The 72,089-nt window shown below is 46.4% G+C and overlaps 3 protein-coding genes across 4 annotated transcripts; 1 reads left to right on the top strand and 2 right to left on the bottom strand.

Moving 5' to 3' along the window:
• Nucleotides 1–2,887: 2,887 nt before the first annotated feature.
• LOC121851672 (zinc finger protein Gfi-1b-like) lies at nt 2,888–11,412 on the bottom strand. Of its 2 annotated transcripts, XM_042345739.1 has the most exons (7): nt 10,644–11,412; nt 10,269–10,314; nt 4,683–4,932; nt 4,267–4,445; nt 4,006–4,149; nt 3,556–3,721; nt 2,888–3,187 (listed from the first exon to the last, which is right to left on the bottom strand). In XM_042345739.1, the coding sequence occupies exons 3-7, from the start codon at nt 4,915–4,917 to the stop codon at nt 2,979–2,981; spliced, it is 933 nt and encodes a 310-aa protein (XP_042201673.1). In that variant the 5' UTR covers nt 4,918–4,932; nt 10,269–10,314; nt 10,644–11,412; the 3' UTR covers nt 2,888–2,978. The 2 variants fall into 2 exon arrangements, with proteins under 2 accessions (XP_042201673.1, XP_042201674.1); XM_042345740.1 differs by lacking the exons at nt 10,269–10,314; nt 10,644–11,412 and adding an exon at nt 7,218–7,368.
• Nucleotides 11,413–14,277: 2,865 nt separating this feature from the next.
• On the bottom strand, nt 14,278–51,169 carry LOC103189106 (EVI5-like protein). Its single transcript, XM_042345738.1, is given in 21 exon segments — nt 14,278–15,716; nt 17,203–17,298; nt 17,784–17,879; nt 20,917–21,063; nt 23,050–23,211; nt 24,143–24,283; nt 27,467–27,595; nt 30,840–30,980; nt 32,236–32,268; nt 33,341–33,394; nt 34,044–34,104; nt 36,912–37,009; nt 38,602–38,691; nt 39,271–39,414; nt 40,965–41,072; nt 41,075–41,092; nt 41,786–41,860; nt 42,421–42,645; nt 43,538–43,727; nt 45,123–45,314; nt 51,107–51,169. Coding segments are annotated over 20 exon segments (2,502 nt in total). The 5' UTR covers nt 45,269–45,314; nt 51,107–51,169; the 3' UTR covers nt 14,278–15,368.
• Nucleotides 51,170–55,860: 4,691 nt separating this feature from the next.
• On the top strand, nt 55,861–57,503 carry LOC103189102 (hepatic lectin-like). Its single transcript, XM_042345748.1, has 4 exons — nt 55,861–56,004; nt 56,119–56,270; nt 56,437–56,549; nt 57,243–57,503. Exons 1-4 carry the CDS (start codon nt 55,869–55,871, stop codon nt 57,382–57,384), a joined length of 543 nt encoding a protein of 180 aa, XP_042201682.1. The 5' UTR covers nt 55,861–55,868; the 3' UTR covers nt 57,385–57,503.
• The last annotated feature ends 14,586 nt before the right edge of the window (nt 57,504–72,089 follow it).

Consider the following 72,089-nt stretch of genomic DNA (forward strand, 5'->3'; position numbering starts at 1 on the left):
GCTCCTCTCTCTCTCTCTGTGTTTATTCTCACATCGGTGCAATAATCTGCTGTTATCCGGGGACGGGTTCCCAGGACAACAGCACTGTGCCTGAGGGGAGGACGGGAGCGGAGGGGGAGGGACACGGAGGCTGTTTCCACATCAACGTCACATCTCATCTCAACAGAGTGTGTCTGTGTGTGTCTGTCTGTGTGTTCGTCTGTGTGTGTCTGTCTGTGAGTGTTTCTGTCTGTGTGTCTGTCTGTGTCTGTGTGGTGTGTCTGTGTGTGTGTGTGTGTGTCTGTGTGTGTGGTGTGTCTGTGTGTGTGGTGTGTGTGAGTGTTTCTGTGTGTCTGTCTGTGTCTGTGTGTGGTGTGTCTGTGTGTGTGTGTCTGTGTCTGTGTGTGGTGTGTCTGTGTGTGTGTGGTGTGTGTGTGTCTGTGTGTGTGTGGGGGGGGGCAATAATTAAACCTCACACTCGGTTTTAAACAAAGGTCAACTCTCCCCCCCCCCCCCCCTCCCACACACAGACATACTGGGCTGCCTCCTGTCCCCCACCCCCCAAAAATAATTATGTGGTCACTCAACCCACGACTGTTCATGGGGACGTCGCTGTGCGCAATTGGCTGTTGCGTTGGCCCCAAGAGGACACACAGTCACTACACTGTACAGTATACCCTGCGGAGCACTTTGGAGAACGTCCCGAAGACGTCTAAATAAGACGCTTATTATTATAATTAGTTATGAATTAAAGCTCGAGGTGGATCAGGCGCTCGTACAACAGCTTTCAGTCAGAATCCCCGAGAGGCTGATCAACACCTTAACCCAACGTTGCCCTTTCGCCTCAATTGCTGCTCAGCCAAGTCACCTCTCGCTCTCCTGGTTACAGTCACATGTTTGCCCAGCCTCACGCTAACTAACAGGCCTGGAGTCTCCCTCCTCCCCCCCACTCCCGTCCTCCCCTCCCTCCCCCACCACTCTCCTGCGTCTCCATGTTAAAGCCGGAGCTGCTGTAGCTCACTGGAGGAATTAGGTAAACACAGTGCATCCCTACGAGGAGAGAGAGAGAGAGAGAGCGCATTCCATCCCAACAATCTCTCTCCGGGATTTCCAGGTGTAGGTGGGATGATGCCTGGAAATCTCACCTCGGTTCGGAGACTCTTAAGCAACGGTGATGGGTTTCCGTGTGTGTCAGACACCCGGTTGGGCAAAAAAAAAGTGACAGTCACTTTACTTTACAGTGTATCCTGTGAAGCCCTTTGAGGCGTCTCAAAGACGTGATCAAGCGCCGGGTCAAATGCCAGGAATATTGTTAATTATTATTATTATCATCATCATCAGTCACATTGTGAATCATGTCTGTCTGTCTGTCTGTCTGTCTGTCTGTCTGTGTTGTGTCCTCTCCTGCATTGCCCTCTGCTGGCGAGTCTGTGCTCTGCTGGACGGCAGGTGAACTTGGTTCAGTCTCTCCCACTGGGAAGGCTGTGGGAGGCCACGGGTCAGGCGAGAGGACCCGGGTTTGATTCCCGGGCGGGTCAGGTCAGGGCGAACCTTGGGCAAGTTTCCTTACTCCTCACTCACACACTCACACTCACACACAGACACACACACTCACTCACACACTCACTCACACACAGACACACTCACACAGACACACACTCACTCACACACACACACGCACACTCACACGCCTGTTTACCAGCAGTCAGTAGGAATTTGCTCGTTAGTCGATTGGTGGATCACTTTTCTGGGGGTAAATAATCCCTTAAAAAAATAATTACTAACAATGATAATTTGGTCACTTCAATCCACGGCTGTTTGTGGGGACGTCGCTGTACGCAATTGGCTAAGGGTTTTGCCCACAAACCAGACAGTCCCTACACTTTACACTGTATCCCGTGAAGCGCTTTGAGACATCTCAAGGATATGATAACAACAAGAAATTACATTTGTAAAGCGCCTTTCACATCAGGAGGACGTCCCAAAGGCGCGATAGCAAATGCAATGATTTTTATTATTATTATTTGTTATTATTATTATTATTATACCTGACAAGATCTGACATCAACCCGTCTGACACGGATGTAACACATTCTGTTGGACACAGACACGGTCAATAATAACGTTTTATTTACAGCCAATTTCAGCACAAGACACAAAGGGTTAATCTTTACACTTCCCGATCTGTGTTCAATCGGATTCTAACACACGGAGAAATCCCGGCACTGAATCCCACATCAAACGCGGACACACGGAGATCCCAGAGATAGACTGTTGGAATGGAATGCGCTCTCTCTCCCTCTCTCTCTCCCTGGAGGGACGTCCCGTTTACCTAATTCCACATCTGTGCCGTGTCCCGCTCCACCTTCCCCCACCTCCGCAACATCGCCCGGCTCCGCCACTGTCTCACACCGCAGGCCCGAGACCCTCCTACACACATTCATCACATCCAGGCTCGACCACACAAACTCTCTGCTTGTCGGCCTCCCACCTTACCTCCACAGGCTGCAGATCATCCAGAACTTTGCAGCCCGTGTCCTCTCCCGCACCAGGCTCTGTGACCCTTCACCCCCATCCTCGCCCGACTCCACTGGCTTCCCATCACATAGAGGATACAGTTCAAGATCCTGGTCCTCATCATCAAAGCCCTCCATGGCCTCGCTCCCCCCAACCACCCTGTTCGCTCCCTCCGCTCAGCGGGCTCCGGCCTGCTTCACGTCCCCCGCCTCGCTCGCCCCACTATCGGTGGGTGGACCTTACGCCAGAGAGAGAGTGCGCTGTCTGGCCAAGCTTTCCCGCTGCTTGTCCAGCTCGGACCCTCTCCATTACTTAGTTAGTTAGTTGGGGGCTTTGGCTTACCGGGTTAACATGAGCTGAGGGGGCGGATTTCTTGCCTCCAGTGACTGGTCGGCCTTTCCAGGTTCTGTTGATGTTAACCACTGGTGGTGAGGGTGGGGGTTAGAGCCGGGGATGGGGGGGGAGGTGGAGCGCGGAGGGGGTTACTCTCTAGGGGGCGAAGGCGAAGGGGAGGGGGAGTCATTGCGGTGAGTGTCCAGGTGTCTCCTCAGATCCACTTTACGCTGGAAGCCTTTCTCGCAGTTGGGGCAGGTGAAGGGTTTGAAGCCGGTGTGTTTACGGCTGTGGGTGATCAGGTTCGAGCTCTGACTGAAACACTTCCCACAAACCAGACACCGGTGAGGCTTCTCACCTGTAACACAACACACGGTCAGCCTCACTAACACACGCACTCACACACACACACACACTCTCTCACACACACACTCACACACACACTCACACACATGCACTCACACTTTCACACACACACACGCACTCACACTTTCTCACACACATTCACACACTCACACACACATTCACACACTCACACACACGCACTCACACTTTCTCACACACATTCACACACACGCACTCACACACACATTCACACACTCACACACACACACTCTCACACAAACACTCACACGCACACATTGTGTGGGTGGGTGTGTGTGGGTGTGTGTGGGTGGGTGGGGGTGTGTGTGGGGGTGTGTGTGGGTGACGAGGTGGGGTCAGTACCTGTGTGGATGAACGTGTGTTTCTTCATGTCAGATTTCTGGTGGAAACACTTGTGACAATACTGGCAGCTGTAGGGCCGGGTGTCGGAGTGGATCAGCAGATGGGTGGACAGTGTGGAGGAACGTTTGAAATTCTTCCCACAAATCTTACACATGAAGCTCTTCTCCTGAGGGAAACCACACTCTTCATCATCAGCATCATCACCATCATCATTATCACCATCATCATCATTATCACCATCATCATTACCATCATCATCACCATCGTCACCATCATCACAATCAACAAGAACATCCACATCACAATCCTTGTATCTGACCCGGCGCCTCATCAGGTCTTCGAGACGTCTCAAAGCGCTTCACAGGGACACACTGTAATACAGTGTAGTGACTGTGCACAGTATTTTGTGTGAGTGTGAGTGTGTGAGGGGATGTGCTGGCTCCTGCTGACCTTGTGTTGGTTGTGTGTGGCTCGGTGCTGCTCCAGACTGGCCGAGTGTCCGAAGGTTTTCCCACACACACGGCAGGGAAAGGCTTGGCTCCCGCTGTGTGAGCGACGGGTGTGAACCTCCAGCCCATGGGGGGTGGAGAAGATCTGAGGAACAAGAGCATCAGCATGGAGGTCACATGGGAGAGATGTTAGCGGGGATGAGGCTGTTGGGGAGGCTCAGTGTTAGCGGGGGTACACGAGTGGGGTGGGGGTAGCTCTCACCTTTCTGCAGCTGGAACAGGTGTAGGGCAGGGGCTTTTGGAGGAGGCGGGGACACAAGAGACTGGACGGGGTCTGTGGGGACAGGAAGTCCTCCATCAGGTGTTTGAGACCTGATGAGCTGTAGCTGCTCCAGGTGTAACCTCCGAACTGCACTCCAACCTCAGGCAGCAACAGCTTCTCTACAACAAAACAGTCAATAGTCACTGTCACACCCTGAGCCCGGGTGACACACACACTAACACACACACACACATACACACACATACACACTAACACACACAAAAAACACACACACCCATACACTCTAACACACACACTAACACACACAGCCGGGCTGGGGTCACACGGTAGGTGAGGAGAGCTCTCTCTGGGGCCTGGATGGCCGCTGGGAGCCTCTGTCACCTCAGTCACCTCACCGTGTGCTCGAGGCTCCCGCCACGGCTCGGGCTGCATCTCCAGCCCCTCGCCCCGAGCCGGGGAGAGGGGGACAGATGTCTCCTGCTGGTGGGGTGCAGGAGTCGGGCTCCCGGGGCTGTGTGTGTGTCCTGGCCGCTCGGTGAGGACAGGGATCGGCTCTGGCTCCGGCTCCCGGTAGCACTGACTCTGGGGGGAAACCAACCGCTTACTCCTCACTAGGAAAGAGCGAGGCATCGTCTGTCTGTCTGTCTGCAACCACAAAGAAACATCAGGGCTGGTCTGAGACCATCTCATCATCTCCCCAACCCCTCCCTCCCTCCATCTCTCTCTCTCCCTCCCTCCATCTCTCTCTCTCCCTCCCTGCATCTCTCTCTCTCCCTCTCTCCATCTCTCCCTCCGTCCCTCTCCTTCTCTCCCTCCTTCCATCTCTTCCCTGTCTCCATTTCTTGCCTGTTTCAAGTCCCATCTAAAGACCTTCCTCTTCAACTATGCCTTGGGCGACCTCCCACTCCTCCCGATCCGAATTCCAACCCCCCCCCACCCCAACCCCATCCCCCCCAGGGTGTCCAGCGACCTGGGACGTCTTTCTGATGTGAAAGGAGCTTTACAAGTGTCATTTGTTGTTGTTGGCCTGGAGAGCCTCGGCACCTCTGCCAACCCATCACCCCCAATGCTGCACCCCCAGCCTAGGCTGGGAGTCCAACACCTCGACGTGAGGCTTGAGCGTCACGAACTGAGCCACCGCTGACACCCGGCAGATAGAGAGTAAAGCTCCATCCGCCCTGTCCTTACAGATCCCCAGCCAACCCTACTCCCTCCACTCAGCAGACACTCACCTGCTCCATTCCCCCCACCCCTGTCCTGTCCCACTGTTGGAGGTCGTGCCTTCAGCCCCTCTGGCACTCCATCCCGGAGCCCCTCCACCTCCCTCCCTCCCTCCCTCCCTCTCACCTCCTTCAAGACCCATCTCAAGACCTTCCTCTATATCTGCGCCTTTTGGTCACCCTCCCTCCTTCACCCCCCCCTCTACCGCCCACCCTTCCTTGCCACCTCCCACCTCACTCCTTGGCCCAAACCGCTCCCCGAACCCAACCAACCCCCAGCTCGGGGGCCCGCCCTCAGCTGCCCAGCGCCTTGTGACGTCCACTCGATGTGACAGGTGCTGCGTAAATGCAAGTGGTTGTTGTTGCTGTTGTAAAGCTCTCACTCCCCCTGAACTGGGGGCAAAGTGGAGAACGTCGCCCTCCTGTGGTGACGTGGAGTAGTACAGGTGCAGTGGCCCAAAACCGGTAACGTGTCTTTAATAATAATAATAATAATCCTTTGCATTTGATACAGCGCTTTTCACGTCGGGAGGACGTCCCAAAGCGCTTCACAGAACACACTGTAAAGTGAATTGACTGTATATTTGTGGGCGAACGCGGCAGCCAATTGCGCACAGCAATGTCCCACAAACAGTCGTAGATTGAAAATGACCAATTTATTATTGTTTTTGGTTTTGGAGGATTATTATTAGGCTCTGTGTGGAGTAAGGAAACTTGCCCGAGGTTTCGCCCTCTGCCTGGGATTGAACTCAGGTCTCTCACTTGCAAAGCGAGTGCTCTAACCACTGAGCTACGGGACTGCACTTTAGCTCTTAAACCCGGTGTTTAGGAAGACCTCGTATCTGTTTTTAGTGCAAATAAAAACTTGTGGAGTCCCTGTAGCTCAGTGGTTAGAGCGCTCGCCTTGCAAGCGAGAGAACCCGGGGTTTGATTCCCGGGCAGGACAAAACTTTTAAGAAAGTTTCCTTACTCCACACACACACACACACACACACAGACCCACACACCTCTGTTTACCCGGCAATAAGTAGGAACCTGGTCGCTAGTCGATTGGCGGATCACTTTCTGGGAGTAATAATTGCTCCAAAAATAATAATAATAATTTGGTCACTCAATCCACGACGGTTTGTGGGGACGTCGTTGGGCGCAATTGGCTGCCGTGTTTCGCCCACAAAACACAGAACAAGAGGAGACAGATTCAGGGCAGCAAAGTGTTTCCGGAATAGACCAAGGGAGGGTGGCTGAGGCCAGAACAGACCCTGAGCTCGTTCAGGAATGGGGGCTTTTTCATCTGAACTCCTTATAATAATAATAATAATTCTTGTGTTTATAATTGTCACGTCTGTCATGTCAGGAGGACGTCTCAAAGCGCTTCACAGGATTTACCGTGAACTGCAGTGACTGAGTATTTGGAAGGTGATCGCAGCGGCTAATTGGCAAACGGCCGTGAAATGAATGTTTTTATTTGGTGGGAAGTTGAGACACGAGAGGAGACGCCTTTGTCACGGCCTCGGCTCAGCCTGACACACACTCAGTGCATATGGGAGTGAGGACCACATTACCATTGGCTCCAACGCGACTGACACAACCTAAGACAGACACAGACTGTCCAGGTCCTGTCTGCTGTACGTGTCAGACAAACAGAGAGGAGCGCTGGCGCCGGACACGGACTACCATTGACAGACAGACACACAGACGTGCAACACTCACCGATAACGGAGGCTCGGTGAGGACGGTCTCAGTGTAGTGGAGTCGGGGCAGAGACAAAAGCAGCCGAAGCCTAGCTCTGTGCGTGTCTGTGTCTGAGTCCGTGTGTGTGTGTTCCAACGCTCAGCTCACAACCACAGCCACTTCCTCTACAAATGGCACCTCCACTTTGCAACAGTTGATGCCCGGAATGGGGTGGGGGGGGAGGGAGGGGCGTAACTACATGTGAATCTCAGCCCGAGACACACACACGCGCACAGGCCTCTCGCCAGCGGCTGTGTGTCGGTCACTGGGTCTGAGGGGGGACAAGGGATGGAGATGAAATCAAGATAATGGTAATAATCCTTACCCTGTTCACAGACGCCTCAAAGCGCCTCACGGGATTTTGTGTAGTCTCTGTCGTGTATTGGTTAGAGTCCTCGCCTCGCAAGCGAGAGGACCCGGGATCGATTCCCCCCACCACCTCATTGCTCACAGCGAGCGGAAAGATTAATGTTTGTTGTGAAACGTTGGGCGAGTTTCCTTACTCCACACACACGCGCGCCTCTGTTTACCAGCAGTAAGTGGGAAGCCGGTTGTTAGTCGATTGGCGGATCATTTTCCGGGGGTAATAATCCCTTCAAAAAAAATAAAATTATGGTTATTCAATCCATGACTGTTTGTGGGTACGTCGCTGGGCGCAATCGGCTGATGCGTTTCGCCCACAAAATACACAGTCACTACTGTGGAGCACTTTGAGGCCACGGGATCTTTGACATCCACCTGAACAGGCAGACGGGCCGCAAGACCCACAGCGAGTGGGTGGGTGGCCGGACTGTCACCATATGGGAGATGGTGGACAGGGAGCAGAATGGACCGGTGACCATTAGTGTCTAGTAACCAGCTGCGCGCGTGGGAGTGGGGGGGGGGAATGCCTGGTTCCTGATGAGGCTCTGGGCTGGTTGTCCTGCGTGGGTGAGGGTGGGGGAAAGGGTGTGAACTGAAAGTGGAAACACACACCCCAGCTTTCCCCCAACCACCTCATTGCTCACAGCGAGCGGAAAGATTAATGTCTGTGGGAAATTGTGGGGTTAAGGGAAGGGCAGAGAGCGTGTGGTGGGAACAGTCAGACGAGCGGAATCCGTCAAACCCGTTCCCACGCCTCCCAGCGCAGAATGTTCTCAGTTTGCGACCGAACAAAAGCGAGAGAGACCCCGATCCCGGCTTCAGCAAAGACATCAGACACATCGTGTGCAGCTGTCAGCCAGCCTGGCTCAGGCGGTTAGCTTCTCTCTCTCTCTCGCTCTCTCTCGTCTCTGAGTCACAGGGTTGTGGGTTCGAGCCCTCCATGTTGGGGACTTGGTACTGATGTTTGGGTTGGGGGGGTGGGGGTGCGGGGGAAGCAGGGCAGGATTGGAGTGAGTGACATTTCCTCTGTCAGTTACAAGAGGCCAAAACATATTTAGGACAAACGGGTTGGAATTGATGCAATCGACAAGTGTCTGTGTTGGGGACAACTACTCCTCTGGGGGTTAGATACTCCGAACCCTCCCTGTAACTGTTTATCTGCGTCGGTCCCTCTAAACCTTTCCGTTTTAACCATGTTTTATTAATAATAATCCTGGCATTTGACACAGCGCCTGATCACGTCTTTGAGACGTCTCGAAGTGCTTCACAGGATACACTGCAAAGTGTAGTGACTGTGTGGTGTGTGGGCGAAACACGGCAGCCAATTGCGCCCAACGACGTCCCCACAAACAGTCGTGGATTGAGTGAGCAGATTATTATTTTTTTTTTTGAAGGATTAACCCCGGGAAAGCGATCCCCCAATCGACTGTCAACCGGGTTCCTACTGACTGCTGGTAACGTGGAGTAAGGAAACTTGGCTGACGTTTGGTTCTGCCCGACTGGGAATCGAACCCGGGTCCTCTCGCTTGTGAGGAAGTGCTCTAAACACTACACCACAAGACTCCTCATCACATCGTATAAGTATCTGAAAACGATTGACAAGATAGAGTGGAAATGAAAGCCTATTTGTCGGTGAGGTAACAAACCGGTGTGTTTAATCCAGCCAACTGTTCCCGGCTTGAAACACTGCCAGCAAATCCTGGTTTGGGAAGGTACGTTTGTGTCTCCCAGACCCGACAGAAGCACCAAATCCCCGACTGACATTCAGCCCAGCCTGTTTTTTGTTGCAAATGAATGCCGTGCGATGGAAACTCAGATGACCAGACCGATGTGCCGGTGTGAGCTGGGGGGTGGGGGTGGGGGTGGGGGGGGGGGGAAGATGATCTGAGACACTGGAGGGTGGGAACAAGTGCGGATGTTCGATGTACGTGTTTTTGTGGTCGGAGTACCACATAAGATTTTTTTTTTGTCCGCCTACATCCTACCACAGCTATCTGCACAGATCAAATGGTTTCAGAGTCTCAGGGAGGGTAGGCTTGCACTGAATCGCATCTTACAGATCTTAATCACCTCTTTCTATTCTTGATAAATCACTGTCACGAACATGAATCTGTGCAGAGTGCCATGTGGGGAGGTGGGACGAGGGCAAGAGAGAGAGAGAGAGGTGACTGGCTGGAACCAGCGATGGTGAGACACTCCGAGAAACCTGGGGAGATGGGAAGGTTTCGATGAGCGCTGTCACAGGCTATGGTTCCTGTAGTTTAAGTTGGCGGTATGAATGTTCGTGATAGGCACAGCCCGGCTGAACTCACAGAGGTAACCACAGATAGTTCATTTGGGCGCTCGCTAATCTCCAGCCTTTCATTCTCACAGTATCGGCGTCTGGTCAGGTTTTGCCTGCGCTTAACTCTATCCCTTTTCCTCCTTTGGGAGTAATAATAATAATAATAATCCTGGCATTTGACACAGCTCCTTATCACGTCCTCGCGACGTCTCCAAGTGCTTCCCAGGATACACTGTAAAGTGAACTGACCGTGTGTTTTGTGGGTGAAACACGGCAGCCAATTGCGCACAGCAGCGTCCCACAATCAGCCGTGGGTGGATTGAGTGACATTATTCCTATGCTGTGACATACATACATACACACACACACACACATATACATACACGTGTCCGTTCTGTCCATTCCTGAGTGGGTCAGTCGAGGCTTTCTCTGAAATGCATAAATATAAATATGTAAACGCAGGTTGTCGTGGTTTCTCTGAAACTTGTATCCGGCCGTCACACTTCTGGGACAATTGGCTATGGATTTGTGCCTTACACTTGGACTTTGAGCTACAGTGTAGGCTTCACTCCTGTTCACTGTGGATGTTAAACCGTAACTTTGAGAGAAATGAGGTTTCAATTAATCCTTCAGGCAAAGGGGTCAAAAATATACAACAGTCAATTCCCTTCACAGTATATTCTGTGAAGCGCTTTGCGACGTCTCGAAGACGTGATAAAGCTTCTGTATCAAATGCAAGGATTATTATCATCATTTACCTCAGTTATCCTCAGCCGGGGGAAGGGACTCCAAGGCTTTTAAATTCGAGGGCTCCTGTTGCAAAGACTGAAGAGAATGAATGACCAGAATTTGAATAATGTTTAATATTCCACCAACTACCAGACACGTGACGTCCCGTCTGGTTGTGTTTCATTAGGATGTGACCACACAGCACGAACACCAACCCTCCTACTAGAGGACAGGACAAGGCGGACATGATACCATGGAAGGCCAGGAGAGATGGGATGATCCTGGTTACTTGTCCAAATGCTCAAGTGGTTACACAGGGCTGTGCAAAAGAAAGCAATCATCCTGTTTGAATCTGGGTCTCATCCTGTGTTTATCAAGGTCCTAAACTCATTACACAGTACACAAAAAGCACGTGTTCATGTGAAAATACAGTCGCTGTTCATTATGCGGTCAATATGTACACAGGCAGCAAGCAACACAATTCAAGCGGAGGACACCAACTATACAAAACACACCGGGGGCTTCAATGGGGCAGTAGACACGGAGGAGGGGCTGGGGGGAGATTGATGAACGTTGACGTTAGTTATTTTCACACAAAAGTTTGATATAAACTGTAAGTTTGGCAAATACATAGCAGCACAATATGTACAAGCGATTGCAATAACCTGGCGGCAGATTTTATTCACCCAAAGAAACCACTCAAGCCTCGCTAACGTTTGGTCATGTGAGCGGGTACTCACTGCGACCAATAACTGCATTGGTTGACATCGCAGGCGAGGAGGGAGGGAGGGAGGGAGAGAGGGACCTGGTAGAGAGAGGGGGTCTGAGGATGACAGGTTTTTACAGCCAGCTGAGCAGTGAGTCTTTCCTTAGTTTCCCAGACGGACGGAAGGTGCACAATAATGAACGGCAGAGAAGGAGCCTGAGACGACTGGAGGAATGAGGAAGTTACTCCTGTGTCACCTCCAGCCACCATCACCACACGGGCACTATTACACATTGCTGCTCATGCTTCACAACAGCTGATGGAATAATTCTACAATCTACATTGAGTTTTTAATGCATCGCTTTCATCACAGAATTTTCCTTCACGAGAACACGTGGCACAAACATCTTTCCCTTCTGTAAATGTACATTATTTATATAGGATTTTAGTGACCGTCCAGTCAGTAGCCTTCGCAGACTCCAGCCCTTTCACAGGCCACTCAGAGCGGTCTTGACAAAGCCTGAACAAACTGGAAATTAATCGTCTTCTTGTAACGACTAACAAACGAGTCAACAGTTTAAAATGTCCTGTGTTGATTATTGCTCTGAATGGGAGGAACATTCGCTCTTAACAGGTTTGCTGTACACGACACTGAGCTAGCTGCCTGTAAGGCTCCACTAAGCCGGTCACCTTCACCAGGGGAAGGAAGGAGAACAGAGAAAGTGTTGTCAGGAAGGAGTGTCCTGATAAGTTTTGATAGCGTTTGATCAGTTGGGTCCATCTCACCCACCGGGAGCTTTGACTCGCAGGGACTGAAGGTAATTCTGCATCGAGTGTCATGATGTCAGACACTGAACAATACTAAGGTGAGAGCCTGGGTAGTAATGTCTCCTCTGCTCTCTCTCGATGCCCAGTGGCGGAGGGAGGGAGGCAGCCAAGTGGAAACGCACCGGGTGAGCTCAGGAACAGGGATCCGAAACGTGAGCAGCCCGTGGGAGGGGCAGTGGTGGGCCCTGGGTCAGTGAAACACCAGCTGTAATGGTCAGGGTTAGCGTGTGGCCTGAGTGGACAGGCTCTGGACCGTCCAGAGTTTTACAGACACTCGTGAGCAGCAGCCCACACCGACACTGCTCACACAGCTGGGCACACACACTGCCCTCGGGCTAGAGAGATGGACAGGGGCGGGTGGTGTTGTTATAGGGACAGACACCAGAGCTTGAAGGTGCGAGTTACAGAGTAACTTTGAGTACGGAGAGAGGGGGGAAGTGCCTGAATGCCATCCATGTCTGCTCTGCTCACTCCTCTCCGCACCGGGGAGGGGGAAAGCGAGGTGGGGGGGATTCAGTGTCTCCTGACCCAGGGGAACACTCACCCTGAGTGTGTGGCGTTTGTGGCTTCCCAGTCAGCCAGAGCAACACACGACGACTGCCCGGGCATCAGCCAAAAACAGCCATCACTGAAATTACCACATACACAATAAATAAAATCACTGTTTTGGTGTCAGGGTGATGACAGTGATATCCTCGCTGTGGCTGTCAGAGCCGTTTAAGAAAAATCTTTACAGTGGGGGCCAGGGTAGGAGGCTAAGGATGTGGGGGAGGGGACAGGAGGAACGGGGGTGTAAATTCAGGGTAAAGGGAAAGGCAGTTTAAAGTGACACTGAGCACAGAGCAGGACTTGGAATCTGGAAATAATAATGGCAGAAATCTAACTGTTTTGCGGGGCTGATCGGGGTCTCCTTGGAATCACAGCCCCTTCAAAATAACCTGTAAAATGTCTTCTCTGGTCTCTCTGTGTTGTGACGTGTGAGTCACACTGTGGATTAAGTGCATGTGTTTTGTACAATGATTGGTTTTGGGCAACGCAGGGTTGGTTTGTTCCTCTGTGACCCAGCGAGCCAGACTGTGGCTTTTTTGTTTTTAAACCATTCTCATGTGATTTTTCATTGCGATAGCGTCAGCTTCTGGTTGGTGAGAATGGTTCAACCGACTGAGAAATGTACAAGGTTTCCCATCAGCACGGAACATCTGTGTTCCCACTTGAGGTGTGTAAAGGCGGTCGTGCCTGGCAGGCCACAGGAGAACAACGAGCCCTGCGTGTCGGTGTCAGTAATACTGCGATTGGTAAAAAGTCTGCCATAATCTCGGTCAGTTACTAAACTTACTCATCCCCTCCGAGCACACACACAGCCACACACACACACCCACAGTCTCACGCACACAATCTCAAACACACTGTCACACACACACAGTCACATGCACACACAGTCTCACACACACAGTTATACACACACACACACAGTCTCACACACACACATGCGCACACACTGTTGGTCAGTTTTATGTCCCAAACCCTTTTCCATGTTACACTATCAAACATCAACATCACGCCACACCTCTGGGAACAGGGAGAAAACATGACACACACACAGAGCACAACACATGCACACAACACACCACGCAACACACACCACACGACTGAGCTCCTTGCTTTCCCAGCTCCCATTTTGTGCCAATAAAGAAAAAAACGAATGAGAAAAACATCCAGGAAATTAAAAATAAAAATAAAGGTTAGAGAGCAGAACGAAGGAATCTTATTGGTGGACGGTATCGGCCCTCCTGAAGACAGGAAGAGTCATTTTGTAAAGGCTCCTGGTATCTGCCATCTTCGTGTGGATTCGGAGCGAAAAGCCAAACAGATGGTGCAGACCACAGGCCACTCATTCCCGCTGTCACTAGTGCAATTGCTGAACATTAGGGGGTAGAACATTTGATGCAACCGTCTTTCTTTATCCTTCAACATAAACTCCTTGGGAGCAATGCATCCACTCTTAATATTGGATAATAATAATAATAATGATAATAATCCTTGCATTTGCCTTACTACTTCTTCGAGACGTCTCAAAGCGCTTCGCAGAATTGACCATGTATTTTGTTGGCAAAACGCAGCAGCCAATTGCGCACAGCAGCGTCCCACAAACAGCCGTGGATTGAAGTGACCAAATTCACTGGTTTCAGGGGAGCTCAGAATATTATCAGAATGGAATCATTCACAAACCAACAGAAAAACAAGACTGATCCTATTTACCAAAGCGGGAGAGGATCTGCTCAGCTACAAGAGGTTTGTTTAGCAAAAAAAAAACTTAAAAAATCAGTTTTTAGTAACTTAAAGGCAACGAAACCTTGAGGATGTGATATAAGCCAGTCGGGATAATTTGGTCAATAAGGAGGCAAGTTTGAAGGGAGATTCCCAAATGGTGGCTGTAAACATGTAACCAAAAAAAAGGGTTGTTAAAAGCTACGAACTGTGACGTGAGCGGGAAGGGAAGGTCTCTGATCTTGCACTGGCTCACAGGGAGCTTTACATCAGAAGGCCGTGGTTCTTGCTCAAGGGTTGTTAAGCCAACACTGGCCACAGCTAATGGTTTCTCCTATGTCTCAGTGCCCAGCAGTGAGCTCAGACTTACACTGACAATTATACATTTGTTGAGACACGATAGAAAAAAATCACACTGCAGCGTGTGTGCGTGGTTATGTGTGTGCGTGTGTGTGTGCACGTCTGCTCGTGCATGTACAAGGGGTGAGAAACGCACATCCTTTATGAGGATGTGATTAACGTAATTCAGTGCAGATTCTGTCCCGACTCAGGGGGCACTCCACGTGGAACATGCACGAGTTAAGGAAGACTGGAGTTTACACAACACTTATTCAGCACAAATATTTCACTCACTGACGAGGCTTTCAGACTCCTGAAAATCCTATTGGCAAACTCCACAGAAAACGCTAAATAGTTCCTAATCACCGAACTCAATCCTATCCCTACCTTCCTCACAAGCCCACACCGGCCAGTGAGACCTTGGGCAACAAGTCTTCTGATCAACTCATATTCGAGTAGTTTTGCCCCTGACAGAGGCACCCCTTATATTGGCAAATTTGACTGGAGTTTAAAATGACCCTTCATTGTGCAGCGTGAATGAGGGCCAGTCACTATGGAGTGTGGCGCTCTGTGTGTGTGTGCGCGCGTGTGTGTGAGGCAGTAGAAAGCTGGATTACACAGTGGTAGAGAGAGAGGTGGCCTTGTTTGGGCTGTCGTGGCACAAGATATGATTTGCCAACTCGGCATCCAGCTCCAGAGCAGAATTCCGATCTTCCGGATCACTGTCCGTGTTTCCCTCACTGTCCTTCCCGGACATCTCCATCCCCTGCAGGAAGTTGGCGTGGCCGTGCTGGAGGGGGTACAGGGTCTCCTGAAGCCCACTCACCACCATCGGGCTCGGCAACAGATCCTCATCAGACGAGTGAATGGATTCGTCATCCTCAACCATGTGGTTCACGATGTGGATCCCGTCGAAGCTCATCGAGGTCTCAAAGGGTCGCTGTCCTTTGAAAAGCCTGATCTGTTTCAAAAACCACAAGAGACATGAAGTCACACTGTGCAGAGTGAGCGACACACAAATACTCCTCCTGCTCCCCCCCTGCCCAAAGCAAATTATACGTCACTATCAAATCCATAGCAAAGTTTAGAACAACCATAAGTAATAATAATCCTCGCATTTGATACAGCGCCTTATCAGGTCTTCGAGACGTCTCAAAGCGCTTCACAGGATCCAGGAAGGGATTATTGCCCTGGGAAAAGCTATCCGCCAGTCCACTAACAACCAAGTTCCTCTTTACAGCTGGTAAACAGAGGCGTGTGTGTGGAGTAAGGAAACTTGCCCAACATTTCGCTCTGTCAGGTATCAAACCCAAGTCTCTCGCTTGCGAGGCGACTGTTCTAACCACTGAGTTACAGGACTTGACAGTGATGAGCACAGTCTGTGTTCAGCGAGCTGCAGTAAGCTGGTTTCTTGGTAAGACTTCAGAAGCCTGTTTGCCGCTCGCTCTGAGTGCAGTCTAGCTTGTGTTTTCTAGGTGTAAGTTGGCAAGATTTGCTTTGATGGTGGTACAGTAATATCCCACACCCTGCAGCCTCGCCATGTTCTCTCAGGTCTCTCACAACCTCACTGAGCTCTTCATCATCATCTCATTGCACCACAGCCTCCCACTGCTAACCACAAGGACTCGAAATCCACCCATCTCTCCCCAAGCTCGGTCTCTCAGTCTGAATAAACCATCCTCGACATTTTGTGCAGGGGGGAGATAGAGGAGGAGGTGGAGGAACACAACAAGTGTGGAGTGAGGTGAGGTGGGTGACGAGAAATGTACAGAAGCCATGTGTAAGTTGACATTTTATACCCAAATTGAATCAGATACAAGCACAAAACAAAGAGGGGTCAAGGCAGATTAGGCTGCAAAGCGAATAAGGTTGTTTGTGGTGCGCCAATGGCAGGAAGGGAGAGGAGTGTGGAACAGAACCACAACAACAACTTGCATTTATATAGCGCGCTTCACATGGGGTAGTGTCCTGGAGCATTTAAGTGCAGTGATAATAAGCAGAGAAAATTCAGCAAGTCTTAATTTACAGAGGTATTCATGGGGAGGGGGGGCAGGGAGGGGGTTACAGGGATATGTCTGTGGCTGTGATACCAGGTTCCTGAGCCAGGAGGGACCGCAGTATTCCAGGGCACTCACTGCTGATGGCAGCACAGCCCGGCCCATCCATCGGCAGGACCTGGAAGGCAGATCAGTCACTGGGGGCAGGGAATCCTCCCCCTCAGCTCCTGTTAACCCCGCAGCCAAAGCCCCCTAACTAACGGGGAGGGTGGTCCTAGCTGGACAAGCAGCGGGAAAGCTTGGCCAGACAGCGCTCTCTCCCTCTCTCTCAATGGGCAAGCTGTGTGGGTTTAGCTGGTTAGATTCCAGCAGTTACCCCAACGCACCCTCTGATAACAGGTCCCATGATGTAATGCAATCAAACCCAGAGGTGAGCGGTTGTGACTGTACCTCAGCCTTTAGCTCTGCAATCTGGTCTTTCAGCTCACGGATATACTGATTGGAGTCGCAGTTATTCAGCTGCCCTTGTATCCTTCCCTCTTCTCTCTAGACACGAACCAGAAAAACACAATCAACATCAGATCACGTCAGAGCCTTTTTTTTAAAAAAAACAATTATTTGTTGTCACATGAATAGGATGGTCTGGAGATTGATTTTTGTCTTAGTTTGATCTCTCTGCCCTCCTCGCAGGTGTGAATGGCTCATGTTTTTGGGATTTGGAGTGAGGCCTGCTTCGTGCTTGGCTGTGAAATGGCCTCAGTATAGACAGCTTTGCCACTCGATTCTTCAGGTTGACATTAAATATTCTAGAACAGAAGAATTTGCTGGGCCTCAGAAGACCGAGGTCCATCCAATTTACCTTCCCTCCTCCTGGCAGTTGCTTGACATGTCGTGTCCCAAACCATACACTGTATAACTCCCACCCCCCCAGATATTATTTCCTCGCAGAAATCGATCTTGTTTGTTCTCGGAACAAACGACACTTGATGTGGGTGGGGCGAGTACACGAGACAATCACAGCATCTTTCTACCTGGATCTCCAGATCAGCGATTCGCTGGCGCAGTTCAGCAATGGCCGCCATGCTGTCTGCTTCTCGAAGCCGCACCACCATGATCTCCTCTTTGTTCTAGATCAAGAGTCAAAATCAAAATGGATCACTCTGTGCTTACCAGGAGTATCTTGCAACGTTTGTAAATTTATTGCCATATCTCAGATGCCAGCCTGGCTCAGCTGATAGCTCTCCTGCCTCAAGAGTGAAAAGCTTGTGGAATCAGAAACAACAGGATTCTGGAGTAGAGGCAGATTGAGCTGAACTCAGGCAAGTTTCATCTCGTGTTTACATGCTGCTCTGCACTGGCCTAACCTGTTTTGTTAATGTGATGTGGACGGCTCAAGAATCTTCATTATAATAACAATCCTTATGTTCCTGGTTGATCTTCAAAGGGATAAAATAATCAGTGGCAATGGTGACAGAAGGCTTGCTGTTTGTGAAATCCCCAACCCTCCCCACACCCCTCCACCTCGGGCCGTACAGCTCACACACTCACACACTTCAGTACATGGAAATGTGGTTGGAGACCTACAACATTTTATTTAACTGTCAAAGGGGCGACATATATTTTTAGAAAAAGAAAGTACCAGGCTGATTCAGTGACCCAAATAATTTGATCAAACAAGATTTACTGCTAAAGGTACAAACACTTACATCACCGTGTTCCCTGGATGAGATTTTTATCTCAATACATCTTGGAACATGACTTGGTTACTTGACTGATTCCACTCTCTAGAGTATTAGGCGCAGGTTGGCTTGAATGGGGGAGAGCCCAGAGTTGGGGTAAATGCTGGAGTCTAACGAGCTAAAACCACACAGCTTGCCATTGAGAGAGAGAAAGAGTGCTGTCTGGCGAGCTTTTTCCGCTGCTTTTCCAGCTAGGACCACCCTACGAGTTATTGATATAGAGACATGATTTATACCTCATCGGAAAGGTCTTGTACTTGGGAATGACATGGGCATATTTGTTTTTGGGTATCTCCTATCGTTCAGGAGTTATTTTCAGTTTTGCAAGAGTAGCTGCAAGGGGTACAGCTATTGTGAAACAAATGTCTTAATAAATATGAACTGAACATCTGGCAGTGAGTAAATCTAAGGCTTCAATTCAATCTTGTAAAACAAAGTAACCAAGGAGTTAGAGTATCTAAACCTGTCTGAAAACAATACAAGAATTCAGAGCTTCCACTGAAAATGAAACCTGTTAGAAGTGCAATGTGCTTTAGCAGTCATCTCCACTGTGCTTCTGCAAGACAGCCCCCACCCCACCCCTCTCTCTCTCTCTACCCTCACAGCATGTTCAGCCGTTTGAATACAAGCCTCTGTGTCGAGACCACAAGATGCTGGGAGCATTTGAACAGAGGAGATGTTGTGAAGTTTGATGGGTAAACAGGTTGACAAGAGGCAGATTGACTGCTGTGGAACACATGCAACCCTGCAGCTTTGCTGAGGTTCTGCACAGTGACGGGAGGTGAGACCACTAGCAGCGACTGAGTGCCTGAGTCTGTTCTACCCACATGGCAATGGAGAAGCATTTGATCGTGTGGTATGGCTGAGACAGACACGAGTGGCTCAGACACGAGCCGGCAGATTAAATGTCATCCCAACACCGGAGGTGGAGTGGCCGATTCCGAGCTTCACAAGCCCCAATTCTTCCAAGCAGCCACAAAGTGCAATTTGTTTCACCAGCCTCTTGGCTCCCCATCCCCAGAGGATAGAGTTCAAAATCCTGGTCCTCACCTTCAAAGCCCTCCATGCCTTGCTCCCTCCTACCTCTGTGATACACACACAGGTTACAAACCTGTTTACTACTTGGTAAATTTACAAGATGTCAGTCAGTATTTCCAGGAAAATATCTTTACGTTTTAGTTTCAACATGACAAACTGCAGCTAGCTCCCTTGCTCACTGCCTCCCTCACTGCCTCACTGCCCCTCTCACTCACTGCCCCTCTCACTCGCTGCCTCCCTCCCTCACTCACAGATGCAAATGCAAATCTCCATGTGAAACTGAAAACCAATCACTGTAACACCTCAGTTCACACCATGCTCAACATATACGCAAGTAGATGACTACAGAGCAACACTTGTAACTCGGTGATTGAGATCCATAAACCTGAGGTAAGAGACAGATTTACAGCATCAATAAGCTAATTTTACTGTGTGTGTGTGTGTAGTGGTGTGTGTTGTGTCTATGTGTGTGTAGTGTGTGTGCGCGCGCGTGTAGTGGTGTGTGTGTAGGTGTGTGTGACCAATTTTAATTGGGGAATTTTTGGTCAGGACACAGGAAGAAAGAGAGAGGGGGGAGAGAGAGAGAGAGAGAGAGAGGGAGAGACTCCCTTTTCTTTTTCCTGCGGGATCTTTAACAGCCACCTGAACAGGCAGTCAGGAATTCGGTTGAACATCTCATCCAAAGGAAGGCAACCCCCTCCCGCCCACCCCCACCACACTGCGCAGGAGAGTGTCAGCCTGTATGATACGGATTCCAAGTTCCCAGGTGGGGCTTGAACCCACAAAACTCTGACTCCGAGGGGGGAAGAGTGCTATCAACTGAGCCAACCCCACATTACTGTTGATTTGCTTCCAAAACCTGCCCCCTGAGCGAGTGCATTGCTTGAAGGCTCGATGGCCTGACTTGGTTTTTGAACCGAGAGGATGGCAAAAAAAAGTCACGTCATCTTAAATAGACACAAGAGAAAAAATATATCTTCACACAATCTTGACTCTATACCAACTGCTGTGAGTCACAGGCCAGATACCACCCCAACACCAACACCTCTGACTCACGCTTCAAAAATTGCAGATGTCAGTCTATTTAGCACTAAATGTGTTCCATGTACAGATTTCTCCGCCTCCCCCACCCCCCCACTCACACACACACACACCCTCACCCGATTCACTTCAAGGAGGTTTTCATTACCGTCAGCAACACGTTAGATAGATTTGCAGCGTGAGGGAGTAGGAGGTGAGAAGAGGGTGGAGTTATCGCAATGCTTTGGCCGTTAAAAAATGGGCCAACAAACCAGACGATCAGGGAAGAATCAGCCCAATTGGCCAGACAGCACTTTTTTTTGTTGAAAGGAATAAAAAGGTTGAAGTTAGTGTTGTGCAGCCTCACCTTACACTCCACCTCGGCTTGCTTGCGTTTGATCTCACTCAGCTGCGTCTGCAGCCCTTTGTTCTGAGCTGTGGTGTACTGTAGCTTGTCCTGTAGCCCTGTGCAGGCCTGCTCCGTCCTGGTCAGCAGGTTACTCTTCACCTGGTTCTGAGAGCACAGAGTGAGTTAACTACAACAACAACAACAACTTGCATTTACACAGCGCCCCTCCCCTCGAGGGCATGAGGGACAAGCTGGAGCCAGTCGAGCGGAGGCAGCGGGTAGTGGGTGGGGAGCGGGGCAGGTCAGAGAGGTAGGGAGGTGCCAGGGCATGAAGTTAAATTAACAAATAACAATGGGATCTCAGTCACGCTTTAGAATTGTGTTCTCTTTCTGGTGCTGTTGATTGGAAACGGAAGGTACAGGCAGAACAGAGCTGGAGGAGGCCACCGAGATAGTGAATGACACCATCGTGAAGGGATTTGAAGGTGAAGTCAAGGATCTTCAAGCACTTTAAACACTCACAACCAAACACACACACTCCTCTTGCTTGTCAGAGGAACGTCAAAGACTTTATACTGTTAACTTCCTGTTTCCTATCAAGCCTGTAGGTCTGGTCAAACACCACTCAGTTTCTCGTGTTAGTAAAACAAGAGTTAGGAAATGATTCATTAGTTAATCTATAGAAATAATGATTTTGTCAGCTGTTCACTCAGGGTTAGCTACACTTACTAACAACTGTTATAAACAGAGAGAATTAGGCTTGGAATAAATAAGCACTATTACCTTAGCCCCTAAAAACACAATGTTTTACATTTTGGTTTGTAAAGAAAGATGGACAGGACTCAGCAATGCTGGAGGCTTAAACACAGGAACAGGAGGAGGCCATTCAGCCCCTCAAGCCTGTTCCACCATTCTATTCTATAAGATCATGGCTGATCTGTTCCTCAACTCCAATTCCCCGCCTTTGCCCCATATCCCTTGATCCCCTGACCTAAGTCTGGACAATGTGAATGGATCCAGCCATAATCCACAGTCTTTTGGGAGAGGGATAGAGTTCCAGATTCCCACTGGTCTTTGGGTGAAAAACTTCCCCTAATTTCACTCCTGAATGGGCCCGGCTCTAATTTTAAGATGATGCCCCCTTGGTTCTGGATTCCCCCCCCACACCGCCCCACCAGAGGAAACAGTTAATGCCGGTTGGGGCAGCACTAATTACATGGACGAAAGCAGGACATCTCGAAAGCTGTTGAAAAGCATCAATTTCAAACCGGCAGCTAGTTCAGAGGCTTGTGGCGCTCCAATTAACACAGTTACTGGGGCTGCTATTGCTGTTAGCGATCACGTGTGGCGACATCGAGAAGGTGTGACAGACCAACATCGGTTCTCAACCCCGGCTGACAGGAATTATCAGCCTTGTTGGTGGTCGAGCAGCAGTGGTGGTGGATATTTTTTTAAAAAAATACTCAAACTAAACTAAAAATGTCAAACTGTGGAATTGCGACGGCCCCTGTTGCCGGTTTGGGCCACGATCAGTGCTAAACTGACAGACTGAAGTGAACTGCAGACTCCACGGGGCTCAGATACACTTCAAGATCAGAATCATTAAACCAGTCGTTTAACTCCAACGCACACAGTACCCCTCACACAGTACCCCTCACACAGTACCCCTCACACAGTACCCCTCACACAGTCCCCCCTCACACAGTACCCCTCACACAGTACCCCCTCACACAGTACCCCCTCACACAGTACCCCCTCACATGGTCCACATAGTAAAACACCCTTCTTTGTGTCTCCAATACATCACAACTATCCCCCACCCAATTCCCACTCTCCTCCCACCCCTCACTCCCTCCGCCAACACCCTGCTTGCCAGCTCTTCCTTACACAAGTTTCCAGAGCTCTGCAGCCTGTACCCACTCCTGCAGTGGGTTCAGCGAGCTGATCAGTCCCTTCTCGCTGAGCACCACTGGCTCCGCACCACCCCCAGCGGATCAAGTTCAAGATCCTCATTCTGGTCTGTGAATCCCTGCACGGTCTCACCTCACTCTACCCCTCCAACCCCCCCCAACCTCTCCAACCTCACCTTCCCAGGCACTGCATCGTTCAGCGAACCCTGGCCTAGTCTGCCATGTGCATCACAGCCGATACCTGAGTGTCCAGCTCCAGAACACGGTGTCTAAGCTCTCGCATCTCGGCCTGTGCCTGGGCTTCCCGAAGCCGGACGCTCATCAGTTCATCGTGTAGCTCGTTCACAGCGCTGTTCTTCCTGGGAGAATCCTTCCACCGACCCCCGGTTCTTGCCAGGTGTTTCTGTAGAGGTTTGACAATGAGCGTGAGAAAAGGACCCGTCGTTTACAGCTGCACCGACCTGTCTACGTGACGCAACTTTACATCAGCAAATAGGAGCAAGACGAGGTGTTAGGAACTTAACTGTGAGTTTAATGGATCCAAACCCAACCAGAGAGAGAACTGGTGATGTCATTTATAGAAAATGTAAAGATTATTGAGAATTGACTACAGATATTCCTCAATAATAATACAATAATATAACAGTATAATAATAATCCTTGCATTTGATACAGAGCCTTATCACGTCTTTGAGACGTCTCAAAGCGCTTCACAGGATACACTGTAACGTGAAGTGACTGTATATTTTCTGGGTGAAATGTGGCAGCCAATTGCATAAAGAAGAAGTGTCCCACAAACAGTGGTGGATTGAGTGACCACATTATTATTATTTATTGAAAGGTTTATTACCTCCAGAAAGCGATCCGCCAATCGACTAACAACCGGGTTCCTACTTACCTCTAGGTAAACAGAGGTGTGTGTGTTGTGTGTGTGTATGTATATGTGTTGTGTCTGTGTGTGTATTGTGTGTGTATGTATATGTGTTGTGTCTGTGTTGTGTGTGTGTGTGTGTGTGTGTGTGTGTATGTATGTATGTGTGTGTGGGGGTGTGTGTTGTGTGTATGTATGTGTGTTGTGTCTGTGGGTGTGTGTGTACGTATGTGTGTTGTGTCTGTGTGTGTGTGTGTTGTGTGTGTGTATGTATGTGTGTTGTGTCTGTGTATGTGTGTTGTGTCTGTTGGGGTGTGTGTGTGTGGAGTAAGGAAACTGGCCTAAGGTCTCATCCTGACCCGACCGGGAATCAAACCCGGGTCCTCTTGCTTGCGAGGCGAGCACTCTAACCACTACACTACAGGGACTCCACTGTTTGGGAGCTCACACACACTCAGCTTACCTGCCAGTGTTCATCCAAGTCCTTCACCTGCTGGTGCAGCTCTTTCAGAGAGTTGACGGCCTCTGATTCCCGCAGGTTCATACCTTTCAGCTCCTCCTGTAGCTGAGCCAGGTTATTCTCATCAGGCAGCGAGCTGTTCTTCTGTAACCCACAATCACACACACACACACACACACACACACGTGCGGTTAGTTATTGCCAGTCCCAAGTCAGACTTACTCCACCAGGGATCATCATAATAATAATAATCCTTGCATTTGATATAACGTCTCATTACGTATTTGAGACGTCTCAAACCGCTTCACAGGATATACTGTAAAGTGAGTGTAGTGACTGTGTGCTTTGTGGGTGAAACACGACAGATGATTGCGCCCAGTGACGTCCCCGCAAACAGTCATGGATTGAGTGACCACATTCTTCTTTTTTTGAAGGGATAATTACACCCAAGGAAGTGATCCGCCAATTGACTAACAAGGGGTTCCGACTTACTGCTGGGTAAACACAGGCGTGTGGTGTGAAGTAAAGAAACTTGCGCTGCATTTCGCCCTGCCGGGAATCGAACCCGGGTCTCTCGCTTGCGAGGCGAGCGCTCTAACTACTGAGCTACAGGACTCCACGTGATAGCCACAGAGGAAGACAGAGAAGGAAGCGCGTTGATTAAAAGTGTGCTGGGAGACAGTATTTTGAACGATGGAGAGTTGTTAGAGAGAGAGAGAGAGAGAGAGAGCATCTGCATCAAGTTAGAACATGTGAGAATGGCCACACACACACACACACACACACAAACACACACTGAGACCTGCTGAGGTTTCTCAGGTTTCTGCCAAGACCATCCACTCGCTGTTCACACGCTCTATTCTTTCTCAAGCTGCTACAAGTGGTTCACAACCCAGCTCCCTGACTCAGCATTCACTGGCAAACTCTCAGCAGCACAACTGATGACGGTAAAAGGTCTTCACGAAGTACAGCCGCACATGTACACGTGCACACACACACACACACACACACACACACACATGTACACATGCACCAACACACAAGCGTCTACACACAGACACAGCCACACACAGCCCTCCACAGACAGATAGGGCATGAGAAGATATTATTGTGCAACATTAATTATTGATGCCAGAACACTGGGTAAACTCTACAGTTTGACTTCCCGAGAACATTCTGTAACAAGCGGAGAGGCGAGGCACGGCACTGCCAGAACAACAAGCTTAGGGATGACAAGGACCATCTAAGGATAGATACCAAGATACCAACTTTTTCTTAACCCAATTAATAGCTCAAACTGGTGGGGGGTGGTTGAGGCCTGGATGTTAGAACTCGTTTGATGCTTTGATGGGAAGAAGGTCGGGTGGATAATCTAATACCAACAACAACATGCACTTATCTAGCGCCCTCCACCCAGGATAGCATCTCAGTATCTAATGCCCTCCACCCAGGGCTCTAACCAGTTGTGATGTAAGCTCCCGGTCTGGAAGAGGTCAGAGGACAGAGAGCAGATCAGATGTGCTGGACGGCTGGACGGCCAGCCGGCTGGTCTAGCAAAAGCTGCTGTCGCTCGCGTCTGAACTTTCCGAAAAGGGTGAGATTTGAGCCGACTGAATGAGAGCAAAGACTCTGCTCTGTGATTGCAATCAGTTTGATGTACGGAGCCCGACCCGGACGCAACAAGTGGTTACTGACAGCAGCACCTCACACCAATCTGTACATTGTAAACGTTGTGGCAGGAGAAAAAAAATCTGTCGCCCATGCTACGGTTTCCTGGAGTTTTTACCAGAAATCATGTGTGCATGTCTGCAGTCAGAACAAACCTCCCTTAACCCTTTGCACACTCACAACTCTCTAAAGGGAGTGACCCTGAGAGCAAACAGCAACTCCATATTCAATTGCACTGAGCACTGAGGTCCATGTGAGGGAGGAGAGGAGGGGGATTGAAGGGGTGGACAGCACAGACACTAATGCGTCTTAAAAGCAAAGGTGTCTTATTTTAAACCCTTAAAAAACACAATCACATCCATAACAAGCTCCACACAGCTGTTCACAGCAGAGCTCGCCCACCCCCACACACACCCAGCCTGGCAAAGCGAGACTGCATAACAAAGCACTTTGCAAACTTTGCAACAAGAATACTCGAGCCCCGACTGTACTGCGCTCTCCTTTACATACAGAATATCAGGACAAAAGAGGATTAGTGTTTTGGTTGGACCAGTGCTTCTGGAAAGCCATCGCCTGGCTGAAGAGTATCCAAACAACAACAACAAGATTCCATTTATAAAGCGCCTTTCACGTCAGGAGGACGTCCCAAACCGCTCAGAGCTGCGACACCGGCCTCAAGTCTGAAATCTAACCTTGGGTGAAATATTTGGGAGTTTAACACCACAGCCATTTACCATTCCAGAAATAAAAATGGCCCCTAGTTCAACGTTTGTGGCAACTTCAGAAGAAATTGTGCAATGGGAGATCCAGAACCAGTGACCAGATGATTACTGGGGGGGTGGGGGGAGGAGAAGGCAGGTGGATTGTGATCCAATCCTCTCCTCCTCCCAGCAAAGCAGACTACCTGCAAAGTCCCTCACCAGTTACTATGATTTATTGGATGATTTATTTATTTTGTTAATGAATGTGTTATTTATTTTCAACTTGAAACTTTCTCTATCAAGAGAGGAAGTGATTTCAATGGAGACGGGGCGAGGACTGAGTGTGGTTGTGAATGCTTGCTCCCCAGTCGCACATAGTCACACACAGGCCTAGTTCAGAGAAACTGACATGTCAGTGTTAGTAACACGATGAACCCACAGAATTAAGAATCTGTTAAACCATTTTCCTTTACAAGGCCTGAGATGGGAAAAGCTTTTTAACCATCTAAACTGACTCAGATTCAATACTCCGACATGAATAATAATCTTAGCATTTGACACAGCGCCTTATCACGTCGAGACGTCTCAAAGCACTTCACAGGATATAATGTAAAGTGGAGTGACTGTATGTTTTGCGGGCGAAACGTGGCAGCCAATTGCGCACAGCAGGGTCCCACAAACAGTCATGGATTGAGTGACCACATTATTATTTTGGGGGAGAGGGATTACTACCCCCGGAAAGTGATCCGCCAATCGACAAACAAGCGGGTTCCGCTTCCTGCTGGGTAAACAGAGGCGGGGGTGTGCGTGGAGTAAGGAAACTTGCCCAATTTTTCACCCTGACCTAGCCGGGAATTGAACCCAGTTCTCTCGCTTGAGTACTCTAACCACTGAGCTACAGGACTCCATGACTAGGAAACAGCTGAAAATCCCAGAAATATTCACCGCACTCTCTCACCTTCTCTATTTCCAACACTTTGTCCTGCATCGCTTTGAGCCCAATCAGTGTTTCTGCCTCTTTGAGTCGAGACTGTTCCAGTTCTGTCTTCAGCTGCAGCACAAATTCCTGTGTACAGCGATGATCACACTATGAAACGGAAACAAAATAGATAGATATTCGAGAAGGACAGATTTGCCGGGCAATGGGGAGAGGGTGTGGGAGTGGGATTAATTTGGATAGCTCTTTCAAAGAGCCGGCACGGGCACAATGGGCCGAATGGCCTCCTTCTGTGCTGTATAATTCTATGATTCTTTAGGAAAGGTAAAAACAACTAAACATTTTAGTAAATATTTAAAGGCTTGAAATATGGATACGAGAAACTGTGACACAAGCCATTGATTATTGGCAAATGAAAATCACCAATATTCACCAGGACACAAATGGTCACATGAGATTACATGCACACAGAATCTCCTAATGTACTGATGGCATAATGATAATCATCCCCACATTTGATACAGCGACTTATCACGTCTTCGAGACGTCTCAAAGCGCTTCACAGGATACACTGTAAAGTGTAGTGACTGTGTGTTTTGTGGGATGATCTCTCTGACATGTGCCTGCTCAACAATTGTTCGTCAACGTATGTTGTTGTCTTAACAAGGAAGAAGAGAACAAAACAAGATCCGGTTAGTTTAGGAAGAAGGATTCTTACTTACTGCTTGGTAAACAGAGGTGCGTGCGTGTGTGTGTGTGGAGCAAGGAAACTTGCCCAACGTTTCGCCCTGACCTGACCCACCGGGGAATTGAACCCAGGTCCTCTCACTTGCGACGTGCGGTCTCTAACCACTGAGCTACAGGACTCTATACATGGGAGAGTGGCAGTAGTCACCATAAAGCATGGTAGTGGGTGCAGGATGAAGCTGGAGCAGAAGGCAGACTGACTGTTGGAAACAATGACATGTTTTACTCTCGAGTACAGTTGTCTGAGACACTCACATGTAGGCCAAACTAATTATAGCTATCGGCTGGTTCTCAGCCACTGGAAATGCTGATTGGGAGACATTGGTTCCTATCTGGTAAAGTAATATTCACTGCATCACCTCTGTCCCTTCATATATGTTGTGTGTGTGTGGAAGGGGTGTGGGGGGGAGGGCAGGGGGCGGAGGAAGAGGTTGAGGTAAGAAGCCTGACCACAGACTGCTGACAGGGTAATTAAAGGCACAGGCAGGATTTCCCTCCTCATCAAAATAACATTAATAATAATAATCCTTGCATTCGATACAGCGCCTTATCACGTCGTCGAGACATTCCTTCACAACAAGATACACTGCAAAGTGTAGTGACTGTGTGTTTTGTGTGGCGAAATGCGGCAGCCAATTAATTGCACACAGTAGCGTCCCAGTCATATACGGACACTCCTTATGGAAGTCCTTCTAATTCTGCACTGGGTGAGTGAGGAGAGTCACCTGTTGCAATGACTTGCTGTTCTGTAGGAGTTGGGGTCATGGCAACAGGGACCCAAAGATTTTAGTGACAGGTGGCTGCTGTGGGCAGAGGCTCGTGGGGGTGGGGGTGGGGGATAGGGGAGAGAAACCACTTGTGAGGGGTGAAGCTGTGGTAAACAATATACCAGACACAGCCGGGCTCCGCTGTGCTTTTACCTCCTATTGTTGTTGAGGATCCAATAGGCAAAAAGCAGACAATTCACCCAGATTCAATCCACGGCTGTTTGTGGGGACGTCGCTGGGCGCAATCGGCTGCTCCATTTCGCCCACAAAATACACAGTCAGTCCACTTTACAGTGTATCCTGTGAAGCGCTTTGAGACGTCTCAAAGACGTGATAAGGCACTGTATCAAATAAAGGATTATCATTATTAGGCTGGGTCTCCAACGCTACAACACTCCTTCCATTTTATATGAAGCCCAGCACACTGACATGCCTCAAAGTACTTTTTCTGCCAAAAGATTCACAGCAACACTGCTCTCTCTCTCGCTCTCTCTCTCCACTCTCGCTCTCTCTCTCCTCACCCGATTGAGATAAGAAAAGGGTTTGAATGATTTGACTGATTACAAAGCGAAGCAGCAACACAGATTATAGCTTTGCTAACTTACATTTTTTGACCAAGATAATAAAGTCTGTGTTGCAGTTTTGTTTTAGCAGAAATCTCACGGGCTCCACCCAACCTGACTATATGCTCAATGTGTCATAATGGCCCCCACACACCATAAGCCCTCGCTCCCCTGCCTCCTGAAGGCTTTCACAGCTTGCTTTTTATCAGATAAACTGTCGTTTACGTGAAGGGTTTTACCCAGCTGCCTACAAACCAGGCCGTCTGTATTCAAGTCAACTCCAAGCCGGCAGGGGTTACCAGCAACATGAGGTTGGCAGCTGCTGGGATTGCAATTTCAAAACAGTCTGAAAGGCACTGAGGGGAAGGTAACAGTAGTGGCCACAGCTCGTGTGACATTGTCAAGCAAACCTCTCCCCTCCCGCTGAGGCCTAGTTTATTATTATTATTGTGGGGTGTCAGTCGTGCAGATGAGCTGACATGAGATGTCTGTATGATATATATATCATAATATATAACACTCAATCCACGGCTGTTTGTGGAGATGTCACTGGGCACAATTGGCTGCCGTGTTTCTCCCACAAAATACACAGTCACTACACTTTACAGTGTATCCTGGGAAACGCTTTGAGATGTCTCGAAGACGTGATAAGGCGCTGTGTCAAATGCAAGGATTACATTAACGTATCGCCTTCCAAGCCAGGAAGATGTCCCAAGGCGCTGGACAGTCAGGGATCCACACCCGAGCTGGGGGTTGGGACCAGGAGGGGTTGGAGGGTAGGGTTTGGAGGCGAGGCAGAGGGATGGTGGGATGGAGTTCCAGGGGGTGCTTATAGGGTGCTAACATGCTTAAACTTCTCCATCTGACAGATTGGATCAAATCTCACGGTAGATGGTAGTGAACAGTCGGGAGGAGTTCTGACACCTGTTTAACTAGATCACCGCTCAATGTGTGTGAGCTCTCGTACACAGTTAAACCGTCTGAGAGAGGAACACCTGCCCGGCACATCCCCCCAGAAAGATCTCTACCGATAGCACCCGTTCCTGCACTCCAAGTCAGAGCCACGTTAGCTGGGTTTGTACAGCCAATACAATTCTGGAGGAACCTGAACAAGGACTGCGGATAGTCAGCAGCAGGTTCAGGGCAACGATTGAATTCAGGGGGAAAGCAGGAGAGAGAGAGAGCCCTCTAACTGTTCTAGAGCAAAAACAGTGTTTCTGGAATAAAGATTTGAGTAAAACGAATCCAATAGCAATCAAATCCAATGGTCAGATATTGGGTATTGGCCAGATGAGGATGACCTGACCATGTCCTTACCCTGTTTGCCTGCAGCTCCTGGATGCTGTTCTGCGCCTCCTCTAGTTTCTCGCTGGCCGTGTTGAACTGTTGCCTCGCGACAGCCAACTCCCGTTTGATGACATAGTTGTCCTCGGCCTCCTGGGCCCTCGTCACTTGTCCCTGGAGCAGGTTCACAGGAGAGAGAACTGTTAGAGATAAGGACAAACGTGTGCAGGTCTCTGGGAAGGATCCATTTAATAATCCTGGCTTTTGACACGGCGCCTTATCACGACTTCGAGAGTCTCAAAGCGCTTCACAGGATACACTGTCAAGCGAACTGACTGTATATTTTGTGGGCGAATCGCGGCAGCCAATTGCACACAGCAGCGTCCCACAGACAGCTGTGGATTAAAGAGACCAATTTATTATTATTATTATTATTTTTTAAGGAATAAGCAATCGACCAATCGACTAACAACTGGATTCCTACTTACTGCTGGTAAACAGAGGCGTGTACGTGGTGTAAGGAAACTTGCCCAACGTTTCACCCTGACCTGCCCGGGAGTCGAACCCAGGTCCTCTCGCTTGCAAGGCGAGTGCTCTCACCACTGAGCTACAGGACTCTTTATTGCCACAAACCTACAAACAGGTTTGTCTATTCTCATCTCTCACTGAATGCCTGGTGTTGAATAAAGATCCAGGGATTCCTGCCCTATGCCTACATCAACATCTTTCCCACAAAATACACAGTCACTCCACTTTACGGCATATCCTGTGAAGCACTTTGATACGTCTCGAAGACGTGATAAGGCGCCGTAGCATGTGCAAGGATTATTATTATTTATTATTATGAAACCCAGTTGGTATCAGTGACGTTAGTGAAATAATCTTTGGCGATTGAAAACATTCACCTCACAACCCGACTTCTTTCACACAAACCACACGACCTAAACTAGGCCAAGTCCCAGTTATTTTATTTGTTCCAAATACAAAACTCCTTATCCAGCACTTCGAATGAAAGGCTTCTGCCTCATGCAGCTGACATCCTACCCGGCCTCCACCCTCCCGACCTTCAAACCTTGCATAGTGCCATTCTCTCCCAAATAGGTCACGTCAGTGATAGGAAGACAAGTCAGGTTTATTCAGCTTGGCTCAAATTCTCGCAACAGAAAACACCCAGCAAGCACGCCTCTAGAATGCAGACACTTATAAACAGTGAACTTCAACGAGGAGGATGAGGGGGCAGTGAGATCATGCAGTCGTGTAATGACTAGTTAGAGAGGTTAGACCTGAGGCTTGGGTTACTGTTCTGGTGCTCAGGCAGGGGAACATGCAATATGCAGATGAGAGGTGACTTCAGGCAAGCAATGGATACTGTTCACTTTGGAAGATCAGGTGAATAGGATTTGTCGTGGTGGAAAATGGGATCTCATACCTGGATCAACCTATCTGCCAGGGCAGCACTTTCCTACAGGGGTAATCCAGACACAGGAGAGAGAGAGAGAGGAAGAAGGCAAGTTTCATACAAGGAGCACCGTCACCAACACCGGTATTGTAGCAACAATAAAAAGCCCAATGACAACTGACACACACACACTCACACACATTCACTCACTCAACTCACTCACACACACTCACTCACACAACGACAAGAAATCAGGAGGCAGTTTTTCCACCCAAAGGCTCGCGGAAATCTGTCTCTCTCTCCCTCCCCCCAAAAGGCTGTGGATTATGGCTGGATCCATTTACATTGTCCAGGGTAATTGGTCTTGAGGTACAGATCAGCCATGATCTTACAGAATGTGGAACAGGCTCGAGGAGCTAAATGGCCTCCTCCGGTTACTATGTTTACAAGTTATGAGCGGTTCTAGCAGTAGTGGTAAAACTGGCTTTAAAGTTTCGTGGGTGGGTGACAGGAAGACCCAAACTATCAGTGTCCAATCCACGGTTTTAATTAAATTATCACAGCTGTTAAACACTCCATCTCCCTCTCTCCGTGTAGTACTGTGAAGTGGACCCTTAACACAGAGAGCTGTGAGCAGCACCTGGTCACAATGAGAGCATCTCTAACCACAATGTTAGCCGAGAGAGAAGCACAAACTGACTCTCTACCAACTCCAAACAAACAGATAACAATCACAATTCCTTTCCCCACCACCACACACACAACACTCACCCACACCACACACATCCCCCCAGCCCCCACACCCACCTCACAATCCCCCCTCTCCCCACCCACACACACACACAACAACATCTCGTGGTTTAGAAATTCTGAAGGAGATGCAGCTTTTAAGAAAAGAAGAAAATCAGGTTAATGGGTTAAACGTGTCCGTCCACCGGTGCAGATCAACTCTCTTAAAAACTGAAGAAAAAATACTGCAGGTGCTGGAAATCTGAAATAAAAACAGACGTGGCTGGAACACTCAGCAGGTCAACTATTGCAGCAACTATTGAGAGAGAGAGGAAAGTGGGTTAACATTTCAGTCACAACTCCATCAGACATGTTGCACACGCGCACACACACACACACTCATTACCTTCTCAAGGGTTTCAATCCGCTGTTTCAGGAGGCGATTTTCTGTCCGCAGCCTCTGTTAAACAATAGAGTATTCGGGTTATTCATAATATCTGGAACCCACTAGTGCCTCGCTCTGCTCGGTGCAGGATAACTTCAAGCCAGAATCGCAAACTTTGATGAAAGACAGAGACTGCAATGTGCATTGAACGGGTGGTAGATGTTTGTTAAGTAGACGTTAAAGTAACACGTGAAGTACATTCACCTGTATTATGTGTGTACGTCAGGTGTTTTCTACTAACAATCCACGGCTGTTTGTGGGGACGCTGCTGTGCGCAATTGGCTGCCGTGTTTCACTCACAAAACACACAGTCAATTCACTTTACAGTGTATCCTGTGAAGCGCTTTGAGACGTCTGGAAGACGTGATCAGGCGCTGTATCAAATGCCGGGATTATTATTATTTAACATCAGTGCAGGGGCTATAACAGGGTTTGGCCAATAGCCACCTGTGGCTCGTCAGCAATGTATTTCTGTTGGACAGCACCGATCTCAGTAAGTCTCACGTCCAAACCGTACGTTAGTTAAACTCAGTGGCAGGACATTGGTGGACGAGCGCGGAGAGCAGCATCGCCCTCTGGTGGAGAGATTACGCGGTGCAATCTGTCTGATCTGAGCTTCACTCGTTGGATTCCGGATAACAAACAGTTGATTTGCAAACATTACCTTAATTTCAATCTGTTCCTCCATTTCCTTGTTCTTGATTGTAGTGTATTCCTTTTCAAGCCTGTGGGACGCAATCAGAGTTTGGATCACACGAGGCGTTCTCGAGCAGCGAGTCAGCAAACTGAGCTGAGAACTTCTAAACTAAGCACATCCCAATACAACAACCATTTGCATTGATATGCAGTTCCCCTTCAGCGCCCAGGAGATCTCACAGGGAGGAGGGAGCGAGGGTCCAGGTAGGTTGGCGGTGACAGGAGCCGAGTGGGAGAGGAGAACGGTGGTCTGATTTACATTTAACTGAAGAAAATTAGGGGTTATCCAGGACCTGATGTCTGACAGGCAATCAGTCAGAACGGTGCCAGCCTCGGTTAATAATAAATATATGAACACGGTTTATTTTATATTGAAGACATTGTATCTGAGCCAACTGGGTGCCTCTCACCATCAGCCCAAATTACTATAATAAACCACGGCTTTGATAAAGAGCGTCTATAATCCCGAGCACTTCACAGTAATTACTGTTAATTGTTAACTGGCAACTCTGCGTACGTTTGTAGGCAAACACAGGAGCCAATTAGCACCACAACAATGGCCCACAAATAGTCACCAAGTGAACGAACAATTCTGGAGGATTCTTAAGAGCGTAAGAATTTGCCGGCGAAAGAAGACCAAAGTTCATCCAGTTCGCCTTCCACCCTCCTGGCAGTCGCTTGACCTGCCATGTTCCAAACCATACCCTGTATATTGTTGACCAGGTTATGGGGAGAAATTGCTTTCACTTTTCGAATACTGTCAAAGGTTCTTTCATTCTTTTCAAGAAGCTAAACGGGGCCTTGGTTAAACACTCAGCTGAAACACAGCACCACCGACAATGTGCTGCTTCCTTGATATACATAGAGTCCCTGACCTTGAACTCACAGCCTTCTGACCCAACGCTGATTGATTGAGTTGACTGGAGACTCAAAGAACGATGGGATAACTGATCACAAATGAATACTGGGTGCCTGAAACTGCCAAAGAACATCACCTAATCCCAACACTAACTCTTTCCCAATTCAGATGTTGGAAGTTCCCATCATCAGCGCTGGTCCATGAAGTAGTGTCCACACAAGCTCTCCCAACCTCAGAGAGAATAGGCTTCGCCTGTGTGACATTGCTCAATATTTCAGTGTTTAATCACACATAGGCTCCGGCCTACTCCACATCCCCTTCCTCCCCCACCCATCATTGGCGGCCAGGCCTTCAACCTCTCTGCCCCACCCTCTGGAACTCCATCCCACATTCCCTTCGCCTCACACACTGCCTTGCCTCCTTCCTCTTCTACTGCACATTTGGTCACCTTCCTACACCCACCCTCCCTGCCCTCCCTGACCCCAACTCCCGCTCGGGTCCAAATCCCTGACTGTCCATCCAGCACCTTGGACATCCTCCTGACGTGAAAGGCAGAAGCTGTGTCAATGTAATGCGTTGTTGTTGTTGCTCAGTTACCTTGACAGCTCCTCACGAATATATGGGCAGGCAGGCCGATATCAGCCACGTTACGTTACCCACACCCCAGGCGGCCTGACTGACCCCCATTCTCCGGCCAGCATGTGGCCTGGTGTCAGACACAGCGGACACGACTGTGAGCTGACCACATCTTTTGTCCAGTAAGAATGAATGAGACAGTATTCCCGCACGGTTTAGAAACTCGCAGCTTTTTATTCATTATTAAACTCTGTGCCAGTTTTGTTCAGGATATCAATAAACCATTAATAAATAAATAAAATTAAAACATTCAGCTCCGATTTGTTTTTTTGGGGACTGAAAAGATGTGACTGAGTAACCCTTAACTTGAGAGGGCAGTCACAGTAAGGGCACTGTTAAGATTTCTTCATCTAAAAGAAGCCCCTTCATAACGTTCTGTAGGAGCTACACAAACCACAGACAAGGACAAAGGGATACCAGGAGCAGTCAATCCATTCCCAGGATCTGCCAACAATAAAGGCTTTTCACCATCTACGTAACATCTGCAACTTTGAAATCATTCAGACTTGTAACCGAAGCAGTAAATCTACTGTCCATTGTAAATGCTTCCACACAGTTAGTATTCTACACCAGCCCACTCACTGCTGGCACACGTGGGAATGGAATAAGGCTTCTATTTTGCGCTCCGCTACCCAACAACCCAAACCCAACTCCAACAACCGTGTGTGAATGAGTAATAATAATCCTGGCGTTTTGATACAGCGCCTCAACAGGTCTTTGAGACGTCTCAAGGCGCTTCACAGGATACACTGTAAAGAGTTGTGACTGTATATTTTGTGGGCGAAACGCGGCAGCCAATTGCGCACAACAGCGTCCCCACACACAGTCGTGGATTGAGTGACCAAATCACTGTATTATTATTTACCAGAAAGGGCTGTGAAAGAGAATCTACCCCATCATGGAGCAAAGCACGGACAATAAGAAATGGCTTTCACTTAATGCAACCTCCTGGAAGTGTCACCTGCTCCTTTATCTCCTGTGTACAGGACTTGAAGCATAAAACCAGCCTCCCTTTGATCTTCATGTTCAATTTCTCTGGGTTTATTGACCTGCCAGCGTGCAGCAGTAAGTAATCAGTGAACTAAGCTACTGTTCAGCTGCACAGTGTGTTAAGCCATAATTGGACATTCTGGTGTAATGGGAAGAATTTGCTGGGAATGACTGGCCAGCAAGAGTGGCTGTACATGGTACTGGTCCTCTGGACTCCTGTAGCTCAGTGGTTAGAGCACTCGCCTCGCAGCAAGAGACCTGGATTCAATACCCGTCAGGCGACATGTTGGGCAAGTTTCCTTACTCCACACACATGCCTTATTATTATTATTATTATATTATGGTACTCACTTCCTCATTCTCTTCGGGTTGTACTTGACCTGATAAGCTCTCAGGATCAGTTTGTCAGGACAGCTGTCAAATTGCTGCGGGATCACCTTCTGAAAGTGCTGTAAAAGGGAGAGACGCACAAAAAAGACATCAAAGTCACTTTCCTCTTGCAGTCTGGAATGCAGACAACACGCAAGTGTCCATAGGGACTTTTCAAACTAAATAGGGCTTTAATGATCTGAAAATAAATCACAGCCTCGCTTGAGATAAACTATTATGACGGGGATCAGGAGAAAAGCTGTTCAAGAAGTAGATATTAGAATCATAGAATATTACAGTACAGAAGGCCATTCGGCCCATCGTATCTGTGCTGCTTTTTGAAAAGAGCTTCCAAATCAACCCCACTCCCCCGCTCTCTCCCCATAGCTCTGATCAACCCCACTCCCCCGCTCTCTCCCCATAGCTCTGATCAACCCCACTCCCCCGCTCTCTCCCCATAGCCCTGATCAACCCCACTCCCCCGCTCTCTCCTCATCGCCCTGGAATCTTGTCCTCCCCAAATAATTATCTACTTATCTCTTAAAAGTTGTTATCGAATCGGCTTCTACCAGACTTTCAGGCGATGTATTCCAGAGCTTTAGCCCAGGGAGGGTTAAGGACGTTTCAAGGCTGCAATAATCTCACGGGCTAATTTGCATTTATATAGCGTTCTTCACATCAAATCAAAGTCTGAGGATTTTACAAAATATAATTGACGGGTGCCGAAATTTAATGTTCCAAGAACACCCCAGAGATGAGCAAACCGTGGTGATCAACATGATGGAAGCCCTCCGTGTCTCTGCCATGTTAGTAACAGATCTGGTGACGTCATCTAGAATCTAAGCGAGACTGTCAGGCCAGTCTTTGATCGTGCATAAGGTCACCTGCCCCCTCCCTCTTACATCCTGGCTCGGCTTCAGACTCCGCTAGTGTCAAGCTCTCCGGGACACTGCCCCGCGTGAAGGATGCTGTATAAATGCAAGTTGTTGTTGTTGTTGACGCTTTGTAAATGCAAGTTGTTGTTGCAGGCAACAAAGTCAAACACAAAATTGATTTAAAAACTCAACACAAGGAAAAAGTCTTATCAAAAATTTAAAACCTGCATCTTGGCTGACAGCCAGGGCTACACCAAGGTACAAAACTGATTCATCTGTGTTTAAGAAAACGTGTTCCTTAAATTCAGATCTTTCCACTTAAAACACATCAATTTCCTCTCTCCATAGACGCTGCCTGACCTGCTGAGTGTTCCCAGCGACCTCTGTTTTTATTACAGGTCAAGGGAAAGTGACCTGAGAGGCTGAGGTCTCTGTGTAACTTGCTATGGAGTGACCCACTGACTGAGTTTGTTTTCAAGAGCATTTTTTTCCACTGCCAAAATCTGACATGTAACTTTGAGGGAATGAACAGGAGACACAGGAACGAACTTCCATTCAAGGTCTCCTGAATAGTTATCAGTGCAGATAGACCAGATCTCGAGAATAGATTTGAGTTTCATTCTATAAAGAATTTTGCTGAGTAGGACATTAAGAATTAATCACATCTGCAAAAACAGCTCCTATCCCTTTCCTCAATACACTGGTGAACTAAAGCCATCGGGTCATTAATAATTGACACAGCGACAAATAACAGCTGCCACACTGTGTGCTGGTAACTCTGAGAGGGTTATTTTTACCTGAGACATTCCCTCCATGTCAAGTTGTACAAGTTCCGCTTGGTTGAACTGAAGAATAGAGATTCCGATACGAAATACAATTTCCAAACCCTGTCGACACGAAGAGAATTTTCAGGTGTTGGGTAATTCCAACATAGAGGAGATGCCGAGTAAATATGGGAACTGTGGAAACCGCTTGCCAATTGCGCACAGTAGTGGCACGCAAACACTTGACTGGAGTGTCAGGGTAGACTACATGAGGTCCAAGTCCCAACTTGGGGCATGAACCCATGACTCAGACGTTAGAGCGCTACCACTGAGGCCATTTGTGAAGTCCAGATGTCAATGAGTTGTTAGTGATCCCCACAGGGATTCCTGTCATTCCGAATCTTAGGAACTGGCGTACAGCAGGATCAAGAATTGACTGTTAACTGTTGGCAAATTGTAGAGTTCTGTAGTGTCGTGTAATGTGGTCACTCAATCCACGACTGTTTATGGGACGCTGCTGTGCGCAATTAGCTGCCGAATTCCACCCACAAAATATACAGTCACTTCACTTTGCAGTGCATCCTGTGAAGAGCTTTGAGACGTCTCGAAGACGTGATGAGGCGTTGTATTAAATGCCAGGATTATTATTATTATTTATTATTATATGGTCTGTGCTAATCAACATCACCCCCCATATCTTACCTCATACATAAATATGTCAACTATTCTCGTAGCGAGCGGCAGGGAAAAGGTGGTCAGAAAAATAGTCAGGAACCAGGAGGAGGCGTACATCGAGGTGTGGAAGCTCTGGGACCGAAAGTGCACATTCAGTTCAGGCAACTGTTCCTGAGAGAAAAAAGAAATACATCACTTGCAAATCACTAATTATCAGAGTGAGAGAATTGGCACAGCACAGCTGCAGCCACAAACCTGTCTGGTACACGACGAGAAAAATATATATCAATATAGCTCTTTATTTTAAAATGGCCTCATTACTACGGTAGTGCTGTCTCTCTCTCTGTCTCTCTCTCTCTGTCTCTGTCAGGGATGGATGCCAAAAAACAGCCCCAAGGAGATTTTTGCTCTTATGTTTTCCTGTTTCATAACCTACCTCCAAAAGGCTAAATCAAGTGCTGTGAGACACCACCCCGCATGGAGGGCGCTGTAAAGTGCAAACTGCTGCTGCTGTTGTTGTTGTAGCTGGCACCCTTGGGCAGAGATGATATGTGGATTGGTGTGATGTTTCTGGAGCCCTCTGTCTAGACTGTGCAGCGGGCTACAGAAATAGGCGATTGATTCCCATTTCACTCACGTCGATTTAGCCTTTTGAAAGCAGTTTATGAAACAGGAAAACATAAGAGCAAAAACCTCCTGGTGGAAGCTGTTTTTGGCATCCATCCCTGCGAGAGAGAAAGAGAGAGCAGAACTCTCTGCCTTGTTCAGGATCACATGCCTCTGCTCTTCCTGCTTTGCTAAACGAGAACCTTCTCCAGCTCAATCCTTCAGGGAATAAATGTCAACTTCCTTGCTAAGATCAACCTGCTGCAAAATTAATGGTGCTGGAGTTTTTTTTGAGACCAGAGCAGTCACTCCACACCCTCAATCTTTAATTATCCCCAACATCGTACAGAAAGCAAGACTTAATAGTTTTGCATCCGTCTACATAACAGGGTCCTTCCAGAGACAGTAACTGGAACAGCTGTATCTGCTGGGAAATAGTGGGAAACTGTTGGAGAAGGTATACAAGAGCACGTTCCAAAAGTCTCATCGTTTTATTATTGATCTGTATTGCCTTGAGTTTAGAAAGTTGAGGGGTGATCTGATTGAGGTGTTTGCAATAATAAAGGGATTCAATAGGGTAGCTACAGAGAAACTGTTTCCTCTGGTTGGGGGTGGGGGAATCCAGAACAGGGGCAGGGGGGCATCACCTTAAAATTAGAGCCAGGACATTTATAACAACAACAACAAAATTGCATTTATAGAACGCCTTTCACTTCGGGAGGACGTCCCAAGGCGCTGGACAGTCAGGGGTCAGGATTTAGGAGTGAAATCAGGAGGCAGTTTTTCCACACAAAGGCTCGCGAAAATCGGTCTCTCTCCCTCCCCCAAAAGGCCGTGGATTGTGGCTGGATCCATTCATATTATCCAGACTGAGGTATTTAGATGTTTGTGAGGTCAGGGGATCGAGGGATACGGGGCAAAGGCGGGTAAATGGAGTTGAGGCACAGATCAGCCATGATCTTATAGAATAGAATGGCGGAACAGGCTCGAGGGGAGAAGTTCCTTTATTATTTTAAAAATAGGCCATTTTGTTCCCTTCAGCAGGAGTCAGTCAGCCAGCCAGCCAGACAGACAGACAGACAGACAGAGAGACAGAGAGACAGACAGACAGATACCTGTATCAAGTATTCAAACTGGTAAATACAGAGTCCCAGCTCTGCCATGCTGGGTTTGAAGAGCTCCCTCAGTCTGTACTCCTGCATCAAACGGACAAACACAACAAAAAGGCCTCTTCCTCCGGCATCTGTGAAGTGGAAGAACAAGAATAATCGTAGCATTTGAAGACGTAACTCAATGCTAAGGATCTAAGAAACCGCCTCGATAGAGAACTACAGGCCCTTTCATTTAAATTAAAACACACTCAGGCAAGTTAAAAATGATTGAATGGTCTTTTAAAATGGATCTCATATAATGCATTGAAAAGAAAAAAAAGACAAGAACAAACATCCAATTCCCCTCATCTAATTTATCCTTTCTCGAGCCATAAATAATTGCTGAGTTGCTTCCAAACCCATCAATATCTGAACGTTCCCTTTCCTCCCCCTTTGCGCTCTGTGCTGTTTTATTTTTTTAACAAAAACGAGAATGCCTACACTTATCCAGACTCGGCTGCCAACCTTGTCCAAGTCTCACCCCCCACCCCCCCCCACTCCAAACCCCTGGTACATCAGTCTTCTCCGCTCCACCACTGGTGGCTGTGCCTTCAGCCACTTCACTACACCCCAAAACTCTGTCTCTCTCTCCCTCAATCCCTCCGCCTCGCCCCCTCCCTCCCCACCATAAGACCTTCCTTTTTGATTGTGCTTACGGCCATCTCCCCACCCCCTCTCTCCCCCCTGGCTTGGGGTCAGACTCCGCCACTGTCAAGCGCTGTTGTTGTTGTGGTGGTCACAGTGAGATGGATAGTTCTGATGCTGATGGATTGCTGAAGACTGACCTGCATCAGTAGGAGCCCCACAATAAAAGCACTGCCTTGGCAATATCCCACTTCACGATCAACCAGAGAGTAGGCCTGCAAAACAGTCAGTGAGAATAAAACAATCCTTACACCTCGTAAAGCTCCTTTCTTGCTAGGACCGAGTCTCAAATCTCTGCACAGCAACGTCCCACAAACAGCCTTGAAGTGAATGACCAATTTTATTTATCATAATAATAGTCCTGGCATTTGGTACAGCGCTTTATCACTCCTTTGAGACCTCTCAAAGCGCTTCACAGGATACACTATAAAGTGAATTGACTGTGTGTTTTGAGGGCAAAACGTGGCAACCAATTGCGCACAGTGGAGTCCCACAAACAGTTGTGGATTGAATCGACCAATTTATTATTATTATTATTTTTTTGATGGAATTATTGGAGGCATTATTGGCCAAAACACCAGGGAGAAACAACATTCTCTTTCCAAACAGGTTGTGTCTCATCTGAAGTACAGCACCTGCAACATCTAGCACTGCAGTTTTGTGAAGTGCTTTAATATTTCTTTCCTGATGTGAAAGGCACTAAATAAATGTAATGTGCCGCTGTTGCTCACAGGACATCAATGGCATATTGTAAGTACACATTTCAGTCACTTACCTTCATGACGTTAAATAAGACCTCCTGTCCTAGGCTGTCCTGTCCTTTAAAGAAATCGTGCTCAGGGTAAGTGCGTGCAATGTCCCTCCGGATCAGCTTCTCACACGGAGAAGTCATCTTCAGCAGCTCTGAGTACTGATTCTTCACTGGCAGGTCTGTAGCATTGCATAGCAACTGCCAGACAATTCCCCGGAAATGATGTGGGATTCCTTTCCGAATGAGCTCCTGAAAAGAGGATAAATGTATCTTCATTTTATAATAATAATAATCCTTGCATTTGATACAGCACCTTATCACGTCTTCGTGACATCTCAAAGCGCTTCACGGGATACGCTGTAAAGTGTAGTGACTGTATAGGCAAACCCAGTAGCCATTTGCAGACGACCACGTCCTACAAACAGCCATGAAGTGATTGACCAATTTGATTTGGACAATTGATCCGTTCGATTCTCCATCCTTCTCCTCTATTCTCCATCCTTCTCTTCAACCGAGCCTTCAGCTCCCCTCTCGACTCTCTAACCCCTCCTCGCTCCCTCCCTTCCCTCCCCTCACCCTGACCAGTTCCCCCCTGCTTGGGTCCCGACCCAACTGTCCAGCGCCTTGGGACGTCCTCCCGACGTGAAAGGCGCTCTATAAATGCAATCTTGTTGTTGTTGTATTCCTTCAATCTACTCCTACCCCACTACACTGCTTGCCCCATGCCTCTGGAATTGCCTCTTCTCAGGATACACTGTAAAGTGTAGTGACTGTGTGTTTTGTGGGCGAAACCCGACAGCCAACTGCGCACAGCAGCGTCCCATAAACAGTCATGGATTGAGTGACCAAATTATTATTATTTAATTTATTTTGAAGGGATTATTAACCCCGGAAAAGCGATCCACCAATTGGCTAACAACCGGGTTCCTACTTACTGTTGGGTAAACAGAGGCGTGTGTGTGTGTGTGGAGTAAGGAAACTTGTTCAAGGTATTGCCTGCCAAGGAATCGAACCCAGTTCCTCTCGCTTGCGAGGCAATTGCTCTAACCACTGAGCTACAGGACATATAAATGCAAGTTGTTGTTGTTGTTGAACTGCCCCCATTTTGAGAATGATGGGACGATATCTTGTTTTGTCTCACCCGCAGCAGTTTCTCTTTCTTTTTACGCACTTCCTCCCATTCGTTGATCAGCCTTCCCCATAGGATCCACGTGTCCTCTTCTAACTGGCTTAGGTTACTTGAAGCCGAGGAGCTGGACACCAGTGAGGATCCGCTGTTCCTCCGGGAACCATTCACAGACCGCAGCAGTTTGCTGTCAGCCTCTAGCAACCTACATGTTAAAGAGAAGCTGTTGAATATTGCGTTTCACACGTGTGATGCCATGTGTTAATTGAAAAACCTTCACTTCACTCAACAGTTATTTTCTTGCAAAAGAGCTTGCATTTTAAAAATCACACGTTACCAGGTGGAAAGCACTTTTACATGAATTACTCTCAAGTGCAGTGAATATTTTTGTCTTCAAATGCGGCAAAATAAGATCACAAGCGGTCATGAGGTGAACAATTAACTGTGGGGTCGGTTATAATAATAAATTATTTAATAATCCCGTAGATAAAATTGATCATTCACTTCATGGCTGTTTGTGGGACACTGCTGTGCGCAAATTAGTTGCAGCGTTTTCCTACTAATACATATTCGTTACACTTTACAGTGAATTCTGTGAAGTGTTTCAAGATGTCTGGATAAAGAGATAAAGTGATATAAGAAATGGAAGGATTTATAACAATCCCTACATTATGCAATGAAACATTACTTGACTTCTGTCACCAGAGGCCTCCAGTGAGCTGTGCATATATATATATACACACACACACCCACAACACACACACATCACACCCACAACACCCACATCACACACTCACACACAAACACATCACACACCCACACACATACACACCATACACCCACACACATACACACACAACACTCACAAATCACACCCACCCACCCACCCACACATCACACACAACACAGACAACCACACCCACCTACACATCACACCCACCCACACACAACACAAACACCAACCCACACACACAACCCCAACACCCCCACTCAGTTGATAGAGCGTTTCCTTATTAATCCATTGTCAGCTGTACTGTCCTTTGAATGAAACATTTGAGTGAGTTGCAGAGTTCTGAATAATCTGCAGAGATTATTGTTGATATTATTGTTAATATTATTGTGCAGAGAGAGAGAAAGAGAGAAAAAGAGAAGCAACACAGAAAGCAGTGAGCGGGGTAAGCTATAATAAAGCAGTTTTCTTGTGTTGTGTAGTCCTGTAGCTCATTGGTCAGAGCACTCTCCTCGCAAGCGAGAGGACCTGGGTTCGATTCCTGGCCGGGTAGGGTGAAATGTTGGGCCAGTTTGCTTAATCCACACCCCTCTTTTTACCGGCAGTAAGTAGGAACCCGGTCGTTAGTCGATTGGCGGATTGCTTTTCCGGAGGTAATAATCCATTCAAAACAATAAATTAAAAAATAATAATAATCTGGTCACTCAATCCACGACTGTTTGTGCGACGCTGCCGTGCGCAATTGGTTGCCTCCTTTTGCCCCAAAAATTCACTTTACAGTATATCCTGTGAGACGTCTCGAAGACGTGATAAGACGCTGTATCAAATGCAAGCATTATTATTATTATTACTTATTATTTGTGCCTTCACCTGTTCTGCTCCTCGAGCTTTGCCAGAAGCTCTAGTTCATCAGCACTGAGGTTATCAGAAGAGGAGGAGTTGGGGCTGACTGCAGGACTGGCCATGGGGCTGACTGCAGGGCTGGCCATGGGGCTGTGGTCTGGAAGGCTCTTCATCCATCAGAAGGAAAAGCACTGCACTGCCGGAGAGCGTTTATATTATCTACGAGATAAAAGAGGAAAGAAGAGAAAGTTAAAACTGATACATAATCCTTGCATTTGATATAGCGCCTGATCAAGGCATCAGGATTTCCTAAAGTCCTTCACAGAAGTTGCTGTAAAGTGCAGTGGATGGATTGCGAGGTGATTGCAGTAATCAATTTTTAACTTCTACTTGCTCGGTTGCTTCACTCGCCTTCCTGTACTTTCTTCTAACTTTCTGAAAGTTATCTCGATTACTTCTGGTCGGTTATCCATAGAAAGAGATTTCTCATTCCAGGTGGTTACTGTCTTATCGGTCTGTTCAGACCTAGCCACTGAAACCTGCAAGTAACACTCCTCGACCGTTGTCAGGGTGTTTCTGACAAGTGTTCAGGATTATTCGACAAAACAAGCAATCTGGTGATTCAATCAGTGATTCAAGAAAGATGGTTGATAATTGATAAGTAGAAATATTAAAGAATGTGGTGAGGAGGCATTAGGGGAGATCAGTGTATGTGGGCTATGAATGGTCTGTACATTCCTCCCCAAACCCACCTTATAACCTTTCTGGGACCCAAATGACAATAAATGGGAAAAATACCTCCCTGTATTACACATTTGTTTGTTCATTCAAAAACAAACGGAAGCTGTTATTTCCACCCTGTACTTTTCTTTTGGTTTCATGCTCGTCTGTCTCAACATTAAAAACAAAAGTGTTCTCTTTAAATGCTCCATTTTGTTTGGAAAATTCTGTAATTTGCCAACAATAATTTGGCACAAATCTACCTTAAATGTCAAGCTCTCAAGATGAAGAATTTAAACGGAACCATTTTACCCATAATCTTCAAACCAGCTGATCAGTAACAACCACACATGACACTGACACAGCGCCTTTCACGTAGGGAGGACATCCCAAGGTGCTGGACAGTCAGGGATTTGGACCCGAGATGGGGGTTGGGATCGGGGGGGTGTGGAGGGCAGGGAGGGTAGAGGGAGGCAGGTGACCGAAGGCGCGGTTGAAGAGGAGGGTCTTGAGACGGGCCTTGAAGGAGGCAAGAGAGGGAACGAGGTGAAGGGAATGTGGGATGGAGAGGCTGAAGGTCTGACCTCTGAGTCTCTTTGCTGAAGTGAATCCTTATTCACTTAACAAAAGGCCGTTATTAAGGTATTACTCAGATTTTGCCTGTGATTTATCTCTAACAGTACGTGTATTGTAGTCTGTGCTCGCTGTACACAAACTCTTCAGGGCCAGATGGATATCTAAAAGCACTGTTGGTAACTGAGGATATTGTAGGCTAGGAAACGATTACAGTTGTTTTGTTTGTGTAAATTAATAAATAAAGAATTTGAACGGCCAAAGTTGCCAATGGATGAATACTCTGCGGCCAGCCTAAATGTTGTAACTCTCCTTCAGAATATGAAAACCACCTTAAATACTGAGCAATGGCATGCTAATAAAAATAACGTTAATAATTTGATCACTTGGTGCACGACTGTTGTGGGACACCGCTGGGCACGGTTGGCTGCGGCGTATCGCCCACAAAATATAAAGCCACTACACTTTTACAGTATATTCTGTGAAGCGTTTTGAGACGTCTCGAAGACACGATAAGGCGGTGAGTCAAATGGGTTTATTATTCATTATTAAGCTATTACCTGGTTCAGAAATGGGGGTTTTGATGGCACAGCTGTTTATAGAGATCTTTAATGTCAACTTAAACAGGCAGACAGCTCCTCTGATAATATAACATATGCCCCAGCACTGCCCTGGTGTGTTAGGACTTGGCGTGCAAGTTCCAAGTCTTGACTTGGGGCTTGAACCCACAACCTGACTCCGAGACAAGTGTCACCAACTGAGCCAGGATGACACACCTTACACACCCGAAACAATTATAATAATAATAATCCTGGCATTTGATACAGCGCCTTATCACATCGTTGAGACGTCAAAGCGCTTCACAGGATACACTGTAAAGTGGAGTGACTGTGTATTTTGTGGGCGAAACGCAGCAGCTAATTCTACACAGCCTTATTAACTGTGTGGTTTTTGAACTCGTGCCAAGTATTTGGTCATTTCGGGCGGCGATGTTTACAGGATTACTAAAATAATCTCACACAACTGGAAAATACCCTCTGTGCACAAAGTATGAAGCTGAGTCAAGCCATTAAATCCAATGAAGTGTTTAGTTTATTGGCATAACAAGCTGCTGATGGTAGGGTAAGCATAAGGAGGCATTGTTTGTTTCAACATCAGTTTATGACATTGAATGGAAACTTCTTTCCTCTGTGGATTCCAAATGAGATAAATTGCACATTCAAGAGCAGTCCTATTCTAAGGAAATAAAACAGCGGTTGCATTCAACAACCATACTGCAATGATTAAATGGAGGTCAAGTTCATCTAAATTTGTTTGTGAGACATTGCTATGCTGCCGTGTTTCTCCCACAAAATATACAGTCACTACACTTTACATTATTCTGTGAAGCGCTTTGAGACGTCTCGAAGACATGATAAGACGCTATATCAAATGCAAGGATAATTATTATTATTATTATTAGGGATCGCTTTATCTGTTGTCTTTGGGATCTGAATACTCTGGATCTCCTCTGTGCCTTCTTTTCTCTAGTATGAATATTCTTGCTCGCTGTGGCCTCTCCTCATAACTCGGGTGAAGAATTTCAACCAAATTGTCTTTGCTCCCTTCCCAAAGTGAACATGGCGGTTCTGTAACAGAGCGACCAGATTTGTGCACAATCCTAACAGGCAGTGGACAGAGCCACGCTCTTTATCACACAAGTGAAGTGTCAATCCTATGGTACATGGTCGAACCCTTTAGCTGTGCAACCCCAGATCTTGTTTGCTCCACTTTCTGCCACTCAGGCTGTGCTGATGGTTTTGTTAATCTATTCAATTGTGTTGTTCCCTATAGATGATTGCCGTTTAACTCGATTTCACAATTATGTTCTGAGGAGTCGATAGGAAGATGGACAAAGGCACTATAGTTCAGTCCCAATGTAGTGTTTTGTGGTTTGTATTGGAACTAACTGGATATGTGTGGGCTTTAATCGCTTGCCCCTGACTAATGCTCTTGATTTCATACACTCCATTCCAATGCCATTCCTCTCCTCCGCACCCGATTTAAACCCGAGTATATCCTTGAGCCTTACAAATGGATCGAACCGCCATCTATAGCCCTGCCACAAACAGCCTGTATCATTGAACACTTCTCGGAGCAAATAGAATTAAAGGAATTTAGCTGGCTGTGACCTTAAACATCTTTATTCACCCTGAGGAAGATCGAATACATTAAGATTGTCACACCAAGGGCCTTCAGTCTGTGCTGGTACATTGTTCTGTAAGATATGTTCACATAGAGACATTTAAATGAAAGGCTTGTGTCGCAAACCAGACCCATGTTTCCCACATTCCTGCCAGGTGAGTATGTGCATACACCACATCCAGTCTTTATACAGACACCCAGAGACTCTCAGATGCCTGCTCACACTGCCGGTCAGCCATCCGTTCCATTTCAGTCAATTACATGCACAGGCAGAGAAAAAACAGTTGGATAGAGACTGCAAACAGAAAATGATGCTAACAGTATTTAACAGCGCAATTTCCCATACTCTTATGCTCGTCTGGATCAGAGTCAAACACAGCTACAAAAAGATGCACAGAATATTTCACAATCCCACACACTTTGACCATTTAACCAGTACATTCAGTTGTAAATTAAAATACATTTTTCAACCCTTTTGATAATCTGTGCTGAGGCATTCAGGCAGGTGGGGCACTGGTAGCCAGATGCTGAGCATCTCCCCTCTCTTTGCAGACACCTGCACTCTGCACTCTCTCTCTCTCTCGCTCTCTCTCGCGCTCTAGCCAAACAAAGGACTGGCTAATCAAGAGGAATCCATGAACCGAGTGAGTGGGTAGAGCCAAGAGGTTTTCCAGATCAATTGACAATATTGATAGTATGGCGATGTAATCTGCCCAAACAGAGAACAATAGGAGTATCAGTGAGTGACAATATTTCCTCTGTGGGCGAGGCAGGTTTCTCAGACTCAGCACCTATTTTCTCACGCTGCTGAAATTCCGTCACAGCATCACAATTCACTGCTCAGACTTATTCCTACTTACTTACGCCAACCTGCTCCCCTGCCACCTAAAAGGGCCAGATTTCCCAACCCCCACCCCTGACCTACAACCACCCACCATATACATAAACCCTGAAATGTTCGCACAACGTTCAGTCAACAGGAAACACCCCAACTAAAATTAATACAATCCAGTCGCGTAACAACAAAAAATGCACCTTGTTAAAAAATCTCTCTACACGCTGACGCTATCATTTCCACCACAAATATGGTTTTCCCCCTCCCCCATCTGTTTAGCGGGTATAAAAATGCTCGCCCGAAACGTTTTCTCGCTTTTTCTCTCTCTCTCTCGGATCAATTGTTTCACTTTCACCAAATGGAGTCTCAGCATTGATAGTATATACATAACAGGTAAGAAAAAAAAACCATTGAATACTAATAATTCGGTCACTTCAATCCACGACTGTTTGTGGAACATCGCTCTGCGGAATTGGCTGCCGCGTTTCGCCCGAAACAATACACAGCCAATTCACTGTACGGCGTGTCCTGTCAAGCGCTTTGAGACGCCTCGAAGACCTGATAAGGCCCTATATCAAGCACAAGGTTTATTATTATTATTAATAAGAACAGACAGATCCTGCTCGCATTACTTTATAAGAACCCAGAATTCTTCCACGATTGTTTTTGACCAGAATGACAAGACACTGAATTCCAAAACACCCCCAAAAACAAGCCACAGAAAAGTATGTGTAATGCTAATAAGAATCATTTGCATAAATATGTATTACCCACCGGTAACATTTACATGTGCACAGGGAGTCAAATCAATAAGAGTAAAATCAAATCTAGGGACAGTATCAGGAGAGTCAGCATCTCACCTCAGCCCACACACTGACCCACATACTGACCCACACACTGACCCACATACTGACCCGCACACTGGCTCACACACTTGTCGACAACAATAACAACAACAACTTGCATTTATATAGCGCCCCTCACGCAGGGTAGTGTCCCAGAGCGCTTACACACACCCACACACTGACCCCCACACACTGAATCCCCACACTAACACACACACAGACAGACTCACACACACACTGATTGATACGCAGACAGACACACACACACACACTGACAGACACAGACAGACACACACACACACTGACAGACACTCACTGACAGACACACTGACAGACACACACACACACTGACACACACACACTGACACACATACACACACTGACAGACACACACTGACACACACACACACTGACACACACACACACACTGACACACACACACACACTGGCACACACACACTGACACACATACACACACACACTGACACACACTGACACACTGACAGACCCACACACACTGACACACACACTGACACACACACACAACTGACACACACACACACACTGACACACACTGACACACACACACTGACACACTGACTGACACACACACACTGACACACGCACTGACACACTCACTGACAGACCCACACTCACTGACACACACTGACACCGACACACAGACAGATACCCAAACACAGACCCCCCGCACCCCAGAGCCCGGCACCGCCTCACTCTGCCCCGTGCGGCCTGTGGGGGTCGGGGGGGTCTGCGGGCGGGGGGTCGGGGCTGAGGCCTACCCCGTTGCCAGGCGCACCCGGTCCATAGCAACGGCCGCCGCGATCGCTCCTCACCTGCCGCCGCCGCCTCCGCCATTCCTGTCCCGGTCCCGCGGGCCGCCGCCCACCCCAATGGCCGCTCCGCCAATCACCAGCCGCCGTCCCCTCGCCTGACTGACAGGCCGCTCAGCCAATCAAAGTCACCGCCCACCTAAGTGGCCGTTCGACCAATCACCAGCCGCCGCCCCTCTGCTGATTGACAGGCCGCACCGCCAATCACCAGTCGCCGCCCACTCCAACGGCCGTTCCGCTAATCACCGACCAGCCGATGCCGACACCTGCCTTACCCTCTGATTGACAGCCCGCTCCACCAGTCACCATCCACCGCCCCCACTGCTGATTGACAGGCCGCTTCGCCAATCACTAATCGCCGCCCAGCCCAAAGGCCGCTCCGCCAATCACCAGCCAGCCAATGCCAAAGCCCCGCCTTACCCTCTGATTGACAGCCCTCCGCCAATCACCGGAGCGTTTCCTCGAACCAATCGGAACACCAGCAGAGCGCCTGTCCATCACAAGGGAGGGGCTTGCACCGGCAGCCAATCAGAGGTGGGTCAGCGCCCGGTGGGCGGTTCCTGCTGCTGCTCTCAATCCATCACAACCTGATTATTGTAATAATTATAATCAATAACAATAATAATCAATAATAACGATAATAGTAATAATAACAACAATAATAACAATGATAACAACAATAATAACAACAACAATAACAATGGTAACAACAATAACAAGAACACGAACAATAATAACAATAATAGTAATAATAATAACAATAACAACAATAATAATAAATTAATAACAATAATCATAACAATGTTGTTGGGGGGCAAACGCGGTAGCCAATGGCGCCCAGCGACGTCCCCACAAACAGTCAGTGATGAAGGGAATGATCAATTAATCTGGGAGAATCGTTGGCCAGTGTATTGGCAGATTCCTGCTAGTGTTGAGGGATTTGTAAAGTCCGCCTGAACAGGTTGATAACGTCCTGTTCAAAGGGCAGGAGGTCTGACAATCCAGTGCTTCGCCAGCACTGACTGCACTGAAGCCTGAACCGTGAGCAAAAAGTGGCTTCAAACCACATCCTTCTGACCCAGAATTGAGAGTGCTACATACCTAGCCAAGCTGAGCACTGAGACCTGCGCTAATACTACTTGGGCAAAAAAGCCGCCAAAAGAAATCTGCACGCTGCTTGGCTCAAGAGAAGCCACCCGGTTTCCAGCTGGGACTTGTCGGAATCACATCACATTACGATAACGTTAATATTTGCCGAGAAAGTTCACTGTGGCTTTGAGTGGTGCGCGGCCTCCTGACCTGATTTTGTTGTTGTCTTTCAGTGCCTGCTTCCTGTCACATCAGAACCCGTCACTTTGTTGAGGTTTGACTGTGGTTCTGTTGGAGTTTCCATCTGAGAGCGAGAGAGTGAGAGAGAGAGAGAAAGAAAGAGGTCAGATCTACCCGAACCTCAATAAAGAATCACATACCATTGTGGTCCCGAGGAACAGCAGCATCCAAGACGATTTCTTCCACCAACCAACAACGGCAACTTGCACTTTGATTGTTGAGATCATCTCATTCATGTCACACAATACTAAGAACCTAAGAATAACACTCAGTGGGAGTATTCAGTCCCGTTTTCGCCATCCCATTAAAAGAAGGGGAAGTAGAGACTGTCTAAGCGGTAGCAGGGATGGGAGATTACTGTTTATATGGAGAGATTTGAAATCTTTTGGTTATATTGACTGACTTAAAAAGAAGAATTTTTCAATGCAGCCCTGAGGCTGTGATTTTATACTGTGATTCTCTCAGCCCTCTTCTGGGAGTTCAAGAGATGATTAGAAGATTCCTGGCTTTGGCGAGTGAGCAGGAGAATGGGTTGGAGCCAAGCTTCTGTGAAGACCTGATGGGCCCGGTGGACTGTCTCTGTACTACAACAGTGTATAATAATAATAATAAGCCTTGCATCTGTTTATACTGCCTTATCACGTCTTCGAGACGTCTCAAAGCTCTTCACAGAATATACTGTAAAGTGAATTGACTGTACATTTTGTGGGCAAAATGCGGCAGCCGATTGTGCACAGCAGTGTCCCATAAACAGTCGTGGAATGAGTGACCAAATTATTATTTATTTTGAAGGAATTATTACCCCCAGAAAAGCAATCTGTCCATCGACTAACATCCAGATTCCTACTTACTTCTAGATAATCAGAGGCGGATGCAGTAAGGAAACCAACGTTCCAGTCTCCCAGGAATTGAACCCAGGTCCTCTTGCTTGCGAGGCAAGTGCTCTAACCACTACATTACAGGACTACACATGTGACTGTACAGCTTCCTTTTTACCCTGTTGGATCTGACCAGCCTTTAGTAGACATGATACATGGCGGTGTTATTTGAGTGCATTCCAGAAACACAGAGCTGTTTGTTTTATGGACTTTAGTTACGAGTTGTTTTATTAAGGTAAAGAATAGTTTCACTGAGAAGATTACTAAGACCCTGGGCTCCCATTCATTTGGTTTCTTTATATTTGCAGTCCCATTCTGAAAGCTCAGTGGGGATGTAACTCCCGGCACTGAAGAAAGGAAAAGAAAACAGGAAATAAATAAAGAGGAAGGCAGGAAGTGCAGAGAAGGTGTGAATCATCACAGGGAGCAGGAGTTTCTGAGATCACAGTGAGAAGCTGAGTAACAGCACACCTCCAGCTTGTAGGATTATTATTATTATTGTAGAGGAACTTCAACATGTCTTGACGATATAAATGCAAATTGTTGTTATTAAGTTGTGTGTGTGGTCAGCCAGGCACAGGAGTAGCGCTCTCTCTCGCCTGTGAGTCAAGAGGTTTGTGGGTTCAAGCCCCGATGTTGGGATTGGAATCACACAGTCTAGGCTAACGCTCCAGTGCAGAGCGGGGGGAGCGCGGTGTTGTCAGAGGTGTCGTCCTTTGGATGAGATGTTAAACCGAGGTTCCCATCTGCCTGTTCCGGTGGACGTTAAAGATCCCGCGGCGCTGTTGGAAAAGAGAAGGGAGTTTCTCTCTCTCTCTCCCGGTGTCCTGGCCAACTATCCCCCAGATCTGAGAGTTGATCTGAGATCATGAGACAGTGAGGCCAAGAATGGAGATTGACGACAGAGCCCTCAAAAGGTGAGAGGTGATAGCTCCAGTGAGAGAGACATGAAGACAGGTGAATGAAGCAGGATAGGTGACCACCTATATTGCCAACATCGAAAAAGAGAAGGGAGTTAAAATCGGTTGCTCACTTCACACCTGTTAGTAGGACATTGCTGAGTGCAAATTGGTTCCGCATTTACCTACAAATACACAGTGACTGTACTTTCTTTACAATGCCTCCCGTGAAACGCTTTGAGATGTTCTCCCAATGTGAAAGGCGAACCAACAAATGCAAGGATTCTTCTAGCTCATCCTGATAGTAACTGACATGGTGCAGCATCTCCATCTGGTGATATTATACCAGCACTACAGCAGGAAAACACTATTCTCAAATGAATCAGTTCCCCATGTAATAACTTGCATTCGATCTAGCACCTTATCGCATCGTCGAGACATCTCCAAGCGCTTTACAGGATATACTGTAAAGTGGATTTACGGGGAGAGGGGGGATTGAGAGAAGAGCGAGAGTGGGGGAGAGTGACTGAGCGAGAGCGTGATTGAGAAAGAATCCGTGAGAGAGGAAGAGTGCACGTGAGAATCTGTGAGAGAGAGAAGGGAGAATGATTGAGACGGAGAACACGAGGGAGAGGTGGAGAGAAACAAAAAGAATGAGAGTGTGTGTGAGGGAGAGAGAGAGGGGGGGGTGGGTGGGAAACAAGGGTCTTTAGAAAGTGTTAAGTAAAATTGGTTTTAAATCTACTTCCCCTTTTGGGAGTTGAAATACATGATATTTTCTTGCAGATTCAAAGTGCTAATTGTCCTTGAATCCATTAAGAACCAGAGCATCTCTCACCCCTTGGTATTAGCAAAATCCTTCATTAGCTTTCAAGATTGAAATTCTTTTACTTATTACTTTAATAATTTGGTCACTCAGTCCACGACTGTTTGTGGGACGTCACTGTGCACGATTGGCTGCCGTGTTTCGCTCACAAAATATACAGTCAATTCACTTTACAGTATATTGTGTGAAGCGCTTTGAGACGTCTCGAAGACGGGATAAGGCGCTGTATCAAATGGAAGGATTATTATTATTATAGGCTTGAGACATTGACTCCAAGATCTATGATTTAGTTCACAATCATACAGCAGCAGCAAAAATGACCATATCTGACACATCACTGGGAATGTGAAGGAATTATGATTGTTGCACCTCTTGACAGACACACGAAGAAGGAAAACTGACAAACCTGTGCTTCAAAGTTCTGAATGTTAAAATTAATTGAATTCTGTAGTGAAGAAACTTTCCAATAATACACTTAGACTTGGAACTGCACTGTGATCCACAACCTAGTCTTTATGTGAAGAAATTATGGAAACTGACTTTCAAATTAAGACTGATTTAATAAGTTTCCAAAATCCAGCATGATATTATAATATACATATATAAATCATCAAGGCGCAATATCAAATGCAAGGGTTCTTATTATTATATTACATTTGAAAGCAATGTTCTTAAGGATAAAACCAAGAGAATTTCTGGCCTCTGATTTCTAAAATACTGCAGAACTTTCCAATTAAGTTAATAGTAACTATTATTAGCTATTAAATAGTAATTATTATTATTACTATATTATCTCTTCGGGTCGGTCTTGTGTCCAGTGTCCTGATGAATGGATGTTTTTCAATCAAAAATGTTATTATTTTAAAGTTTGTCTTAAGTTTGTTTCTATCTTAGTTACTCACATGTTCAGTGAAATGAGAGCATCACAGGCTGATATGAAGAACAAAGTCTTACAGCTGAAGAATAATGGTAGGTGTTTCATCATAAGCAGAGAGGTGAAGTCAACGGCAAACTCTAAAAGGAGATGTACGATAAAGTTGTACATCTATTAATCAACTATTAATATTACTATTATCCCTTCAGGTCCGTCTTGTGTCCTGTGCCCTGATGAATGGACGTTTTTCAATCAAAAATGTTATTATTTTTCATCAAACAATTTAAATTGGAAAGCAGCTCAGAGCAAATGTGTGTCTATGAAATCTAACCTTGTTGTCATTAAAACAAAGAAAGAGCAGGTAAGCCTTTCTGTTTATAATATTTCACTGGCCAAACAAATATAATTCACGTGAGGGTAACCATATAAATGTACAGAAGGACGTTTGAGATGTAAACAAAGAGCATCCCGAAAATGTATGTACGGTAAACATGTGCGCGTACGGTGCACATCGGGACACCATCCAGCAATTTCTTACAAGAAAGATAAACTCAAGAGCGCATTGGATTGGACTCACTGATGAGACAGCTGAAGGTGTCTGGCGCTGGGTGGATAACACAGATTTATCTTCTTCTGTGATGTGAGTTCCTTTCAATTAAGTTTAAATATATGATACAAAATAGCTTCCCTACTGCTGGGGAATGTCCACATAAATATGGCTTCCTTCAGCAGTTCAGCCTCAAATCATTATATTTATCTCTAGATTTATATGAGTTCAAACCTCACATCAGGACTTCCAGGACTTCCAAGTACCTATTCGATTCCCTTTTGAAAGTTGTTATTGAAACTGCTTCCACCACCCTTTCTGGTAGTGCATTCCAGACCGTAAAACAAATTCCCCTCTGGTTCTTGAAATGCAATGCACAATCTCTTCTTGAATGTAAGTACCCTGCCGACCTAACTGAGCAACAATCACAAATTTACAGAGCGCGCTACACATCAGGAGGACATCCCAATGTCCCCAGTTCCAGATAGTATTAGGCAAAGGTTGGTGACCAGACTACTGAGACCGCGACAGTGTTGACTTGATTCTGAATTTCATTGCCAAGCCAGCTCAGCCCCAAGGAGACTTGCCTCTCCCGTCACCAGGAATATAGTCATTAATCATTCTCCTGGTACCATGGCCAATGTTCCTCCAATATCCCAAAATTCTCAATAGAAACTCTGATTAGATTCAATACTTCAAGTCACTTTGAGTGTTGAAATGCGCCATGTGGAATGTAAGGAATCTCACACAGCTAATATTCTAGTCTTTTAATGGTTCATTATTTAGGTTCTGGAGTCCAGGAGAACCCAATCAAAAAGGAGAAGAAGATTGTGTCGAGTTGGACAGTAGAAATGGCAAATGGAATGATAACTCATGCAATAGCATTTTTTATTTTATCTGTGCACACCAGGCATCTCGCTGTTTTTAAAGATTTACTCATTGCCACAAATTTCATTTATAGAGCAACCTTAACATGGGGTAGAATCATTTTGTGCTTACCATTGAAAATAAAATAAAAGCTGTTTTATTAATTTCTGATCCTAACTGCACCACATGTTGCTGTAGCTTTGCTGAAATGTGGATGTAATCATCATGCCTTAAGTACCCACCTCAGCGCTATGTAAATGGAAATTCTTCTTGTTGTTGTGTTGTTCTGCCTGTTACAGCAGATAAAGAAATATTCTGGGGAATCCATGTGTTTCATATCAAGGATGTTTAATCAGTCCAGTGGATGCTTTGTACTTTTCATTTTCCCCCAATAATGTTTAGAATGAATCATGATTGAAATGATATATAAATGAACATTAACACTGAGTATCTGTGTCCAATTGTGTTGAGCTTCAGTGTGAAAGTGATTGCTGTCAATGGTAAGAGGTGCAATGGGCATACATCACACAACTCGCACATGAAACTGTGTGTTTCACTTCCCCTTCAGTCATTCTGGTTCCTTGAATGAGACCACTAATTCAGCGCTCAATTAAGGCTGATTTAATGCTGAATTAAGAGTAAATTATTTCTGTGAGTCACCAGAACCTGGGGAGAGTCAACCGAAAACGCAGGTAATAATAATATAATAATAATCCTTGCATTTGATATTTCTTCTAGATGTCTCAAAGAGCTTCACAGAGTACGCTGTTAGATTATGGAAGTCGTAGTATAAGAATAATGAACATTAAACAAATATAGAATGGAGAAAGTACTGACAGTCATGGGATAGAACACATCTGGCTTTCTCTGTTTTTGAGAGAACAAGACAGCTTTAATAATAATCCTTGCATTTGATATAGCGCTTTTCACGTCGGGAGAGGACGTCCCAAAGTGCTTCACAGAACACACTGTAAAGTGAATCGACTGTATATTTGTGGGCGAACGCGGCAGCCAATTGCGCACAGCAATGTCCCACAAACAGTCATAGATTGAAAATGACCAATTTATTATTTTTTTTTTTGGAGGGATTATTATTAGGCTCTGTGTGGAGTAAGGAAACTTGCCCAAGGTTTCGCCGGAATTGAACTCAGGTCTCTCACTTGCAAAGCGAGTGCTCTAACCACTGAGCTACAGGACTCCACACACGCTTTGGAAAAGGGCAGAGGGTCCCCTCTTATCAGTAAATAACAACAAGCCACAGAGGTAACGGTCCAAGGTACCGGTCAACGGAGGATCTCGATCTTAGCAATAGGTCGCTAGATTCTGACGGCTTGCCAAGCGACAGAAGGCAACCCTCAAGAATAGCAACTAATGAGCAAGTTGTTTAAACTGGAGGACCTCAGTACCATCCCGGGATACTAATAAGAAATAACCAGTCACTTAAAAGGAATGTACTAATGATTTCACATAACAAAATAACGAGCACCAGACACAGCCCTGAACTGATCAATCTCCTATCTTAGACAGAACAAAGGGAAGACCTCGTGGAGACTGAAGTCAGGCTGGCCCGAGCCAGAGGGTTAATTAACCTGAGTCCGTGACTGTATCAGAAGTGGGTCCCTGACCCGTATCTGACTTTTTGGTCACCTATATATCTATACAAATAGGCAGACAGAGAAAAAAATATGTACATAGACTGAAAGGCAGTGAGTTAAACATCCACAGGATAGACAAGCAGAGGGCAATATACACACACAAATTGAAAGACAATGAGAGAAATATATACACAACAAATTTTACTTGTATAGCCGCCTTCAGGTCAGAAAGACATCCCAAGGCGCTGGACAGTCGGGTGTTTTTGGACCCGAGCTGAGAGTTGGGGTCAGGAGGGGTGGAGGGGGGATGGGGGTGGGAGGATGGCTGAAGGCGCGGTCGAAAAGGAAAGTCCAGACGGGACTTGAAGGAGGCAAGAGAGGGGGCGAGGCGGAGGGATTGCGGGATAGAGATTCCAGAGTGTAGGGGCAGAGGTACTGAAAGGCCCATCGGGGGTGATTACACGCTGGGGATCTGTACACAGATAAACAGTCTGGAAAAACTTTTAAATTACACAATCTCCGTTTCAATTATCACTGACTTGAATAATATCTTGCAGCTTAAGTTGTTTGTTCAGTCAAGCATTAATGATACCACTAGGGGGAATCTTTCTGGTATAAAGACAATTTTCTTTTGATATTGCCCAGTCTGTAAACTGCAACCATTGACTACAGCAGGACGCCAATCGTTGTGTCAGAAGGAAATGACAATGCCAACGATTTATGAGATCGAAGCAATTTACTACCCTGTGCTTGCAATGGTTGGTGTTCCTGGTATGCAATTCCAATTTACTCTCAATTTTTATTGCTGTGTATCTGACACTAGATGTTTGATGCATTTGATTTCGGAATTTATTTCCTTTTTTCTGGTTTTCTTTATCCCCCCTTACATTTGGGATGCATTTACGTTTGAGTGTATGAGAGATAACTTTCCAGAGCAGCTGCCGAGGAACCAACTAGGGGACAGGCCATCCTAGACCTTGTTTTGTGTAACGAAACAGGGCTAGTCGGCAGTGTAGGTATTAAGACTCCTCGAGGGCAGAGTGATCACAATATGATTGAATTCTGCATTAAGTTAGAGAGGAATATAGTTAAATCCGAGGCAAGTATTCTGAATTTAAATAAGGCTAATTTTGCTGGTATGAGGAAAGATTTAGGTAAAATAGACTGGAGAATAAGATTAAGAGGTAAAAATGTAGACCAACAGTGGCAAATATTTAAGGATGTAGTGCATAATTCTTAGCGATTGCATATTCCCTTGCGGAATAAGAGTACTACAGGGAAAGCAAGTCATCCGTGGCTAACTGGAACAGTAGGGAAAGCATCAAATTCAAAGAAAAAGCTTATAAAACTGCCAAGAAAAGCAGCAAATCTGAAGATTGGGAGAGTTTTAGAAACCAGCAAAAAAAACCTAAAAAACTCATTAAGAGTGAGAAAAAGGAGTATGAGGGTGAGCTCGCTGGGAACACTAAGTGGGTACTTTGCATCTGTCTTCACCCGAGAAGACACAACCAGTCTGCCAACAATAGAGATGCACCAAAGGGATAAGGACAGGGAGAACTTAGGGAAATTTTCATTACTAAAGCATTGGTGCTAAGGAAACTGTTAGCACTAAAAAGTGACAGATCCCCTGGTCCGGATGGCTTGCATCCCAGCACATCACTGGAGGGTCAGCATTGACTGTGAAGCCCAAGCCCTCAATTTGAGGCTTTGATACACAATCTTTGGACTTGGAAACCAGAATGTGAATGATTAAGCCAAACTGACAATAGATGGCATCCTTGAACAAAAGGAAAAATACTGGAGGCTGGAATTCTGAAATAAAAACAGAAGTCGCTGGGAACACTCCGAACGTGAAACATTAACTCACTTTCCTCTCTGCATAGATGCTGCCTGACCTGCTGAGTGTGCGTTCCCTGCCACTTTAGATTGCATCCTATGGAGACCTGTCCTCAGTGGTTAGAGTACAGGACCTGGGTTCGATTCCCGGCAGGGTGAAACCTTGGGCAAGTTTCTTTACTCCACACGCCTGATAATAATTCCTCAAGAAAAAAAAATAATAAAAAATTGGTCACTTCAATCCATGACTGTTTGTGGGACACTGCTGTGCACAATTGGCTGCTGCGTTTCACCCACAAATATACAGTCAATTCACTTTACCGTATATTCTGTGAAGCGCTTTGAGACGTCTAGAAGACGTGAAAAGCGCTTAGTCTTTTTTTCTCTCTCTGTTAACAGTAAATTTTGTGGCGATCGTGATCCTGTCACGGAGGAAATGTGGTCTCTCTGAGGTTGTTACTCGTTACCTGGTGGCCATGGCAATGGCGGATCTGTTGGTGGTTTTGACTGATGTGGTGCTGAATCGCATCAACAACATGTATTTTCCGTTCAGCTTCATGTTCTACACGCCTGTCTGTGGCTTTCGAATCATCTTGCTGGCTGCGGCCATAGACGCCTCCGTCTGGTTAACAGTGATGTTTACGATTGATCGCTTTGTCTCCATTTGTTGCCCGGTGCTGAAGACCAGATACTGCAGCCAGAGAACAGCGTCTGTGGTTATCGCTACTGTGTCTTTGGTGAGCTGCTTGGAAAGCATCCCCTGGTTCTTTGTATGTGAACCTTACCTGATAGTTGACAATATCCCCTTGTATTGCATCTGGAGAGCAGACTATTACACTGCCCGTTCGTGGCGTATATTTGAGAACTTTGACCGTGCTTTGACACCTTTGGTTCCATTCGTGTTGATTTTTCTGTGCAATGCACTGACGATAAGGCGCATCCTAATCGCAAGCAGAATCCGCAGGGGTTTGCAAGCCAAGGCCATCAGCGAGAAGAAGAGGGATCCAGAGATGGAGAACAGAAGAAGATCCATCGTTTTACTCTTCACTATATCAGGCAGTTTTGTGTTGCTGTGGCTCACGGGTGTGGTTCATATCTTAAAGTGGCCGATTGCAGGCTACAATTACAATGAATCAACCGCCAATGATGTTGTTTATATTGTCCAACAAACCGGATTCATGCTGCAGCTCCTAAGCTCCTGCACCAACACGTGTATCTACGCACTGACACAGACACGGTTCAGAGAGGAGCTGAAGAACGCTGTCAAATACCCAATTGCTAAAATTGCTCAATTTGTAAAATAAAACAGCTGATTGAAACGGCTGTTTCAATTGAAAAGAGTCCCAGTCCAACTTTGCCAATTGTACATCCTATTCTTTAGCTTTGTGGTTAGAGCACTCGCCTCGCAAGCAAGAGGATATGGCTTTGATTCCCCGGGCTGGGCAAAACCTTGGGCAAGTTTCCTTACTCCACACACCTCAGCTTACCCAGCAGTAAGTGGGAACCCGGTTATTAGTCGATTGGCAGATCGCTTTCCGGGGTAATAATCCCTTCAAAGAATAATAATATTTGGTCACTCAATCCCCGACTGTTTGTGGGACACTGCTGTGCTCAATTGGCTGCTGCATTTTGCCCACAAAATATACAGTCAATTCACTTCACAATATAGTCTGTGAAGCACTTTGAGACGTGTTGAAGACGTGATATGGCGCTATATCAAATGCAAGGATTATTATTATTATCATTTTCCATCCCAAATTCCCTGGATATCTCTGCACATCGGAGCCACTCAGCCCATCCAGATTTGCTACTATTATTAAAAATAATAAAAAAGTTCATATTTTTAACAGGCACATACACAAAGAAGTATTGTTGTTAAAGAAGTAAGAAAAACAAGTATGTATGTTAAAGCGCTTTGGGACGTCCTCCTGACGTGAAAAGCACTATATCAAATGCAAGGATTATTAAAGAGAATAAAAGAGTTAAAGCAGGCAAAGTGAAAAATAGAGAATTGTAAGAGGCCTGTTAAAGAATAAATAGTTATAACAATGATTGTGGTCTCTGATTCTCTCTGTTCCTGGGTCTTGTTCCGAATAATAAATCAGAAGCGATCGCAACACAGTGTGCAACGCCACCATTGAGCAGCTGGCCCACGTCAAAGACAATTTAAATTCAAGTTGCTATTGCACATAACGGTGCATTATTCGATCATTCTACCAGCAATAACAAAAAATGACATTTACACAGCAACTTTCAGGTCGGGAGGACATCTGTCAGGGATTTGAACCTGAGCAAGGGGTTGGGATCAGGGGTTAGCAGGTTAGAGAAGTTGGAGGGAGGAAGGCCGTGGAGGGCCTTGAAGGCGAGGATGAGTATTTTGAACTCTATGCTCTGGGGACAGGGAGTCAGTGGAGCAAGGTGAGGGTGGGGTGATAGGACCAATAGGCTTTATAGAGGAGAGTATTGGGTTATGTAGAGGTGCTACCTGCCAACATTTGACTATATAGTGATTCTCACTGCTAATATAAATCATCATAATAATATTTGCATATGCTGGGTATTTTGCAGATGAATAAACACTGCCACCAATTTGTATACAGTGATGTCTTAAAACGAGCCATGAAGGGAATGAACAATTTTATTTTAAGGAATAATTGTTGGCTATGGCATTTGGAGAAACTCCCTTCCTTTTTGGAATAGCGTTGCGGGATTTTAATGTCCACCTGAACATGCAGACAGATATAGCTTCTCACCAGAAAGTTGGTACCTCCAACAAAGCAATACATCCCAAAACCACATTTGTTGGTCCAACTGGCAGCCTGCGGGCCACAACCTGCCCCGGGGATAATTTCATTTGCACAAACAGATTAAGCATCATCTTCCTTTCAATAACCCCTTTAAAAAAATCACAAAATTAATAATAATTTGGTCACTTAATCCACGACTTTTTGTGGGAAATTGCTGTGTGCAATTGGCTGCTGAGTTTCGCCCATACACAGTCCATATACAATATACAGTCACTACACTTTACAGTTTATTCTGGGAAGCGCTTTGATACATCTCGAAGACGTGATAAGGCGCTATATCAAATGAAAGGATTATTATATTATCATTGCCAGTCAAATCAAGTCCTAGGTGAGCTTAGTTGAATGTTGACAAGAACAAGGCTCTTCTGCTTGGCTCCTGTCAACACTTTCTCATCTCAAGGACTGATAGCATCAACCTGCTTGGATGCACACTCCACCTCTCAGAGCCAATGTGGAATCTCAGTGTCTTGTTTGACTCCCAACTGCCTTGCAAACTCCACATCCATGCTCTTATCCACTCAGCTTTCCCTCAAATCCAAAATATTGCCTGTCCCCAGCACGACCATGTTGTGTCATTATCCTGTGTCAGCGTGACTCAGTTGATAGCGCTCGCTCTCGCTTCTTGTCAGAAAGTTACAGTTCTACACACCTCTGTTCACCAGTAAGTGGGAACCTGGTTGACAGATGATTGGCGGATCACTTTTCCAAGGGTAATAATCCCTTCAAAAAATTAACAACTTGGACACCATTTTTTTTGAAGGATTATTATCCCCGGACTAATCGAATAACAACCGGGTTCCTACTTACTGCGAGGTAAACCGAAGCGTGTGGAGTAAGGAAACTTGCCCAACATTTGGCCCTGCCGGGAATAGAACCCAGGTCTCTCACTTGCCAGGTGAGTGCACTAACCACTGAGCTACAGGACTCCACCCTATGCAACTTATCCTCACAATTTAACCCTGGTATCATTTTGATGAATCTGCGCTGCAGCCCCTCCAGAGCCAATATATCCTTCCTGAGGTTTGGTGCCCAAAACTGAAGGCAGTCTCCAGATGGGGTCTGACCAAGGATCTATACAGTTAAAGCATCATTTCCTCTCCTTTATATTCTTGAGATAAAGGTCAACGTTCCATCAACTTTTTGATAACGCTGTGTAACTGTGAGCTCGTTTTAGTGATTTGTGTACATGGACACCCAAATCCCTTTGTTCTTCCACAGTTCTTAGTTTCTCACCATTCAGAAAATATTCTGTTTTACAATTTTTGAATCCATAGTGGGTGATCTCACACTTCCTCACATTTAATTCCATCTGCCACAGTTTTGCCCACTCACTTAATCAGTCTAAATCTCTTTGTAACGTCCTGCTCCAATCTACGTAATTTACTGCACATCCTAACTTTGTTCATCTGCAAATTTGGATATAAAACTCTCTATTGCTTCATCCAAGTCATTTATTTATGATTAAAAGATGAGGCCCCAGTACAGATCTCTGGGGAACACCAGTCTACTTGGGGAGCATTAATTCCATGAGATCACCACAAACCCATGCAGTGCTTAGTGTGTTTTCCTCTCAAGCAAGAGTACCCTGGTTCAATTCCCAAGGAGGGCGAAAACTTTTTTTTCTTATTCCACACACCTCTGTTCACCCAGCAGTAAGGAGAAACCTGGTTGTTAGATGATTGGCGGATCACTTTTCCAGGGGTAATAATCCCTTCAAAAAAATTAACAATTTGGTCACTTAATCCATGATGGTTGTTGGGACACTGTTGTGCACAATTGGCTGCCGTGTTTCACCCGCAAAATAGAGTCCATCCACTTTACAATATATTATCTGAAATGCTTTGAGACATCTCAATGACGCGATAAGGCGCTATATCAAATGCAAGGATTATTATTATCCATGGATGCATGAGGCAGTGATGAAGTCTGAGCCCCAGGTATTCATTTCATGATTTAATCAGTTTCAGCATGGGATTGAAAACATATACCACCATCTTCCTCACCTCCTGCCTGAATTTTGTCTGTGTCACAGCATAAATACACGTGTTTGTGGCACAGCTTAAAAGCTGAAGCATGATTGAGGAATGATACAGGATGTAGACTGGATCATTGTAACTTGTGTAAGTAGAGTCTGCTACTTGCCCATATATCACATATACAACATAGGTCATCCAAAGTAAGATGAAACTGCCCGATATAGTGAAAAGCAAAATAATACATTTTTTCCTGTTCTCTGTCTCCGCGTCATTGTTATTGTGGCTGAGAAGACCTCTGCGGATTCTGTTGGCCACAATGATGTGTCTGATGGTTAGAACATTGAAGAGCAAAATCAGCAAATATGGAATAAATGGGATTAGAATGATATCTACCCAATTAAATGCTGACCAAGCAGATATTGTGTAGAAGCTTTCTTTTAGTTTACAGAACCACGGAACATTGTTTATTATGAAAAAAGATTCATACGCAAAGTACCAGGGAATGTTGCTCAGACAGCTCAGTGCCCACACAATACCTATAACCAAGGCTGCCGTTCTCTGGGTACAATATTGTCTTTTCAGCTTCTCACAGGAAATAATCACAAAGCGGTCAAATGTGAAGGCGACTGTTAACCAGACAGAGCTGTCAGCAACTGTACAAATCAGACTGGTGCCCAAAGCGCAGACGGGAGTCAGATCCAGGAATCCAACAGGAAAATACAGATAATTAATCCGAGTTAATATCACATCAGTGATAACGACCAACAGATCTGCCACTGCCATGGCAACCAGGTAGCGAGTGACGCAGGTGGAGAGACCACACTTTCCACGGGACAGGATCGCAATCGCTAGTAAGTTACCTGCAGAATGATAATTACTGATCAAACTCCACATTATTTCTGGCACATACTCATGCTGAAACGTACCCAAACTAGACTGAGAATTCTGCATATGTACCATGTACCATGTGCACACTCTCTTCCTGCTGGGACACACACCTCAGGATCAGTCACAAATTGCCCAACAGCCGAAGCTTGGGGACACCAGAGTATTGTTGGTTTATTACTGGAGTTTAACCAATTAAAACTGGACATAGCTTGTCTATTGGGAGCATTGCCTGTTATGACGCCTATTGCTTGTCCAGCTAGGACTATACTTGTTGGATCTTTGCCTTTGCAGTAAATGGCTTGAGTGGGAAGTATCCCTGATCCTCCTTAACGTTGCTGATGAGTGAGGTCTGTATTCCTGCAGACCCTCGTGGCTCAGGAACCAAATGCGAGGGTTTAAACACTGGCACAAAGGGTTGACTTGAGTCCGACGATCTGTTGCCAAACATTTCGTCTTGGAGTCAGTTCAGCTTCAAGGAAACTCTGCTTACCTTCCCCCGCAGAATTAACAAGTTGGTCATTTGACATCCAACAAGTCCAGGTTTGAGCGCTCACAAGGTGGGTGGAAATCACCAGGAACCGAACAAAAAGGTTTGAACACTGGCACAAGTTACAATGAAACTGAAAATTAATAAATCAGACTTGTTAAATTGTCGGATTGGCATTAAAATAAGTGAGCATTAAAATCTGATTCAAAGCTCAGCCGCCTGTCTGATGACTTACCAAGCCCACCAATGATTGCAAGAATAGGGTAGAAAATGTACATAATCTGGAAAATTATTTCTGGCTGATACACCTTTTCTGAGAAGCTGTGATATTTCTTCATTATAACGGAGTTGGTGTGGAGAGGCACTGACGCATTGAGTGAAGCCTCATTTATAGTGGGGAGAAACTCCAGTGAGCCCACAAACCGCCTGAGTTTCACATTACTCACAGTCAATGGAACAAACACATTACGACATTCGCCACTAATAGATATTCCCATTTGAACAAGTAATAACTCTCTAGTAAATTTAACTAAATTTACACAGAAGCTACAGCATGGAAACAGCTATTCGACTCAACTAGTTCATGCCAATATTTTTACTCCGACATGGGTATCCACTCGTTTGTGAGGCGAGGGCACTAACCACGACACACCAGGACTTCACACTACACTACAGGACTCCACAAAGGACTTCAATGCTTGTCCCCTTCAGTACCATTCTTTTCCTTTCTATCTCGTTTCCCCTTCAATGCATCTCTACTATCTAATTTAACCACTGATTTGGACAGTGAATTGCACATTCTCAAAACCCTCTTTTATACTATGTGAGTTGAAGGTCTCGATGTGGGGCTTGAACACCCATTCTCCCATCACAGTGTCGAGCTGTTTTGTTACGAGTCCAATATTCTGGCCTCAACAACTCTTCCTGACAATGTTTTCTAGTTGTTCATTACCTTTTGAGTTAAGAAAACCTTCCTGATATCTGGCCTGAAAATGTCCTTTAGAACTCTTAACCAATTTCCTTGTGTTCTATTTTATTCCTGCTTCCAGAAGCATTAATCTGGGTTTATTTTTAAAATCTCAATTAAAACATATATACACCTCTACAAGGTTCCCTCTGAGTTATTGCTCTTCAGGACCTGTATAATTGTTGCTGACAGTGAACTCCTCTAAAAGGAGAGCTGAAGAATGCATCAAATACCCATTTGCTAAAATTGCTCAATTTGTAAAATAATAGTTGATTAAAATGAACTGAGCCCAGTCCTACTTTGCCAATGGTAAATCTTATTCTTTAGCTTAGTGGTTAGAGCACTCGCCTTGCAAGCAAGAGGATCTAGGTTCAATTCCTGTGCAGGGCGAAACCTTAGGCAAGTTTCATTATTCCACACACACGCTTCTGTTTACCTAGCAGTAAGTAAGAACCCAATTGTTAGAAGATTGGTGGATCACTTTTCCAGGGGGATTAATCCCTTTTAAAAAAAAGTTAGGTCACTCAATCCATGACTGTTTGTGGGACACTGCTGTGCACAATTGGCTGCCATGTTTCTCCCACAAAATATACAGTCAATTCACTTTATAGTATAGTTTGTGAAGTGCTTTGAGACATCTCGAAGACGTGATAAGGCACGATATTTAATGCAAGGATTATTATTATTTTCCATCCCAAACTCCCTTGATATCTCTGCACATTGGAGCCCCTCAATCCATCTAGATTTGCTTCTATTATTAAAAGGAATACAAAATTTATAATTTCCACATGTAAAACTTAAAAGAAGTATTGTTGTTGAAGAAGCAAAGAAATACAGAGTATGTATGTTATATAGAATAAAAGAGTTAAAGCAGGCAGGTGTAAAATAGAGAATTGTAAGAGGCCTGTTAAAGAATAAATAAAGTTATAACAATGATTGTGGTCTCTGACTCTCTCTGTTCCTGGGTCTTGTTTTGAACTATAATAAATAAGAAGCGATCACAATACAGTGTGTAACACCACCACTGAGCAGCTGGCGCACGTGAAGGGCACAATTTAAATGCAATTTGCTATTGTACATAACGGTGCATATTTCTATCATAATGTTATATGGTGCTGCTAACTTCTAATATCAGGTTATATAAGCAAATTTGCTTCACAGAGGTTCTCATTGCCAACGACAACAAATTACATTTACACAGCATCTTTCACTTGGGGACGACGACTCAAGATGCTGGACATCCTCCACCAAGATTCTGGATTCCTCCACCAGATGAAATAGTGTCTCTGTATCTACCCGATCTAATTACTTAATTATTTAAAAAAAACAATCTCAGATGACCCCTCAACGTTCTAAACTCAAGAGAATAGAGACCAAGTTTATGCCACTTGTCCTTGTAATGTAACCCTTTAAACCTTGGTATAATTCTGGTGAAACTGCGCTGCACCCCCTCCAGAGCCAATATATCCTTCCTGAGGTTTGGTGCCCAAAACTGAATAGCAGTCTCCAGATGGCCAGTGACCTCCAGTGACCAAGGATCTGTACAGTTGAAGCATCATTTCCTCTCCGTTATATTCTTGAGATAAAGGCCACCATTCCATCGGACTCAGTCGCCAGTCAGCGAGTGGTGGGGCTTCGGGAAACCACGGGAAACTGAGCGGGAGATGTGAGGATCGAAGGTTTCGGTCGACGAAAGCCAGGCAAGGTAGGGCGCTAGAAGGCGCCCGGGAGGGTGAGAAATTTTAAATCTCCCGCCAGTATGACAGGTGCTAGAGACCGGCGAGGCCACGGGTGGACAAACGTGCGGTGGCGAACGACCGACGAGGCGAAGGTTCAGTTTCAGCTGCTCCATACGTGGAGATGCCATTTCAAAATCCCCCGCCTGAACAACAGCCGAATCTCGCTGCCGGGCGTCACTTCCGGGCGCCATCTTCAAATCCGTCCGGGTAATTACAGTGCGACATCACTTCCTGGTGCCTTTTTCAAATCCGCTGGGGTAGAGTAAGCATATTCTATTATCCTTCTGCTACTTTGTCCTCTCTTCCCTCCCGGTCTCTGGCACCTAAGTCATGACCACCATGCCCCCTCTCCCCACCCCGCGTTGTCTCCTGCAGCGCGTAGGCTGATGCTGCCCCGCTGAACACTCGCACCCGGTCTCTGTGTGCGCATTTTGGCTGCCATCATCCGAGCCGCTCTCTCTGAAAATGTTCCTGTTCCCACCCCCCAAACTCCACTACTCCAACTCTGACTTACTCGCCCACAGCCCTCCTTGCCTTCTCTGTCTTCTGGACCCCACCATTACCTCCCTCTGCTCCAGCCTGGGCATCCTCCACCACGCCCATCGTGGCTCCCGGCATTGATTGTCCCAGAGCAGCCACCCCAACTGTCCCATCGCTCACTCTCTCCGCAGCACCTGCCTCTGAAAGGCAATCACTCCTTCCCCCTCCCTCATCCATACCCTCTCAAACTCTCCTTGCTCCTCAAACTCCATGGTCACTTCTCCTGCACGACCCCAAATGCTCTCTATACCAATCTTCCCATCACCACTCCCCTCCAGCAAATCTCTCCGTATTTCCCTCCAAAATGTCCACTCCCTCTCCAACAAAACCTCTTTTTCGACCGTGCTTACGGCCACGTCCCTCCAGCTCAGAGTCAGCCTCTGCCACTGTTAAACGCTCTGAGAGGCTACCCTTCATGGTGTGTGCTTTATAAGTGCAAGTTGTTGTTGTTGGTGTTGTTGTAGATAACATTTTGTACCTGTGAGCTCGTTTTTAGTGAATTGTATACGTGGACACCCAAATCCCTTTGCTCTTCCACAGTTCTTAGTTTCTCACCATTCAGAAAATATGCTGTTTTGCAATTTTTGGATCCATAGTGGATGACCTCACACTTCCTCACGTTGAATTCCATCTGCCACAGTTTTGCCCATAACTCATTTATATATGGTGGAAAGGTGTGGCCCCAGTACAGACCCCTGGGGAACACCAGTCTGCTTGTGGAACATCAATTCCATGAGATCACCACAAACCCAGTACATGATCTAAAGAAGTCCTGTAGAGTAGCGTAACTCTAGTGCATTCCCCAGCCAAGTGATAGGACCCAGGTTTAAATCCGGGCAGGGTGAAAATTGAGGCAAGTTTCCTTACTCCACACGCCTCCTTATATCCAGCAGTAAGTAGGAATCCGGTAGGTAGTTGATTAGTCGATCACTTTATGGGGTTAATAATCCTTCCAAAAAAAATTTAGTCACTAAATCCATAACCTTTGTGGGACATTGCTGTGCAAAATTAGCTGCCACATTTCGCCCACAAAATACACAGTCAATCCACTCTACAATATATTCTAGTAAAACGCTTTGAGACATCTCAATGATGACAAGGCACTATATCAAATGCATGTATTATTATTATCTATGGATGTGTGTAGTTCAGCGAGCGCCACATGAGACAGTGATGAAGTCTGAGCCCCAGGTATTCATTTCATGATTTAATCAGTTTCAGCATGGGATTGAAGACATATACCATCATCTTCCTCACCTCCTGCCTGAATTTTGTCTGTGTCACAGCATAAATACACGTGTTTGTGGCACAGCTTAAAAGCTGAAGCATGATTGAGGAATGATACAGGATATAGACTGGATCATTGTAACTTGTGTAAGTAGAGTCTGCTACTTGCCCATATATAGCGTATACAACAAAGGTCAACCAAAGTAAGATGAAACTGCCCGATATTGTGAAAAGCAAAATAATACATTTTTTCCTGTTCTCTGTCTCCGCGTCATTGCTATTCACATTCTGATTGTAGCTGAGAAGACCTCTGCGGATTCTGTTGGCCACAATAATGTGTCTGATGGTTAGAACATTGAAGAGCAAAATCAGCAAATATGGAATAAATGGGATTAGAATGATATCTACCCAAATAAACGCTGACCAAGCAGATATTGTGTAGAAGCTTTCTTTTAGTTTACAGAACCACGGAACATTGTTTATTATGAAAAAAGATTCATATGCAAAGTACCAGGGAATGTTGCTCAGACAGCTCAGTGCCCACACAATACCTATAACCAAGGCTGCCGTTCTCTGGGTACAATATTGTCTTTTCAGCTTCTCACAGGAAATAATCACAAAGCGGTCAAATGTGAAAACGACTGTTAACCAGACAGAGCTGTCAGCAGCTACAGAAATTAGAAAGGTCCCGAAAGCGCAGACGG

The sequence above is a fragment of the Callorhinchus milii genome, unplaced genomic scaffold (assembly GCF_018977255.1).
Source record: "Callorhinchus milii isolate IMCB2004 unplaced genomic scaffold, IMCB_Cmil_1.0 Scaffold87, whole genome shotgun sequence".
Classification (NCBI taxonomy): domain Eukaryota; kingdom Metazoa; phylum Chordata; class Chondrichthyes; order Chimaeriformes; family Callorhinchidae; genus Callorhinchus; species Callorhinchus milii.

Excerpts from the sequence above, each read along its gene's own strand:
- LOC121851672 (XM_042345739.1), bottom strand. The coding sequence starts at position 4,917 with ATGCCTCGCTCTTTCCTAGTGAGGAGTAAGCGGTTGGTTTCCCCCCAG. Across the intron at positions 4,150-4,266 it reads CCTGTTCCAGCTGCAGAAAG|ATCTTCTCCACCCCCCATGG; the intron begins GTGAGAGCTACC and ends CTTGTTCCTCAG. Across the intron at positions 3,188-3,555 it reads ACACACGTTCATCCACACAG|GTGAGAAGCCTCACCGGTGT; the intron begins GTACTGACCCCA and ends GTTGTGTTACAG.
- LOC103189102 (XM_042345748.1), top strand. The coding sequence starts at position 55,869 with ATGTTTTTCAATCAAAAATGTTATTATTTTAAAGTTTGTCTTAAGTTT. Across the intron at positions 56,005-56,118 it reads CTTACAGCTGAAGAATAATG|GTCCGTCTTGTGTCCTGTGC; the intron begins GTAGGTGTTTCA and ends TTATCCCTTCAG. Across the intron at positions 56,271-56,436 it reads TTAAAACAAAGAAAGAGCAG|CAATTTCTTACAAGAAAGAT; the intron begins GTAAGCCTTTCT and ends GACACCATCCAG.